The following is a 71,195-nucleotide window of genomic DNA, read 5'->3' as shown; positions in this document are numbered from 1 at the left end:
AGGTGCGCGGAGCCAGGGGGTAGCCGAATGGCAGACACTGGTACTTGTACGCCATCCCCATAAAGGCAAAGCGGAGAAACTTCCTGTGCGCCTGCCGAACAGGGACGTGGAAGTAAGCATCCTTGAGATCCAGGGATGTGAACCAATCGCCCTCTCTCACACACCGGAACAACGCTCCGACAGTGAGCATTCTGAACTTCCTCGTGGCAACGAATCTGTTGAACACGCGAAGATCCAGAATAGGTCTCTTTTCCCCTGACTTCTTGGAAACCAGGAAGTAGCGGGAATAAAACCCTAGGTGAGTCTCGTGGGGGGGAACGACAGTGATGGCCCCCTTCTCCAAGAGATGGGCCACCTCTAATGCCAGAGCCCTGCTCGCAGCCGGGTCCCGTAGCGTGGTCTCCACCAACCCCATAAAGTGTGGGGGACGACGCTTGAACTGTATGGGATGGCCCCATCTCAACGTGGTGTCCAACCACGATGGCAGAACGCACCGCTCTTGCCAACACGCATAGCGGTCGGAGAGAGGGCGAGCCGACAGCTGAGGAAGACCGTCCAGGAATAACCCATATTCCTCTGCCCCTACCGCCTCCACACTGCGTGTGAACCAAGGGGGGCTTCCCATGAAAGGGAGGAGGCTCAGCGAGCGTAGGAGACGTACCAGAACCAGCCGCTGTAAAAACAACGAGCTGTCTAGACGTCGCGCTGGTGCCCGCTGAACAGGGAGCGAGCCGTCTGGCCGCCGCACCTGTGCGCATGCGCTGTCCGCAGGCTGTAGCCACAGCGCGCGGACCCGTCTCCTCACCTGTAATGTGGGGAACCAGGAGACCGCTACAAGCGGCCGTATCCACGGGCTCGTGCAACGAGTCTCTGATCCGTCCACGAGGCTCCAAAGGATGCCGCTTTTTAGAAGCAGGTGAACCAGAGGCCATGTGAACACGCCGTCCGACCGCCACCCTACAGCCACCGGGCTGAGGGGGGGAAAGAGGCAACATGGAGGAACGCACCACAAGCGTAGGACGCAGGTGGCCTGAGGAATATCGCTCTTTAGGTACCATGTACTGCCGTTCGGCCTTTACTTTTTTTCTTTAATAAGGAAAGAAAAAGTAGGAGCAAGCTTCCGGAACTTCGCGGTCCGTGGCGCTGCTCTACCCGTCTGCGGCGGCTGCGGCTGCTGCTGCTGCGGCACCGGGGCTGGAGTCGGAGGCGGCCCCCTGGAACACTGGGACCGGCCCGGGCCCCTCCCGGCCTGCTGGTGGGAGGAGCCCGTGAGAATCGCCCCGAACCGGGAACGATTCTCACGGACTGACTGCTGGTGCGCGAGCACCTCGGAGAACCGGAGACCAAATAACCGTTTGTGAAACCTCCCCTACCTTTAAAACCCGCTCTCACTTCTTGCTCTCATCATTTTATGAGATTTAAGATTCACACCCTGCCTCAATAATATAAATGTACTGCACAATGAGTGGCGTCAGAAATACTATTTTCTTTTACCATTTTTTTATAAATCGAGGATGACAAGCCTGGCCTACCGCAAGAGGGTATATGACCTTAGTTTAGAGAGTAGTTGGCACATAAACCTCCCAATAGAGTAGAGCCCTGGCATTTGAACGCAGCAAACAAAGTGTTGCAGTCTGCACCCCACCTGATAGTATGCATTAGGAACCGTTGGTCTTTAATAGGTCTTATTTGTCCTGTCCTAGTGATCAAGTGTTTTCACCGGCTTTTCTTTTCTTCTCCATTCCTTACTGCACACACTTTCCCCCAAGCTCCTCCGACAGCGGCCAGCCCAGAGCCGCCTCATAAGCCCATCCCCAAACCACGCAACACCAACGCTGCAACGCATCACGTCAAGCAGAAGGCTCCTCAAACGGAGTCTGGGCGTTCAGACGGAGACTCCAAATCTAATAATAATAATAATACATTTAATTTAGAGGCGCCTTTCAAGACACCCAAGGTCACCTTACAGAGCATATAGTCATCATAAATCGTTTAAAAAAAGACATTTTGAAAAAACAAAAGAAAAGAAAAACAATCTAGCAAGAACCCATGCAACACTGTATGGCACTCCTCAGGGACACATCAACACTCATCAACAGATCAAATAAATAGGCATTTGGTTCCATGTTAGATATTTACCAATCATTTCCTTGTTTACTCCTCGATCATTATCTACCTTGTCTTTTCACATATTCAGCCTTATGTTATTGGCTTTGTTACGTATTTTAAGAACCTGAGCTGCCCCCACAGCCCCAAGGAAGCAGGACCAAACATATAAGCCCTAAATACTATACATTGCCACAAGGGGAGCAGGACCTTATTGAAGGCTGCAATAGCTGCTCCAACCACACAGAAGGCAGCACCTTTAGATAGGTGAAGCCGAGGCTAATACGTCACATAGGCCACGCCCACTTCACCCTATCAATCTCAAAAAGGTTAAAAAAAAAAGGTTCAAAGGTTTTTATTCGCCATTTGTGCATAAACCAGACAGTTCAAACACATTGGAATTCTTGTGCAGGGCTTCCCAAGTCAAGTACAGTATTAAAACAGAGAGAGAGATCGAGAGAGAGAGAGAGAGAGAGATCGAGAGAGAGCGAAGCACAATAAAAAATGCAATTGCATGTTGTGCATTGCATTTCAGTTCAATCTCGACAGAGAAGTTGGACTTCAGAATCTTCTAGCTGCTACCAGACAAAGGGTTAATGTTTTTGATCAGCAGGGAGACGCTCAGCACGTGTTCAACACGCTTCCACCTCCTTTTGCTCCGTAGTTACCATACCGAAATACTTTAACAAATAAAGTGTGTTAAAAGCTATCCTGGATTGGAACCCTTTCTTGGAAGAACTCTGCAGCTTCATAGTCCTATGATTGATATCGTCAGATCAGATTCACCAGTAAGGATGCTTAAGCTGCTCAACTGTCCCAATTCCCCAAAACAAAATCTGTAAAGATGAAGTATCTTTATTCAATTCAATTTTATTTGTATAGCCCTTAATCACCATTACAGTCTCAAAGGGCTTAACAGGTCAAATATTTGTGACACCCCCCTTTACCCATGCCCCCACACGGGCAAGAAAAAACTCCCTTGAATCAGCAAGGAAGAAATCTTGAGAAGAAACGCAGTGGAGGGGATCACTTCTTCCAGGGATGGTCAGGAGTGCAATGGGTGCCACAATTGACCCAAGAACCCATGCAACACTGTATGGCACCCCACCTGAAGTCCTCAAGGAATAAAACAGATGCAGGGGAAAAGAGATGCCTTAAAGAAACAAAGTGGAGCGACCCAGGGACAAGTCTGGTTTGGGTTTAAGGATGGTTAACTTTTATTATTGGTGTTTGTTTAAGTTTAGGCATTAGTGATTGTATTAAAGATTGTTTAGGTATTAGGAAAGAGTTTAGTTATTAGAGATGCTTATTTAGATTGTCAAGTTTAGGTACCAGGTTAGGGTAAGAGTTTAAGCATTTGGGCTTTTAAGTTAGATGGTCAAGTTTGGGTATTAGGTTAGGTTGAGGTAAGCGAGTTTAGGCCTTTGAGATGTTTAGTTAGATGGTTCAGTTTATGTACTAGGTTAAGGTAAGAGTTTAGGTGTTTGAGCTCTTCAGTTAGATGGTTAAGTTTGGGTATTAGGTTAGGTTGAGGTAAGCGAGTTTAGGCCTTTGAGATGTTTAGTTAAATGGTTCGGTTTAGGTACTCGGTTAAGGTAAGAGAGTTTAGGCATTTGAGATCTTTAGTTAGATGGTTAAGTTTGGGTATTAGGTTGGCTTTTTGTTTTGTTAGACAAGTTACTTTAGGCATTTTATATGTTTCAATTTAGGACATTTGAAAGAAAGATTAGAAAGATTGTTAAGCTCAGGTTTGCTCCAGCTTTGTCCCTTTAGTCGCTCCCTAAAGGCCGATCTATGCTCTGTTTTAGACGTAACGCGTAAGCACGTAAGATACATAACCCCCCCTTGCGCGGTAAAATATCCCCCCTTACGTGCTTAAGTGCGTCGCCCAAAATTCCTGACTATGCGACTAAAACACTACGGCCCTACGCAGCTCGCAAAGACTGTGATTGGCCAGCTAACCACATCCTTTCAGGAGTCTCACATTTCCGGTTTACAGCAACCTTAAAGGTCCCATGACATGCTATTTTATGTATTCTTTAATATAGGTATTAGTGGGCAACTAACACAGTATTCAAAGACGTTCCCTAAATTCAGCCGTGGTGCAGAGTTACAGCCACTCCGAGCCAGTCGCACATTGAGCTTCCCCCAAATGCGCTGTTTCGGTGGGCGTGTCAAGGAGGAGGGTGGGGGTGTGGCCCTGAGCAGCTTGCAGCCACCATGCGCTCTGTTTACAGTGGATGTATCGCAATGGCGAGCCGCACACAGCCTTTAGCCGTGTTCTGTAAATATTCTAGAACACACGGGAGTCCTGGAGCTCTATATCTAAATATTATCATATAGCCTACACAGATATCTATATCATATAATATATATTATCACGGCCAAAAGCTGTGTGAGCCGATATTATGAATCTCAAACGACCGCATTGGGTTCTCCGACGTTCCTGGTTCTTCAACGTCCACATCAATGTGAATACACACACTGTAACGCAAGTGTTTCTTGTCGGTTCTTTGACGTGTCTTGTATTTCCACACTGTTGTGGGAGTTATCTGAGCCATGGTTGAGAAGGAATTGGGGGAAAGGAACTTTGATTTGACTCGCTGAAGTACATGAACTGCGACATGCCGCCGGTTGCCGCGAGGCACCATCGCCCGGCAGCGGGCAGCCGGCAGCAGGCAGCGCGCGGTTCAGTCGACTTCAGGTTGATGTGAAAGTGGAAGAACCAGAGACGTCGCAGAACCCGACAAAGTCGTTTGTGATTCATAATATCGTCTGGAGGCGCACACAATATGTTATATGATATAGATATCTATGTATATGATATTATTTAGATATAGAGCTCCAGGACTGTAACGCAAGTGTTGTACACTTCCTTGTTATTTGGATAACCGTTCTGCTGTTGGTGTGATGGCGCATAACACGTCGGACTCTCGTATCTGGTATTTCTACAACGAGACTCGTATTGGGGGTTATCTCAGCCAAGGTTGAGAATGAATTGGGGGGAAGGAACTTTGGCTTTGACTCCCTCAAGAACATGAACCACGACATGGAGGAGAAAGGGATTGTTGGCGGCGAATGTCTCCCGCTTGAGCCCCGCTGAGGGACCACCGCCGGAGGCGGAGGTGCATAAGCGCTGCCCGGCAAAGATCCCTTTCTCCTCCTTGTCGTGGTTCATGTTCTTGAGGGAGTCAAAGCCAAAGTTCCTTCCCCCCAATTCATTCTCAACCTTGGCTGAGATAACCCCCAATACGAGTCTCGTTGTAGAAATACCAGATACGAGAGCGCCATCACACCAACAGCAGAACGGTTATCCAAATAACAAGGAAGTGTACAACACTTGCGTTACAGTCCTGGAGCTCTATATCTAAATAATATCATATAATACATAGATATCTATATCATATAACATATTGTGTGCGCCTCCAGACGATATAATGAATCACAAACGACTTTGTCGGGTTCTGCGACGTCTCGGGTTCTTCCACTTTCACATCAACCTGAAGTCGACTGAACCGCGCGCTGCCTGCGGCCGGCTGCCCGCTGCCGGGCGATGGTGCCTCGCGGCAACCGGCGGCATGTCGCAGTTCATGTACTTCAGCGAGTCAAATCAAAGTTCCTTTCCCCCAATTCCTTCTCAACCATGGCTTAGATAACCCCCACGACAGTCTCGTTGTGGAAATACAAGACACGTCAAAGAACCGACAAGAAACACTTGCGTTACAGTGTGTGTATTCACACACACACATGTGGCGCTCGCACGGTCGAGTCTCATTGGCGGGCCAACGTCTCTGGGCGGGCCAGGCAGAGTAAGGGGAGGAGCTGAGATTCCTCATGACGTCATGAGCACAGATTTCCAAATCAGCGCGCTTGAGCCTCCGTTTTTTCAAAGGCGAGCAGAACAGCTAGTGCTCGTTTTACACCAAACGCAAGTTTTAGCCACTGGGGGACCATAGGCAGGCTAGGGGAACTCATATTTATGTTAGAAAACCTCATAAATTGAGATTTTCATGTCATGGGACCTTTAACATCGTTCAGAGTGTGGAAAAAGACCGCTAACCTAAACTTAGCTACTACTACTCTCGTCGAAAATACTGGAAGTGCATAAATATAAACAAGCCAGCGATTTCCACTTCCACGCCCACAGATTTGTTCGTTGCTCCCCCTACTGTTCTGACGGAGAATCCCCTTGCAACACGCGCAAGGAACAAGGAACCGTAAATCAAAACTTGTCTAAAACAAGTCCCTTGTGTAAATTACGTGCTTACGTCTCTGCGTCTAAAACGACCCTAAATCGGCCTTTAGAAAGAGGGTTACGAGGTAACTGGGTTAGAAATACAATAGTTGGGGTCACAGAAATAGAATGTATAAATCATTGAGCTAAACATGCTTTTCCTACAACATGGTGTGAATTACAGTACTTTTTTTTAAAGTTAAAATGGTAAAGTGGTAACAGTATGGTGTGTAGGAGGCAGGAGGAGTTGTAGGAGTTGTTGAGCTCCGAGCGGTTATGTCTGGGGTAGATTGGATTGTAGGTGTAGCCAGGGATCCTCAGGGTGGATGGGGAGTAGGCCATCGTTGTAGATCAACTGTTCGGTCATCATACTCTGAAATAAATTGAAGGCACAAAGTAAAGTCAGTCTCACAGTGTGCTGGCAGATTTAGAAGACATTTTGATCACCAAACGTGAAGGCCAATCAAAGACACAAATGCAGTAACAACACCATCTGGCATCAAACATAGGTCATTACATTCAGTAATTTAGGTTGGATTTTATATTGATTTACAGGAGAGAAAAGGCTTCAAGTCATTACGGCAACAACATCAAAATCGTCAGTGCTGGATTACCATCTTTCATCAATAAATGTATGTATAATTGATACAAGTCAGTTGAGCTATTCCCAGGGAGTCTTCAACCTTTTTATGAAACAACTGCAAATGTCCAAGTACACATCGATTCAATGGCCGAAGCATGTCATGTCCCAGTACGATAGGTGGCATGGCATTGTACCCATTTCAATCACCTTTTTTAAATAAATCAGTTTCTAGTCTTCCTCCTATCCATAAACTGTAAATTGTGCACGTATTTTAACTGGTACATCATGGTGAGTTTCCTCGTCAGTCCAAAAGTGTGTCTTGCTCCTGGACCTCTCCATCGTGTTTGCCGTTTGACAGTGACAACACCATGACTATTGTCTCCTTCTATTTCCTGCTCTGGGAAAAAATCTCCAGCATGCGCAGAACGCATAACCCTGATTGAACGTACATGCACGATTAATGAGACCATCAATCGAATAATCTAGAGGTCTTAATCCGACGATGAGAAACCCGATCCGGTCTGATTTTAGTCAGACTAAGGTGTATACATGCATCTTAAAAATACAATCACAGTGAGACCAACCCAATAATTTGGTTCTCGAGTGTCATGTAAACACAAGTCTCGCTGGTGATTACATGTTTAGATGGATTGAACCAAAAGGACACCGCCTGAGAACAATCACAAAGGAACCGCACTGCACATATTTCGTTTTATACGGCACAGAATAAAACCATATGGCAAAGAATTAAAATCGTACAGTGCATAGAATTGCACAGAATTTAAATCGCAGTGCATAGAATTGCAAAGACTTAAAATTGTATAGTGCATAGAATAGCAAATAAATAAAATCGTATAGTGAATAGAATTGCATAGAATTAAAATTGTATAGTGCATAGAATTGCAAAGAATTAAAATCGTATAGTGCATAGAATTGCAAAGAATTAAAATTGTATAGTGCATCAACATCAAAACCACATTAAAATAGTCAGTGCTGGATTACCATCTTTCATCAATAAATGTATACAAGTCAGTTCAGCTATTCCCAGTCTTCAAAATACACGTGACCCTTTGGCACACTGGACATTTGTTTTCTCCCCATTAATGCAGTCCAACACTTCACTCAGATGTCAATAGGGTATTTTATATGCACTTTTACAGCACAGTACATAGTGGGCTGTTTTGATAGAACTAATTACAATAGTTATTACTCCCAACCCCAAAAGCCAGCCACATGTAATACACATCCTGACTAGTCCTAGTGGCCGAGAATGCTTTCTTAACAGCCAGTCAGAATGAACACATCTGTATGGATTACTTTAGATCTGTACGATGAGTCGCTGACCGTGTCATTCTAAACAATCTAAACAATCCAAGCAAGCCATCAATATATGTATTCCATTGTCTTACCCTTCAGCATCTGCAGAGCTGCACCATTCCTGGTCTTCCCTCCACCTACAGCTTCCAGCGCCAGTCCTGAATTTGACAAACGCTGTAGAACACTGATCTTGAAATAAATGTACAGGGGCAAACCCACCCCTGAACAAAAATAATTCAATTCTTTCATGGTTCAACGTTCATAAATAATTGTCAATGCTTAAATTCCTTGCAAATAAGTAATATAAAGGACAGCATGAGGCATATCTAGCAAGATGATTATGGTACAGTGAGAACCATATGTTTTTATAGAGTAAATAATTTAACTCAAGTAAATTGCCATAGAAAGTGATAAACCTTACTTGCCTCCATTGCTGAAGTTTGTACATATCTGGGAATGGACTTTGTGAAATTTGACAAAATATTGAAATGGAAAATTTGTCAAAAATTTAAATTTGCAGTACTACAAATCTGAATTTGCCGGTGTTGATGTTCATAGGACCAAGTGCAAGTACTAAAAATCGCTAGGCTAACCCATTCCCCGTATACAGCAGCTATGGCTAGCTAATGCAGATGCTAGACAATTAAGTAATATGAATAAATACAACACACAGGTTAGCTACCACACTCAAAAAAATGACTTTTAGGCATTGTAATGTATACTTATTCAAAAGTAGTAATTCTTACAGTGTAATATCAAGTTTCAATAGGAACTAGAAAAAAACATGAAACTATACACAAAATATTCATGTAAGGAATGTTCTTGACTAGGAAGAGTATTTTTTACTAGATATTTACGCATACTATTAAATTATTTATTGTCACTGCACCAACACCTGAACATTCTAAGTAACTTTTATTCTGAAGAAACAGCGCATTGGATTTCGCGCATGCGCCATTTGACAACGTATGAACGTAAAGCCAGTGAAGCGCCAGAGAAGAAGCGGGAAGAAGGCTCTGAAGCTCTGAAGCAAGATCTCTGGATCGCAATTTTGCTGGATCGGGTCGAGAGACTCGAGACGAGTGAGTAATTGCCTTTCTGTTTTATATTTGTAATCGTAGAAGAGTTTGTGTACATTTTGATAGTTTGATTATAGTCTGCTTGACGCAATATACGTTAGTAATGTTGGTAGTGCCTGTAATATTCGTTTTTCGCCATCGCCATTTTGGTCTACCAGGCGAGACTAGCTTAACGTTTGTAGAGGTGAGTTGCATTACTGAAGAGTAAGCACAAGTTTAACTTAAAATGTCTTCTCTCAAAACGAAAACGAGTTGTTTTTATAGGGAAGTGTTTATGGTTGACTTCAAGTCGAAACTAATACCTTTTTGGCGCCATGTTTGACGATGACTTTCACTTGAACTAGTTAAGTTAGCGCTAGCCTGTATTTTCACTGAGGCCCACATTAACCTCCTCAATGTCGACTTAAACAGTGGCTCTTAATGTTACATTATCTTGGCATGATATTTATTTCACTCTTGCATCAGTGAGTTCTGAGTTATATCAGACCGTTCAAATAGGGCCCTTAATGTGCCCCTGATGGTCAAAATTCAAAATCAACGGAGCCCTCAGGTGAATCTAGTCTTCGAACCTTTGGTGTGGAGGTGCGTCTTGTTTGTTGTTTTCAACCAATGAGCAGTATCTCCAGCAGAGTGAGTTTTGCCCTCCAGGCATGAAATCATTCCAATATATTGTGGTATCCCAACCTTCTGCTTAGAAATGTTTTGTTTAAAGCTCAGTCAACTAAATAGGAATTATCCTATGGCAATGAAGTCGATATGAATGATTGAAGAAATTCGGTTTGTTCCTCAATAGCATTGTCTTCTTTTCTTGTAAATTCTTTGCAGGAGGACAACCGCAGTGATGCTACTGAACACGTCCTCAAGATCATGGTCGTCCATGATGCTTCAGAAGAGGATCCAGTCGATGTCTCCATCATTCTTGAAGGCAGGGAGGTGTTGCATGGATGTGGAAACACCGCTAAAGCTTGTACATTATTGATGGGACTGTATGGGGACACATTAGTGCCATAATTCACTAATGTGATAAAAGATACATTCGGGCGTATTATGTTATTCCACACGCGTAGATATTAACTGCGAGCGTGCAAATGATCTCTGCGCGCGCAAAACAGCCTCTTGCTCGCGCAAATTACCTCAGCGTGCGCAAAACAGCTTCTCGCGCGAGCAAATTACCTCAGCGCGCGCAAAACCTCTTGCGAAAGATGTTTTTACGCTCTTGCTCGAATTTAATTTTGGCACTATGGGGGAGGGAACCAAGGCAGGTCGGGCTTTCCTATGATTGGCCGTTTCTGAAGCGCGATATTTGATTGTCAGCCCTCCTCTCATTCAATTCTGAATTGTACAGTAAATGGCTGAAACGATAGTTACGTATTGTAACTCCAGATTCTATGAGTATAGGCGCAGCCTTTTAAGTGTCGGCCTCACCTTTAAATAGCTGAAGAAAAGCTGTTTATTGGGAGCAGAACGTCCGCCGGCGCCCGGACTATATCTGCGAAATGCGGACGTCGTTGAGGCACGCCGCACGCGGACGTAATTGAGGCCAACACTGTTGGTGGGCGGGGATTACAAATCTTTCAGTGCTACGGCTCACGCCTAGGGATAACCCAATAGCGATAGCCTTAAAAGGCTGCGCCTATACTCATAGAATCTAGAGTTACAATAAGTAACTATCGTTTCAGCCATTTACTGTACAATTCAGAATTTAATGAGAGGGCTGTCAATCAAATATCGCGCTTCAGAAACGGCCAATCATAGGAAAGCCCGCCCTGCCTTGGTTCCCTCCCCCATAGTGCCAAAATTTAATTCGAGCGAGAGCATAAAACCTTTTTCGCGAGAGGTTTTGCGCGCGCTGAGGTAATTTGCGCGCGTGAGAGGTTGTTTTGCACTCGCAGAGATCATTTGCGCGCTCGCAGTTAATATCTACGCGTGTGGAATAATATAATACGCCCGAATGCATCTTTTATCACATTAGTGAATTATGGCACTAATGTGTCGCCATAGGACTGATCTATGCCCTCAACCTTATACCCATAACCTTTTTTTAATTTCTTTCTTGTTCATTCGTCTACTATGCATTGTATTTGATTATGTTTGTACAATCTTACAAAACACTATGCTTTACTGTTCCCGTAGAGACGCATTGTTTTGAGAAACTGCAATCGGAAAAAAGATTTGACTATTCATCTTCATCCAGTCCTTGTTATCAATAAAATTGCTTCATTACAGTACCATATCTTGTTGTCTTTTCAAGTTTAATAATCTCAGTGCCTTATTTTTTGTTGATTTATTTGAAGTTGTGTATGTGGGGCTACTTTAAATAAATAACACTTCAAGTTATTTGATTTCATACAATACAATCAGTGCTTTGAGCATTTAGCTATTTGCCATTTGGTAATATTTATCAAAAGAAACTAGGCAACATTTACGTAATTTTAGTGTGTAAAACCACTAAATACAACTGAGTAATAGAAACAGAAAAAGTATAGTAAAATCTACTTATTCAGTTCATAACACTAAATATTATAGACTAGTAAGATTTACTCACTATTTGGATGACCATGATGTTCCTGTATTGACATAATTAAGTAAAATATACTTAATATTTTCACAAATGTCAAGGTTAGCAGCAAGTACATTTTACTTGTTGCCGGCAATTAAGTTGTACTTGATTATTAAAGCATTGAAGTTACTTAGTTTTTTTTAGTGCAATTTCTTACAAAGATTTTTTTAAGTAAATTCAACAAGTTATTTTTTTGAGTGCAGGCGAAAGGCTCCCAACACAGTTGCGTTGGAGCAAACTACCTTCCAAGCTACCAGGTGAAACGCTCCCAACACAATTGCATTTGCTGTACAGTCAGTATGTTTACATACACATCTTATAGCCATAGGTCGACTATACTCCCCAATTGGCCAACTGCAATTGTCCGAGTACATATTTCAGATTATATTGCACAGAATAAAACCACATTGCAATGACTTAAAATCGTAGTGCTTGCAAAGAAATAAAATCGTATAATGCATAGAATTGCAAAGAATTAAAATCTTAGTGCATTGAAAAGAATGAAAAATCGTAGTGCATAGAATTGCAAAGAATTAAAATCATATAGAGCATATAACTGCAAATAATTAAAATCGTAATGCATAGAATTGCAAAGACTTAAAATAATGCATAGAATTGCAAAGAATTAAAATCGTATAATGCATAGAATTGCAAAGAATTAAAATCGTAGTGCATAGAATTGCAAGTAATAAAAATCATATAGAGCATAGAATTGCAAATAATTAAAATCGTAGTGCATAGAATTGCAAAGAATTAAAATCGTAGTGCATAGAATTGCAAAGAATTAAAATCGTAGTGCATAGAATTGCAAAGAATTAAAATCGTATAATGCATAGAATTGCAAAATAATTAAAATCGTAGTGCATAGAATTAAAATCGTAGTGCATAGAATTGCAAAGAATTAAAACCGTATTGCATAGAATCAAACCACATTGCAAGGAATTAAAATAATTTAGCACAGAATAAAACCACATTGAAGTATGAAGCAGCTGTAGCCCACAAGTTCAGCAGCAGTCAACAATTTGCAAATGTATGGAAAGTTGTAAAAAGCAAGGATTCAAAAAAGGGAGAATGTAGAGTACTGTGTGGATGTGTAAATCAACTAATCCATCTCCTAAATTCAAACCTACCAAGCCAAAAACCAACAATTGAAACCAAACCATAACATGCCCGCAGTCATTCGTCTAGTGAAGTCAGTCTGACAGCTTTTCATACACCAGTCCAGTGGGGTTACGGGTGGAGCGAAAACAAACCCCATTGTGGAAGTTTGAGGTCACAACTTCACACTCGCCCTAATTTCGGTTTGCCAGACATCCGTTCTGGGTTTTTCCCAGAACTTCCAGTTCTTTGTGGATTCCTGAGGGAGGTGAAACATCGGCAGAAGGTGCTGTGACATCGAATTGTAAACTCCAGAATTGCACCGATGTCATTTCCACTAGGGATGTTCTGTAGTCAAGTGGTGCTGTGAAACAAAAAAGCAATTGGCGAAAATAGTTGAATTCGCCAATTGGTTTACTTACCATTTAACTTGCGCTTGTTTGCTTTCACCAATTCCAATTTTGCCCAAACGTTGAACTTTCACAATAGTTGCAGGTGTTCTTCCATTTTGCGTCCAGTTTCAAGAGCACACCCTTCCCAGTGTCCAGACAGGTTGTTGTTGTTGTTGTTGTTGTTGTTGTTGTAGCGGTCCGCAGCGTTAGTAAAGTCAGTCGTTTAGTCGTCCCCCGTTATACAAACACGTGCAACAATGCACTCAAAAACAACCTACAACACTGCACTAAACTTAGAATGAGCCAAAACCAAACAGACGAGCGGTAAAATCCAGGTTAAGTTTAGGGGAAAGAATATAGCGATGTGTGTGTGCGGTGGACACATTCTGAAAACAGCAGCCAAACGCAACCAAACAACTTCAACCAGCTCAAGGAATAACAAACGATTGGTGACTTGCATGCGGGGGTCCTCGCTCCCCCGTTGGTGGCCAGTGGCCACGTTGTCCGGATTGTTCAGTCAAAAGCGCAAAAACAATCAACCGCGGGACCATTTTAATTCGCGTTTGGGAGCAACGCAAAAATATTCATCCCGCACGTGCGGGGCGACACAGGTGAACTCAATTAATAGCTAGAACGAGAACGGGATGGCTGTGATAAGCCAGAAGCTCGTGCCGATAAAGAGTTTCCCTCCGTATCGAACGCAGCGCATGAAAAGCCTTTCTAGAATAAAAGTGATCAAATATTAATGTAGCCTACCTTTTCTATTTAGTATTTGGGTCGCATACGAACTAGGTATAATGAAGCCATTTGGAAATGTGATTATTGCAATTATTGATATCTACTGTTTGGTTTATTAGTCTGTCCTGTCGGGCTCTCATTAACCCCTTCATAACAAGATAAGCGATCTCCCAAATTGATGAAAACCAACTCTGTTATTGATTGTCCCTCTCCATTGTGAGGCTTTACCCCAAATAAATGTAACAGTGCCCAGGTCAATCCAAACCCGGAATATATTATATTCAAGAATTTAATTATTTATCGTGTTTAGGCCTACGTGTGTGTGTGTGTGTGTGTGTGTGTGTGTGTGTGTGTGTGTGTGTGTGTGTGTGTGTACGTGTTTCTCCCTGTGTTTATTACATTTATTTAAAACAAGACACATTTGCAGTTCGGTGGTCCGAGGATCTCGTCACTGCTTTTTGCAGATGATGTGGTCCTCATTGGATCATCGGCCTGTGACCTTCAGCACTCACTGGATCGGCTGGCGGCCGAGTGCGGCTGGGATGAGGATCAGCACCGCTAAATCGGAGGCCACATATTATTTCGTACACTCAATTATATTAGCTAAGTCAAATAAACCAAAGACAGAAGACTTTGCATCATTGATTTTTATTTTCACCCCAGGCAAAAAAAATTGATCTGTAAAGAAAAAAAAAAAGCTTCCATAAATGTTTGACAAAGGCAAGTATCAAGGTATTTTTCTGGCCCATAGCAAGCAACCCTGTTCCCGGTTTCCAGGTCCGTCAATTTCAGCAGTGGTACACCTGTCAGGCACACACACACACACACACACACACACACACACACACACACACACACACACACACACACACACACACACGCACATGTACGAAGGCAACACAAGGTCAATCAAAGTAGCTGTGGGTAACAAATGGACACAAAGAATGAATAAATGAATGTATTTCATTACTTTTATTTTGATCATTGTCAACGCAGAATTCCAATATCAAAATGGAATGCACTATGCAAAGAGTAAGGCCATGCATTAAATGTTGATATTCAAATCCTGTTATTATGCCTTATCATACTCTAATTCAAGTGAATGATTTATTGATTACCTTCTTTATTTCTCTCAGACATACTCTAGGGTAGAAACACACACAAATATAGCGCATTAGTAACTGTTTTTATGGACCCGGATATGAAATATGATTTTTTTTTAAGCATTGCAGTGAACCTACCTGACAAGAGAAAATAAGGACACAGACGGTCCGTCGGACAGACAGACAGACCATCAGTCAGTCCGACAGACAGACCATCAGTCAGACAAATACAGATAGACAGAGAGGAGTTCTTAAAAGAACTGTTGGTTTCGTAATGTGTGTGTTATGTGGTGCAATGTCGTGGTGCAATGTGCAGGCAAATCTGGAGGGGAAAAGCACAATTTTTATCAGGTTTCAATGTTTCACGAAACATATCTTACCAATGTGGTTTGGAGAATATTACCATGATAAGCAAAATATTGGAGTTTATTTAATTGTCCTCATATGTGTACCCGATGTGTCCTCATATTTGGCCCGAGGGCATGGCGTTAAAAAAAGCTGAAAAACACTGCCTAAATGCTATTTTTCAAACGACCTCATGACATAAACATGAGGCTTATGCATGTTACTTCCATGAATATTTTAATGATCAACTTGTTGGTCTATCCATACATTAGTTTATAATGTACACGAACAGAGAGCGGCAACTTACCTCTAGGCAGAAAAGCGCTCAGTATCATGGACTCAGACGGAAATACGTTCTCCCGCTTTCTGCAGAAAGCGGGAGAACGTATTTCCGTCTGAGTCCATGATACCAGAGAATGTCTAAGGCCCAATCTCAATACTTCCCCTTACCCCTTATCTTCCCCCTTACCCTTGAAGTTGCGCGTTCATGTGAGAGCTAGTGGTGTCTCAATACCCAATTTGATCAAGATTAAGGGATAAGATTGAGTGCTATGTACCCCTTATTTTTAAGATGATATGAGAGCTCACTTGCTCCTCCAAGGGCTATCCCAGAGCACATAGCGAAACCGGGATTTTTTAAAAAAAACATGGCTGCTTGAAGCGAGGAATATTTTACAGCTATCTACACAACTTTTTATATGTTTATAATGACTCGGTTTGATCTGAAATGTGCTACACGAACGATGCATAGTATTGTAGGTCTTAACTGAAGCTTTCAAACGGTAGTTTTAGGATACAATTAGCGCGTATACCACCACTCCATTGGCTTATATGGTAGCTTGCCAGCTAGATGCTACAGGGCCTGCAGCGGATTCGAATTGTATCCGTTCGGTTCGTTTACCACAGTTCGGAGCATTCTGGAGATCCGCGGATTTCGGTTTCATGAAGGCATTGCCTTATGTAGCGTACTTTGCCTACTGTAGCCTACGTCCGATACAAAAGGGTGTTTAGGACCCAGCGGAATGCATTCTCTCCAGTGCTGCCCGAGCCAATGAGACTTTTCCCGCCCCTCCCTTCAGCCTGTCAGCGTTCAAAACAAACTGGGTTCTAAGCCTCGTCGGCCGTTATCCCTTACATGTTACACTCAGTGCACCATGTTTTCAAATGCATTTAGGGGAACATTTATTGCACAAAAAAGCCTTGCAAGTTGTCTGATTGCAGTCAATTAACACATTGCAAATAGCCGGTGGGTCTCATTCATTTTTGTGTTTCTCCCCCAAACCCTCCGTCAAAAAAAAGTCCGCCTTTTTACTATCACGGACATGATCCTAATCCGAACCGTATCCGAAACCGAGGCCCAAAACGGTTATCTGAACCGAACCGTGGACACACTGATCCGTTTCACCACACACCCTCAACTCTTCAACGATGGCGGCAGCATCTAGATATATATATATCGCTCTTCTTCTCTGGCTTTTATTGGCGTTTCGGCGCTCTGGTGACGGGGAAGCCAGCTGGCGACGATGAATGATGACGTACCCGAAACCGAGTGGCGTCTCATTTCATAGGGGAAAGATCTCAGCCCTTGGCCCTTACACTTGCAAGTGCTAGGGTTAAGACAAAGACAAAGCAAAAGGGGCAAGGGGAAGAATCGAGATTCGGCCTTAATCTCGGTTGGCAGCTTTAAGCAAGAGGCTCAAGACTGTTTATGAAAACATGTATAGTCTTTTCGGTTGAAATCGCGAATTGGCCTATTTTTTATACTGACGATTTGGGAAAATACAATATAGTCCTATTTGAAATAAACGACATGCCATATATTGTCATGGTCCATGGATGACTTGTTTAGATTAGCATTCAGTCCAGTTATTTAGCACATTGATCGAAGAAGCAAAGAACAAAATAGTTTTTTTAGAAAAAAAAAAAGAATATATATATATATATATATATATTTATAAATATGTGTATATATATATACTTTACATATAACATACAAAAAAGAATTGATGCACACATTCATACTCAAATGTATATACACATTGATATTGCCGCATGAAAAAGTGTTTCCACAGGTCATAGTCAATTGCCACCATCCTTTACTGTGAAACATCTGCTGGGTCAGTCAGCAATTTCCCGCTCCCCTACCCACAGTAACGTACAAGATTCCCTATTTTACATTGCGTTCCTCCTGGTTGATATAGGCTCATCAAAGCCCTCTGAATACCTCAGCTTTCACTTGACACTTCAACATACTTGATACTTGGCCCTTTGGCAGCCGATGTGAAGCACACCAGACCAGGAGCAGCTGTACTGTCAGGGAGCGTGGCTATTGGAACCGTACCTTAATACCACTCTTGGCCTTTTGGGTACTAAGCTTTCAGGTACAGAATAGATAGAATATATTTGAATGCAAACATCTTATTCTTTACCAAATACCGGGCACCATTACAAATATTTTTTTTCCAAAATAAAGTATACTATTTTGTACTTAAGTTGAAGAGCTTTTTTTAAATTATTATTTTTAAAATTTTACACCAAAAGAACAGGTAGTGTTTGAATGACAATTTATTCATACAGTTCTCGATTCTAATTACAATGATTTAATTAGGTGAAAATTCCATAGAAACGTTAGATTAGGCAGAACGACAATGGATGGTTCAGAAAACAAGGCTTTGTCCCCCTTTACCGCCCCCTTCCCATTCCACTCACCATTTAGGAGTATCAAAAAACAACCGTGTTACAGTCGTCAACTGTTTATTATACTTTTGCCCATTTCTCGTTATGACTTTGCTGCATTAGGCTTATGACAGATAGGAAGTTAATATAATATAGAAGGCACTTTTTTTCTGAACAGAAACTTAGTTCAGAAAAATACAAACCAAATCAATCTCCAATTCCATAACCTTGTGAGAGCAGCTTTGCTCTTCTGATAGGAAAGTAATAGACGTCTATAACGGTGTTTCAAGCAGAGCAGAGTTTGGTCTCTTTGCTCGGTCATTATGGGCTGCCCCCTCTGCTTGCTCCTTCTCTCTAAACACCCTCAGGACGTCCCACGAGAGAGGCAGGAGATGCTGAGTGAAGACCAGATGGGCCAGCCAGGACACCACAGTGATGCACACTAAAGAGGTCAGAAAAGCGAGAGTCTTGAAAGGGAAGTACTGCTTGATAACCCCATCCACCTCCCTCCAGCCAGGGTAGTAGATGATACAAGGCAGCCCTAGTACCGGCTCCCCACCCATCAGGCGTAGCATCAGAGTCACTACGTAGCCGGTAATGGCGCCGTAGATATTAGCATGACGGCAGAAAAGCACACAGATTAGCTGAGGAAGAACAACACAGTATAGCAGATCAGCGCTTAGCACAAAGAGGTAAACCACACTGTCTTGAACAAAGGCTAGGCCTGTGCCGGCCGCTGCCACCAACACCACACAAATGCGAATCACCCACAGAAGCTCCCTTTCTGACGCCTGCAAAGGGAAAACAAGAACGCTGGTAAACAGGACAAAAGGGAAAATCTCAACATTACATCGGCAGGTATGCACACACACACACACACACACACACACACACACACACACACACACACACACACACACATACCCCTTTCCTTAAAGTGCTTTTGTAGATGTTCTGGGTGAACATTGATGCAGAGGAGAGCAGCACAGAGTCCATGGAAGACATAACCGCCGCAGCCAAAGCGCCAATGCCCAACACGGACACCCAGGTCGGGGTGAGGTACAGCAGGGCAAGTGGCAAGATATTTGGTGCATCGCCACGTTCATAAGGAGAGGGCAAACCGTACTCTGTCTGGTTCCAGTCTGATGCACAACGGACAGATGGAGAGTGTGTTTCATTTATGAAGACAGACTACAGTAGTGAGGAGGAATGCTGTAAAGATTGCGGTACACCAATTGGGCAATGATTTGTAAGTGAGTGGTTTAAAAGACGAGCACTTGCATTGACATGTACCTACCTGTAGAGGCAGCCACCGCTCCAATGAGAATTGAAGGGATCCCCACCACAAAGCATGTGAAAGCAGCTACAAAGCAGGTGAGCTGGGCCTGAGTGGAGGAGGCTGCAGAAAGCAGGCGCTGGTACAGGATCTGGTAGGCCAGGCTGCCCAATGCCTACAACATACCGACATACATAGATGACCACAGACGTCAGGGTGTTGCCTAATACTTGAAACACTATATAGAGTGCTGAGCTCCATATTAGTCTTCCAGCAGGCACATTGCTTGGTGTAGATCATCTTTATTTATGGTTCAAAGGCTGGTATTATTCACCCATTAAAAATAATGCAATATCAGTGTAAATACACACACACACACACACACACACACACACACACACCAATGCTGACCAATATCAGCGTCATATCAGCCCATATGCCAGCATCTTCCAGCTTCAGATCCCCTAACCATGAGGTGTGGTTGCTCTGGTTGAGGAGGGCGGTCTGAGAGATGTCCACGGATGCAGGGTTCAGAAGCACGAATGGCATGCTGACCCACTGAAAGACAGAAATTTGAATACACTACTTTTAGTTTGAGGCTATTATTAACATTGGTTATAGTGTATCTATATTATTATTGGTATATATATATCTTTTTACAAATTAGTGATTCCACTAATAATTTTTGTTTTTTTGGAGGCCATTTTAATCCAAGTATGGAAGTAAATCTGCGCCATCGGATTTAGAAAATAAAAAGCCATTGAATACTAGCACTGAATATTTATGCATTGAAATAACGTATCTGGATTTTATGCCTCTGAATTTAACTCTTTAAATTGTCAATTTTCAACAAATCATTTTCACCGCTACTTTTCAATGTTAAAAAAATCAAAAACAAATATTCAACGTTAAATAATTCTAAATTATCCTAGATCAGGGGTCTCAAACTCGCGGCCCGGGGGCCAATTGAGGCCCGCAGGATGATATTTTGTGGCCCCCTACATGACATCAAAGTTTAGTGTAAGTGCAGCCCGCACGTTGTTGAGTGGCTTGCCATGCTTTTTTATGACTTGTGATAGGCCAGAAATGTCCCGGTTTCCACCAACCGCTATGAAATGTCCCCTGTTGTCAGCGATTACATAGCCAAAGTGATCTAATTATAGCCCGATCATTAACTTAGATTGGGTAAGTTGCGCTCCTATTTTGTGGAATACTTGATGCGGCCCAGCCTGACCCAGACTCTACCTCCAGCGACCCCCAGGTAAGTTGAGTTTGAGACCACTGTCCTAGATGGTAGATCGCGGTCAAGCAAGGAGAGCTGGAATAAGAGCATCACTCGCTGGTTCTTTCTTTCTTGATACAAAAACGTTCATTCTAAACAGCATTTTACACAGTAGCCTATAATAGGAAATGCTCAAAGGTAAATCAACGTCATGAAGTAAACGATGAACTAATGCCTGTACGTGAAGTGTGTGTGTGATTGCAGTGACTTGGCTGGATTTACATGCAGTGTAAGGGGAATTGTAGTAGGTTATGGAGCACGGTTTATTAGGGCACCAATTTGGGGCGATCCGAGGTCCCTCTGCCTACGTTTGGTGTGATGCAGGGGCGATATGAAGCCCACTGCCCACTGTGGAACGAGAGCGCAGAGCCGACAGTATTGCGCAACTGAAGCGGCAGCAGGCTGTAGTTCCAGTGGAAGCACGGCGTGCCTCGGGAAGAACCGCCCGATAGCGACCTTCGTTTAGTTTGTCATCCTTATATATCTGTATCATGTCACTTGGTGCGGAATAGTTGGCTCTGCACGCTCATCGCACTCTTGTTATGCCACCAGAGGCATATCAACCGTTTTGCTCCAGCCACTTAACATGCGCGCGGCGTCACCAAACGAATACCCCCGCAATTCGAGTGATCGATGACGATACCAACGTTACGTTTTAAGCTTGTGCATGTTTCCGCACATGAATGACTTCATGACTGCTACGCTTCAAACTCGTACATGTTGCAGAAAATATGCAACATCGCCCCCTGGGGTCACACTATTCGATGGCAGATTTCTGTGTAACACCCGCTCGCCCTCCTTGCTTGACCGCAATCTAGCATCTAGGATCGATTGCTCTTCCTTGGGTTCCCCGATGTTAACGCTGAATTTCATACTTTGAATTTTGCAGCACACTTTGGCATGTGGAATCTGGCGATGTTGGAAATATTTAAGTTGAATTTTTTAACATTGAAAAATAAAACTGAAAATGATTTATTTAAAGAGTGAAATTCAGAGGCAAAAAAAAATCCAGATACGTTATTTCAATGCGTACATATATTTAGTGCTTAGAATTCAATGGCTTTTTTTTTTTTTTCAAAATCCGATGGCACAGATTTACTTCCATATCCAAGCGTACTACAGTGAATACAGAAATATGTCAAAGAAGAGCAGGTCGGGGATAGGCCAGGGATAGTGAAAGGATAGAACCCAAAACCTTTACTCTGGGAGTCAGACAACTAGATCCTATAATTTCTTATCCCAATATGTCTTTTTTTACCATGCCAATGAATATGAGGCAGAGCTGGACCACATCAGTGTAGGCCACTGAGTAGAGGCCGCCCATCAATGTGTAGATGACAGACACCGCGGATGAGACGCAGATAGAAATGGTGGAGGAAATTCCTAGGATTATACTTATAGTTCCCCCTGAAACACACAAAGAACACCAAATCAGAGATCACAAGCAAAATATTAAGAGTGTTTAGGGGAACTTAGGGGGGTACCCACCCAGGCTAGCAAGAATGCAGGCAATAAAAAAAATATCACTGAGCAGTGCAGGTATCAGCAATGCTGCGGTGAAGGCGTTTCCGTAGGAACGTTGGAACGGGTCCATCATGGTGACGTAGCGCTTTGATCTCATGGGTTTAGCAAAAAACAATCCGGCTAAGGTCCAAAACACAAAGAGAGATATTTTATTATGATAATTGCATCAAGCTCTTTAATGTTGGCAAATAGACTTCAGACAGCTGTGGCTATGTTCAACCCAAATCTTACCTAGAAGAAAGCAGACGATGTAAGCAAAAGGCGCAACGGCCCAGACAAAACCAAGCTCGGGGGAATAAACGGATTCAGCAGTGCCCATAATATAACCTCCTCCAACCCATGTTGCTACAGATGAACACATAAAACGCATTTTAAGTTTCAGACAAAGCCCAAGATTTCAAGCAAGGCATGTAGAACAAATACACACATTTTTTACGATGATGCCAAAGACAGGCTAAATGCAGTAGCACTTAACAAACAAACAAACTCACCTGTCATAGTGAAACTTCCCAGCAAAAGACTTATGTTCCGGCCCCCAATTATGGTGACCTCGCTCTTGCTGGTCTGGCATTTCTTTTCCTCTCTCCTGGCCTTCTTAGAAGCCCAGATCCCAGTCAACAGAATGACACAATAGAAGACCACCACGGCCACAACGCCGCCAACATTGACGACCATTTTCACCCTGAGAACATGAATAGGTTGCAGAGAAAGACAATGAAGGCACCAAAGCAAAACTTTTTTCTCGTTTTGTTTCAGGACTAATCCGTTTTTTTTCATGGGGCTGTGAAACATTTGTGAAGGACGTGTGGTAGATCATTGTGTTTAGAGTTCACTGCATGGTCGATTCTGCCTCCTCCAGCCAGGTGGAAAGGCAGTGGGGTTTAAGGAGTCAGGTCCTCTGGCTGAGGTCACAAATTGAAAAACACGTGCAACAGGGTCTCTCTCCTGTTGCATGAATGAAACAAGAGAGACCCCCCACCTTGTTGGGGGGCTTCAGAGCCTATAGAATACATTTATCTTCAACATGACATGAATGCAAAAAGCGTTCATGTATAAATAAAATACAAATTAATTGAAAAATATTAGGCACGGCAAGTTGAATTACCGAGCACCCTTCAAACAAGGCAATTCAAAGAGCTTTACAAAGGAAAAAAAAATCATAAGTAAGAATATGAATGGTCAAACACCAAGAAGAAATAATAACAACCAAAATTACATATTTTATGACATAAACATTCGGAATGACAAGCTTCTTGTTCTGATCCCCCGGCCCCCCAGTTATTGTATTGCCTGGTCCTACCAGACTCTCGTACTTCATTTAATTTGCACTGAGAGTCTGGCCACTCTCCATTGACAAACATTAACTCACTTGAAGGCTTGTGTCTGTTGGAGTTTAAAACTATTTGATCTGTCCAGTGCCACTCTGGATCTGCCATAACAAATCGCTAGCGTTTGACTATAACTCAAACTAGCGCACGACATCAACTTCATTGTTCTCAGCCACTCCCTGTGTTTTCTGATTGAAAGGCCAAAGGGTGTGCAGAAAACCAGCGAATATACCAATACAGACGTAGTACTGAAGGGAAATGAAAATTGAGCGGAAGTACGTAGGCGGGCGGAGCCAGGTTAGTTATCGAATATAACGATATGCGCTTTTTTACGTTCTGTGGCCTTTTACGGTCTCTTCCTTTCCTGTAACATGCATTCAAATATTCTGTATTTAATACATGAACATGAACATATTCTGAACAATATTCTGAACAAACCCTGAACAGATTGATTCTAGGTTCCTGTGATAGGAGCGGGACGCTGTGATAAGGAACATAAATGTACGCTATGCAAGCAAAGTTCACGTTGCAAACGACTTCATGAGTTCTGTGTTAAGTTTCATTTACACAAACCTAGATGAGGAGGTATCACCTTAATAGTGCACTTCACTCATTTACTATTTTATACCTAAATTAGTTAACCAGCTTTTACTCCAAGTAATAGCTCTGCTCCAAACCACAGCGTTGCAGTAGCAACGATAAGTGTTCCAGCTGAGCTGCCGTACATTGTTTTGTTTTTGTCGTAAACTAGGTTCCACTTGCTATTAAATATGCACCTATACTAAGTTACCTTTTGAAGGCCACCCGTAGTTAACACATTTTAGTTGTGATAATAAGTTATTTTTGTAATCAACATGAGTCTGACTGTCTGGGGGCTAATGACGTGGGGGAGAGATGTGCAAGGACAGATTTGGTTTTTACACAGACGATAACCTATTTGTGAAAGCAAAACACCAAGCTCATTGATTTAGCTAAGCATGTTTATTTGAGTGTGGAGACTATTTCTGTTGTTGAGTGAAATGCTCATTTTCAAGCTTCCTATTTATAATAATATAATAATGCATTTTATTTATAAGGCACTTTACATCAACAATCAACTCAATGACCTCAAAGTATTACCATGCACATGTAAAAGGATAAAAAACAACATGAAAGACTTTAAAACTAGATTAAAAAGAAAACAAAAACACAGAAAAAACATTACAAATTTCTAAATTTCTAAAAGGCTTTTCTAAAAATATGGGTTTTCAGGCCTTTTTTAAAAGAATCCACAGTCTGTGGTGGTCAGGAAAAGCATTCCACAGACTTGAAGCCTTGTCCTCGGAAGCTGGAGGAGGTTGGCCTGTCCAGAGCGGAGATGGCGTGAGGAGGAATGGGGGGTGACGAGTTATTTGAGGTATAGGGGGGCAGTGCCATGAAGGCAATGGTGGGACAGAAGGGAAACCTTTAATCCTGGCGGCACAATTCTGGAAGTACTGCAGCCGCTGGATGTTCTTGCTGGGGATCCTGATGAGGAGTGCGTTGCAGTAGTCCAGCCTGAAAGAGACAAAGGCTTGGACACATTTTTCGGCATTGGGAAGAGTGAGTATGGGGCGGAGTTTTGCAATGTTCCTGAGGTGGAAGAAGGAGGTTTTGCAAAGATGTTGAATATGGGCCTCAAAGGTCAGGTGAGGGTCCATTTTGACACAAAGGTTAGTGACTGAGGATGAGAGGTGGATGTCGTGGCCAGAGAAGGTGATGCTGGTGATAGTGGATGACCGGGTCTGGTGTGGAGGGCCAACAAGAATGGCTTCCGTTTTTTAGCTACTGAGTTGCAGGAAGTTAGCCGCCATCCACGCCTTTATCTCCTCCAGGCAGGTGGACATTTTGGCTAGGGCTGCAGAGGAGGTTGGGTTTGTTTTGATGTAAAGTTGGGTGTCATCAGAGTAGCAGTGAAAAGATATTCCATGCCGGCTGATGACGCAACCAAAGTAGAGCATTATAGCGTGAAGAGGGTGGGGCCAAGGACTTATCCTTGAGGGACACCACAAGTGACAGAGTGTGTCACTTGTCTGATTTAGCACCACCCAGGGATACATACTCTGTTCTGTCTGAGAGATATGATGTGAACCAAGCCAGGGTAGTGTCAGAGAGTCCGATGGAATAGTGAAGGCGGTGTAGAAGGATGTGGTGGTCCACAGTATCAAATGCTGCGGTGAGGTCAAGAAGGATGAGAAGCGATGGAGAGTCAGCAGTCATCAGCAGGTCATTGGTGACCCTGACCAGGGCAGTTTCCGTACTGTGGCCAGAGCGGAAACCAGACTGGAACTTCTCATAAAGACTGTTTGTTATGAGGTGGTTGGGGAGTTGGGCAGAAACTACCTTTTCCAACACCTTTGATAGGAAAGGGAGGTTGGAGATGGGGCGGTAGTTGGCAGGTGCTTCGGGGTCAAGGCTGGGCTTTTTTAGTAGTGGCTTGATGACAGCGGTTTTCAGAGACGTGGGGACATGGCCAGACCAGAGGGACTGGTCTGGCCATGGTGATCATGATTTTGGTGATCATGGGACTTATTGCAGAGGAGTAACTTTTTATCATGGTTGAGAGAAATGGGTCAAGGTCACAGGTGGAGGGCTTCATCTTCCTTAGGATGTATTCAATCTCATGAGTGATGACCATGAAACAGCAGAGGAGCTGAGTAGTCCCAGACTGAGGGTTGGCGGATGTGACTGGAGATGCAAAGGGCTGGAGAGAAGGGAGGGCGGGGAGGCAGGGGGGCTGGAGAGAGGGGAGGGCAGAGGGGCGGGGGGACTGGAGAGAAGGGAGCGGATGTTGTCTACTTTCGATTTGAAAACGGAGATGAAGCTGTTGCGTCGCTCCTGTTGACTTGGTTGATGTCTCTGAAACTGATTTGTCTGTTAGGCTTATTGAGGGGGGACAGGGTGGGTAGCGCCATTGAAATGGCCTTATGGTCGGACACGCCCAGATCGTGCACCGAGAGATTGCTGATGGAGGTGGAGTTGGTGATCAACAAATCAAGAGGGTGATCTCTGGAGTGTGTTGGGACATTGACGTGTTGGGTGAGGTTGAGACTGTGGAGAAGATTAAGGAATTCAGCTAACGAGTAGGTAGTAATGAATATTAAAATGTATGATGATATTCCCAGGGGTTGTGTAGAGTGTGGTAAGAAGGTCATGTATCTCGGGGATAAAATCTGGGTTTGGTTAAGGGCGCCGGTAAATCAGGCGAATTGTAATGGAAAGTGGTGGTTTGCATTTAAATGCAAAGCATTCAAATGAGGAGTGGACAGGCAGGGACAAGGGGGACAACTCAAAGTCTCCCCGGTGCACATTGCAAGGCCACCACCGCGGCCAGTGGTGCGGGCTTTGCTGAGGTAGGTGTAGCCAGGGGGACAGGCTTCATTGAGACTACAGAAGACATCTGGTTGTTGCCAGGTCTCAACTAGGCACATGAAGTGTATCTCCTCATTGATGATGTGGTCATGAATAAAAGATGCCTTGTTATTGAGGGATTTTGCATTTAACAGTTCAATTTTAACAGGGGGTGCTAGGGTGGTTGTAGCGGAGTGTCTCTGTATGGGCTGGAGTAGGCTGTAATCCACTCCTGTCCTGCTTAGAATGAAAAGGCCTCTCTGTGGCAGTGCTCTGATGATGTGCCAGTTGTGCGATGGGCGTCCAGATGGAGGGAATGCACTGCTCAGGCTGCTGGTGGTAAAAAAAGAGATCCTGCATGTACTCCGATGGGCATAATGGGCGCGACACAAAAATCAGAGTTCATTTATGATGGGGATCTTAAGTCCAAGAGCTATTGCGGAGTTGAGTTTGTGGAGTTGTGAGAAGGAATAACTCAACGCCATGCCAACCAAGGACGGATGCCACCTAGCCTCGCTAGCCGCTGGCCAAACAAGGTTGGTGCCACTTAGCAGCCAGCCAACAGCTGACCCGCTAGCCAGCAGCCAGTCAGCCGGTAGCCCGTCTGCCAATGCCAACGTCAGAAAAACCACTCACGGTGGACTTCAGCCAAGCTTGTGGAAGTTCGCCAAGCTTGTGGAAGTTCGTTTTTAGGTTTGTCAAACTTTGATTGGTAAAAAAATAATCCAAATGAGGGCTGTAATCCAAAGTAGAGGCAAGGTCCAGATTGCTTTAGAAAGTTAGCAGAAAGTGAACATGTTTTGGGAGGAGGGTACCGGCTCCTTTTGACCTTTTTTACCCCAGCCTTGAAAAGCGTGCCCGCTGTAGCTGTCTACTAGTCAATACACATTGAGCATGAATATAACCTCTCACACATGAGGGGGTCATTGCCTCAGCGGCACTCTACATTTCCTAGCAAGCGAGCCTAGTTTCCGACAAAAAAAATAACGTATAAACAACAACGTTAACGTAATTAACGGTTTGGAGCAGAGCTATGTGTGGATTAAAAGCCTGCTAAATGATTTATCTTTAAATTAGTAAATGAGTGAAGTGCACTATAAATTTGATACCTCCTCATCTAGGTTTCTGTAAATTACCCTTTACAGGGAACTCATGAGTCGTTTGCAACTTGAACGGCGCTTACATAGTGTACAATAATATATGCATATTATGTATGCATAATATGTTTGGCGTTATTTCAGAATATTGTGTTCATATAACATTTTCATGTTAATGTATTAAATACAGGATATGTATATGTGCATGTTACAGAAAAGGAAATAATGGCCATAGGTCTTAAACAAGCACATATCAATATTTACTTATTTTTATAACTGGGGGGCCAGTATCAGAACCAAAATGTAGCTTATTGTTCTGCATGTTGTGCATTAAATATGTTATTTTGGTTATTTCTTAAACAGAATATAGCCTACCTCGATTATAGTCCCTCAAAACCCCCAATCAACCATGAGAAACAGCACGACCAGTTGACTAACTAAACATCAGATACAATCACTGAATCATGACAATAAAAGGACATTTTCTAGCTAGAACTGTTATCAAAACGTATTTTAATTCCCAAGCAATGTTAATATCGCATCTCCACTGATAATCCAATGAATGTCAGCCATGTTTGGTTTTCAGCAATAGCAGCATCCATAGCAACCACGAAAGCAATGATAAAGAACGAAAACATGTCACATTTTGAGACTGTAAAAATGTTTTCTGCTGTGGACCAACGTAGTAAGCAACATTTTGCTGTAAGTCTGCTGCAAAAATTGGAAAAATCTGAGTATCAATAATACACGGCATATACCCTTTGTTGCATTTATTGTTTAGACATCTTAAAATAGCAGGCCTGTCGCACCAGTTACTCAAGTTACTCATGTGCGCATGTGCCAAGCAGCCTGCAGCTCACACACAGCACGCGCGAACGGATACATACATACATAGCAAATACACAGATACACACCGCATACACACACACGCACATGTGCACAAACATACATGGAAATGCACACACACACACACACACACACACACACACACACACACACACACACACACACACACACACACACACACACACACACACACACGCACACGCGCACACACACACACACACACACACACACACAGGCCGGAAGACCACGAGTCACAAACCCAAAAGAATATATTCAGTTTTCGTTGCACGAGAGTAGCCAGCTACTATACCAGGATTTGCCGCTTGCTAAATTGCAGTGAAACATACTTGGCTGTTATCAAGGCTTCAAGTTAACAGTTAAATGAGCTCTGCTGACCAGAATAAGTTGACAATAGCTAGTTAGCTAGTATATGATGAAATGAGGGGACACGCCGTCATCCCCTTGGTCGCAGCTGTTATGTTTATTCCTTATATATGTTTGTACCTGTTTTATTGCATTAGCAGTCCAACCTGTACACGCTCATAGCTCTCATGTAGGCTATTTCCCTCTAACTGGCGCTAAGCCTCATGGGTAACGTAGTCCAATAAACCTTATCAACACATCTCCCTTCCTTTAGAAGCAAAGCATTTTCTTTCTAAACAAATGCATTCAAAATAAGTAACTGCATTACCACATAACAACAAATAAACATCATTTGTTTAAGTAATACTTTAGCTTAACCGTAAGCATCAAACTTTGCTTTCTCAGTATAAGATATTCAAAACCAAACATAAATTATACTGCCATAACCACAGTTACAAACATTCACTTATTTATTTCCAACCCTTTTTTTTTTCTTTTTTTTTATATTCCCCCCCATAGTGTATAATTCAGCAGGATTCTATCAGTCTCTCAGGTGGTTTAACCATCCTGCTGGGTCTGTGTTTCACCGCTGGTGAACTGGGCAGCAGAGTGTGCTCACAGCTGATTGAGAGCTTTGCTAGTTCTTTGAACTATTGGAACATGCATCTACGTTCTTGAACATTTCTGTCTTGTGCCCTTTCACGCATTGCATAGAAACGATGAAACATGGGAGTGTACAGTAGATGGCGTTATTGCAACACTTATGGAGGCCAGCTGCCATTCAATTTATGGACTGAGGGGCAGTCCCTGAGTTTTATGATGGCTCCCTTATTTGTTGGGAAAATTAGCTTCTTTTCAAAAAAAATAAGCTATTTAAAAAGCTGTAAATGTGAATTTTTACTTTTACTTTACAAATGAATTTGAACCCAGATAAATACTTAGTGATTTTCTTATGGATGACTTAAACTTTCAATTAAGATGTCTTTACTTTTAATCAAGTATGAATTTCTAGTACTTTACTTTACGCACCACTGGAAAATACCCTAGTATTTTCAGTCAATATAGAGCAAAAATATATGCAGTCAAACTTATAGAGAGACCCTCATATTCAAGCCTCTCCTGTGGGTCAAAGTGCACAATATTCTGTAAGAATCTACACACTCGTAGCATGGCAGCAAAATAAGCACCAAACTCTTTTATATATGTACAGTATACATATATAAAAATGACAGTTCACATAAAGTTTAAATCTCTGGCTGTTATCATGTTTTGAGATAATTCAGATTGAGATAATTCAATGAAATCAGCATTACTATTAATAGGCCTGTTTATTGAACATTTTCTAATATAGAAACATTGAATAGTTTAGAGAAAAATACGATAAAGAATAAGGCCCCCCTGAGTCCATCCCATATACATCACAATGTTGGGAGGATTGTATTTCAGGATGTGTTGGTTTTGGAGGGGGCCCAGGTGGGCCTGTTCCCCAACTTGCCTAGTGTGAGTGCGCTCTTAAGGGGCCACCCACACTAAAGAGAACCGAGTCGAACCGTCCTAGAGAAAATCACCTCACCAATCCATCCCGCTTTCATTTCATTTCATAGTCACCTCTCTGAAATCAGGGACACGGTTCAGGGGGGGCCAGAGGGGCCTGCTCCCCCACTGGATTACTCTGCATGCTCGCATGGCAAAGAAACCAGGGGATGGATGTGAAGGAGATGGAGAGATGGGGAGCTGAAGACAACGGTAAAATAAGATTCCAGCGCCATGAACAGGTGACGGCTCCAGCTATTTTTCAGCATGGATAAAAGCGTTTGAGGCAGCAGAGTGTGCTCACAGCTGAATGAGAGCTTTGCTAGTTCTTTGAACTATTGGAACATTCAGCTACACGTTCTTGAATATTTCTGTCTTGTGCCCTTTCACGCATTGCATAGAAACGATGAAACATGGGAGTGTCCAGTAGATGGCGTTATTGCAACACTTATGGAGGCCAGCTGCCATTCAATTTATGGACTGAGGGGCAGTCCCTGAGTTTTATGATGGCTCCCTTATTTGTTGGGAAAATTAGCTTCTTTGCAAAAAAAATAAGCTATTTAAAAAGCTGTAAATGTGAATTTTTACTTTTACTTTACAAATGAATTTGAACCAAGATAAATACTTAGTGATTTTCTTATGGATGACTTAAACTTTTAAACTAGAGTCACTTTCAATTAAGATGTCTTTACTTTTAATCAAGTATGAATTTCTAGTACTTTACTTTATGCACCACTGGAAAATACCCTAGTATTTTCAGTCAATATAGAGCAAAAATATATGCAGTCAAACTTATAGAGAGACCCTCATAATCAAGCCTCTCCTGTGGGTCAAAGTGCACAATATTCTGGAAGAATCTACACACTCGTAGCATGGCAGCAAAATAAGCACCAAACTCCTGAAACGCCCAGAGCTGAAGACATATTGAGTAAGCATGTAGCCTATGTGGTTACTCACTCTACTCATTGTTCTCAGAACAAAAGTCTGCCTATAATGGTGATTGAAGGATAATGTATATATAAGTATACTTTAAAATATCATATCATATAAGTAGGCTCCACTTACAGTATATACTGCTGCGTTGTGTCCTCTCTGGGAGCAATCCGAGGAATGATCTCTAACTCAACTGGCATCTCCTCGAAGGAAAGCTAGAGCAAAGACCTGCCTCCACATGCAGATTTAATAACTTCACTATACAAGCTAGATGAGATAAGCCAGAGAACTTGTGGGTTCCTAGAAAGGCGAAGCAACGTAAAATATTGACCCAATAAGCACGAACAACAGAGAAGCCCCCGGGCTCCTTAGTCCTTGCTAAAGACTCTGGGACCCCGGGCCGGGTACTTAGAACTTAGCCTATAACTCCAGAGTTATAGGCTTTGTTCTTTGTTGTAAAAATAAGTAATGCATGCAGGCATCGGTAAAGCTAAAGATCTATAGGGTGCCCCTTGTAAACTTTTGCTGCTCATTTGTAACGTGCTTCACTTTATCTGGAGACTTTGATTCTTTTGTCCCGGATTTAGAAAATTAACAGCCCTCCAAAATGCACTGCAATTTTCTAATATATTTCCAATAAGTCACTTTTTCTAATATATAAAATTAGAATTATATGTTAAATCTAAATCCTTAATCTAAATCTACATTTTATATCTAAATGTAATCTAAATGTTAAATCTGAAGTTAACTCTTATATAGAAGTCTGAATCTAAATGCTAAATCTAAATCCTAAATCCATACAACAGATATGCAGATATGCATATTTCATCACGTGCATTGGGCCGGAAAGGCGCGCACGGACAGCGGACAGATGCCGAGCAGCGTGAGAATAAATCGCTGTCCTCGGGCTCGGACTCGATTACCTTTGTAGCACGAGGTAATGATTAACTTCTCGTCGTTGCCAAGAGCCATTCCAAACAAATCTCAATGAGGTTTCACGATAAGGCTAAATTGCCTGGTGTTCCAAAACACGGCGAGTTCTGCATAGTTAGCCAACTCTGGAAACAAGCTTCCAGAAAGCCAGCTTCAATTATTGCTTTTTATGATGAAATGATAACAGGGATTTTTAAATTGACTAATCTGTCTGAGCAACTGATATAACCTGAAGTTAATTTGTAATCCTTTTGCAAACTGATATCTTACTCTTTCACTTGACATTCATATTTCAATTAGTCTACTGGTAGTTCCAGCTGGGCAGTTTCTGAATGGTCAACCTGAATGGTCAACTAAACCTTTAGCAAACGATCAATGAGCATGAGAGCGTGTTATCACCTCAATGCAAATGTGTGAGCGACATAAATAACAGAAAGGATTTAAATGAGCATATGAGGGATTTCTAAATAAAGAGTCAGGAAATATGTGGAGCTTTTAAAGATGTTTTATTTTGGTTTCATAACCCTGTTTTAAAGAAACATAAAGTTTGCATTTTGTTACCATTTTACATGGCATGGTCACTCATTTTGGGTCGGACTGTGCGGTTCTGTTGCGTCGGCTGTTGTGTCTTTTTGGTGTCCCACAATTAGAAGCCCCGCCCCTCCAGGGTCAGAGGTGGCTATTAGCCAGTGGTTGTTGTCATTCTCAGCCTTGTGCGAATCCAGGAAGGTATGGGCTGTGACTTCATACTCACGGCCAAATGCAGTCCTGCACAGAAACACAGAGTTCATCTCTCAAATGTTTACTATACAATGTGTCAATTTCTCAATGTTTAGTTTAGAACATGAACAGGTAATTACCAAAGGACTTGGTCACCCAGAACGGCTAGAGCCTGGTTTGTCTTGCAGTGTACGATCAACACTTTAACATTTGCCTGTTGGGATTTCAAGTACAATAAATGTGTCAATTATCTCCAACTCCATCTGTAAGTCAATGCTATTGCAAAAAGCTTGACACAAGGGGTATTGCAGAAACTGCATATTGACAGCATTGTTCCTCTTTTTAAAATAGGGATGCTGTGTAGTTATGACAATTTATTATAGGTTCAGCTTTGACTGTGGAGATGACATTATTGAACATAATGATTATCAATGGATGGTTATTTAAGGTTAGGACATGGCAGAACATCTAATATGGCAGAAATTAACGCATGATTTTGTAAATCTCATCAAAGCACAAGATTTGAAAGAGAAATAAAAAAAGAAACGTTCCAATGAGATTAAATCATGACATAACATAAAGGCTTGAGGGCTGAATATAGCTCTCTAGGGAAGAACTTTGGAAATAATACACTCGAAATATAGCATAGGAATATAACAAGAATGGCTGGGTGCATGACGAAGAGATGATAGCATTTTGAGGTAATATAGAGCAAATAGATATGAGGTCAGACTTACAGGGGCGGGCAGACCCTCATACTCAAGCCTCTCCTGGGGGTCAAAGTGCACAATCTTCCACCATGACAGGAAGGAACTATCCATATTCAAACTCACTTCCTGCAGGCGGGACTTCTTTGCACACTTAAATTCAAGGAAAGAAATGTCAGCAACAACTTTGGCCGTCTCAGAATTTGTTAACGTGTTACCCACAAAGTGCACCATTTGAGTGATCCATACTTGGAAATCAATTACTGGACTGACTGATATTTATTGCGAAGGGCAAACCTCAATATCTGGATGGTCTCTCAAGGCTAGAACTTAAGAACCAAAATGCGCTGTAAAATAAGTGAGCAAATGTCGATTTAATTCTGCACCATATCCTGTGATGCATAGCGGTTTTCCTTTTCATTTGATTCATCCAATACATCTGGTGGCATCCTACAGGTGTCAGCTTATACGACAAATACATGTCCAACCGATAGATGTCCAACTCATACTTACAAATTCCCACTATTACCTGCCTCACTTTTCCTTATTAACTATAACGGAGTAGGAAAACAAGTAAACCACTTCTGACACATTTACTGTGTTAGCAACATGAGGCAAACACACATAAATGCACAATAAATGTGGGGCTTAAAGAGAAAGAGAACACAGGCCTACACAATAAGGAATAATGCCCCCCCCCACACACACACACACACACACACACGTTTATAAACAATATCTAGACCTACCCTTTGAAAGGTCTGCAGATCACTGGTCAAACACAGCTAGGGAGAAAATAAAAGTATACAACCACACAGAGATAACATGTTTAGGGTGGTTTTACTGAGTCAAGTAACCATCAATCCCATATTTTTAGTCACAACCTGAAGTCTGTCACTAAAAATATGCTTTTGTTGTTATAGAGCATTGGTTCTCAAAGAGCGGCCAATGGCGGCCCGCGGAATCATTCCTGGCGGCCCGCAATGACATACATAATTATGTAAGTTATAAAAAATAAAGAATAAATGTTTTCTTTTTATTATTATATCAATATTAATTTAAACAAATATAAATAAATATAAAGAGAAAAGTTGACTCTCTAGATTTCAATTAAATCCTTTTACATTTGTTAGTTTTAATCCGACTGTACATTACTTTGAAAGGTTGAACCTCAGTTTCAGTGATTTAGACCTCACTTGACCTCACACCCGGAGGTCCACGGTGCAATGTTTTTTTTGACCACTGGGATGCTGACGGCGTTTCCCGCCAATTTCTTTTTTCCTTTGGCGGCCCTTAGTCAAATTTTGGGTTCCTAAATTGGCCCTCAGTTGTCAAAACTTTGAGAACCCCTGTCATAGAGGAACACGGGAATGTGTTGTCAAAGAAGAATTTTAACCAAGCGTCAATGCAGTGCTGTTCAGAACGTGGTCTGCACCTGATGGACCCAATCTGGAGACATCAAGTTACAAAGGTAATCTTGACATAGTGACCAAAGAAGCCTTACTGATTAGATTAGAGAACACCAGGTCTTGCCATCCCCCCCCAGCACACATGTATCCCTCAAGACACAACGCAGCGTGTTGAACCGTCCAGGGCTGGACACATAATGATTAGATAGATAAATGATTAGATAGCAGTATATGATTACTCACAGCACCAGCAAAACCGCTTGTTGTTCTCAGAGCAAAACTTTGCCCATAATACAGAGGTGTTCCAGAAGAAGCGCCATCTATACTAAATAAGAGACATAGCAAGCATTATAACCAGAAACCACCACGGCGCTTACTTTAGATGGCTACAGATACAGGCTAGCACGTATGGGGAAGGTGTGTACCTTGTGATGCTAAAGGCAGTGCGGGTGCAGGGCTGTACACTTTGACCAGCGCTGACGCCGCATGGGGCTTGGATGACTGGGCCAGGGGGGTTTGTCAAGCTGCTAGTGTCTGCATTGATGCTAACAGCAGTGCACCCCCTGCTGGAGCCGCCCATGTTCACCAGCATCACAGTGTCGCCGATGTGTAACCCTCCATCTGTGGACACAGTGAGGTCCACCTACACACACACACACACACCAACACAGATGTCTTTTAAATTTGATTATATTGTATATTTATTAAATAACTATCATGATTAGAGGGACACACATTGGGGGTGACCAATCGGGTAAGGTGTGTGGGGTCTTCCAATTATATATATATATACTAGAGTTTCCGCATGCACGTTGCACGCGCTCAACCTCTAGTTTTAATTAAACCCATAGCAATAATGTGGAAACCCCACTCTATAATGTAATATCTATGTTATAATATTATAATATACAATTTCTGAGGACATAACATAATAACATTTTGCCTATAATGTAACAACGTATAACATTTTGATTCACCTATTACGTAATGAAGCATGCATAATAATTTCCTCCTTACGTTATGAAGCAAGCATAATAATTTGTAAGCCGTTTTCACACATTTTTGCCGCATTTGTATCTTAGGAGATTCGACCCTGAGGGTGATTGACACTTGATGCTTTATATGCGGCAGTGGCGGCTGGTGGTTTTTAAAGTGAGGGAGGAAGGACTGCGCGCTTGGTTGCCATTGGCCTGCTTGCACTGTTGGTGTATGGTGGCATAAGAATGTGAGACTCAAGTTGTTTCAGGGTGTTTTGGTGAACTACAAAATAGCAGGGAGGGAGTTATGTGAACAAAATGTATACAAAGCCACCAGTGGCATCACTGTAATTTGAGAAGGAAAGGATGCAAAGCATATTAGTCAAATCAGGCCTACTATTGATTTGTAAAAGTAAATAAAAAAATCTGGGCCTATTATTGGGCCTATTTTTGCCCTCACTGACTGAAGTTATGTTATGTTTATGTTTATTTTCAGTTACAATTGCTTGTAATGCTACCAGTAAGTCATGCGTACCTAGCAAACCATGTAGCACTCACAACACTGACGTTGCCATTACTTCTGATGACCTTGATTTTGGGAAGTGGTCTACCTCTTTCTGAATGAATGGAATGGTTTTTGTAATAAGACGTTAACAATGTCCTCCGTTTCCAATGTTTCCATTGTGCATTTAGGATCTCGCTATCGCAGATTTCACTTGCTCTGCGTCTCTCAGACTGAGCACCGCGGCAATGCAGACCGGGTTTGTTATCGACAGCGTTGCCAGATTGGGCAGATTTCCCGCCCAATGATAATTTTTCCAGCCTAACATGGCTAAAAGTAGCCCAATTGGGTGGGAAATCGGACCAATCTGGCAACACTGCTCAACATCCAGGGATCCTGCTTATTGGTTCATAGCGCAGACGGATAGATTTTTGCCCGAATCAGACCCCTTAAGGTCCCACCCACTCAGAGGAGGATTTTCCTCCTCTCTCCCATTGAAACCCATGTTATCCACCGGCCGCCAGTACTTTCGGGAAAATGAATGGGAGTCAACGGCGGCGGAGGGAGGACGTTCCTCCCTGAAGTAATTGTCAATAGGCGATAGGGGGTGCTAATGTCCCTTTACCCAGGGAAACGAACATTATATATTCAAAGCAGGGGTTTTTGAGGGAGCAACGCGACCGAGGCGGGGGATGGTGCGAAGCCTTTGAAAAAATAATGATTAAATGGTACATTCTGAGGCTATCTTAGAGAGAAATTCTAGCTCTTGTGGTCATCCTGAAAAACTAAAATACTATCAACTTTTGGTAGACTTGTACAACTTTACCCTGTAAATAAACACGACAAATTTCAAAAATATTGGCTAAACTTTTATTAAGTAGGACAAATCACAACAGCAGCCGTCTGTTCCTGAGACTGCCCCAACGGCTCACTGCCTTGTCAAAATCAAATTGATCAATTGCAGGCCCCTCAATACTGATCCTGAGGAGGTGGTTCAGGGTAGCACTGCCTCATGTTATTCAACGTTAACAGAAACATTACTAGTCGCTACTGTAGTGACTGTATATTGCATGAATAAAATAGACTTCACACGCTTAAATGGACTGGTTTGATTATTTGCCGTTTCATGCCAAGTAAAGGAAATGGGTTCAATGTATACTGTAAAACTTCAATATTTGTTTCAATCACTGAATGAAGCCTGCCATATTTGGGACAAGCATTGCAACCTTAAATTGCTCTTGCAAAACTCTTGATCAACACTCAGCATTAGTTTATTTCTGTCGTTCATTGAAACCGCTTTGTGCAGAGAGAACTGGAATGGTCTTGTATACTTGCTTAGCATCTTAGCGCCTAGACAAAAAACCCATTCAAATACATAGTAGCTAGCTAGCTAGCTGCTAATACAGTGATGTTGATAGGTTTTCAATGTAGTGAGTCCCCGGGACCCACAGGTGGCGAGTTGGGTGGGTCCCTGAGAAATTCAATGGGTCCTGACTCCCCAGTTTAAAAAAGGTGTTTCTTTTTTATTATTATTCTATTTCTTAAATTAAATTTATAGTGTTAAACTCCTTGATGGTGGTATGATATGGTTAGAGCTGGAGTACTCAACCGTTCATGTTTAACACTAGAAACGCCGGGCCATTTTTACTTACTCCTAGCGCCGCAAGAGGGGTCAAATGACCCCTAAGTCATTTTAATGAGAGGCTGTGCATTTGCACATAATGATCACTAGCTGGCGCCAATGAGCTATTACCGCGCGAGCGCCACATTTGTGTGTGTGTGTGTGTGTGTGTGTGTGTGTGTGTGTGTGTGTCACAAGCCTAGTCCTCACGATTTGGTCATAAATGTACATATATTCAATCAGAAGGATTGCAAAAAAATCCTGTTTGATTTGCTCATTCGACACGAATGAGCACAGCATCGAGCAGTGGAAAAGTGGGTTTATTTACTATGAAGTTCGTATTTTTAATTGTTGAAATGAAATCAGCGGTGACGAGCTAGTTGTTTTGGTAGCGGCTAAATTAGCATGTCGCGATACTTTGTACAGGGGATCACGTCTGCGCCGAGTAGATGCGCAGAGGGTTGAAACAGCGCTTGTCCGATCTGCTCACAAGAAGGTTTCTTCTTTGGCCAGTTACTGTGATTAAACACGAGTTGTTTAATGTTCACAATGTATCGTTTTTCATGGTGAAAATGAGATGCGTCCCCGGGACGCATGGATAGTGAGTTTAGTGCGTCCTTTCAGATTTTAATGCGTCAGGGACGCAGGACGCGTACCTAGCAACATCACTTAAATAACTAACGTTAGCATGTCGACTCGGTCTGGGAAACTCCAATTCGGATCGGAATATTTTTGGAGTAATTATAAGTTATTTGAGGATCAGACACATTGTCAGGTGGTGGTGTTGGAATATTTTCGCGGAGAAAAGATCGTTTTGAGAAATAGTGTATGTTGTACAGCAGCATGTAAGTACAGATCCAAGTCTGACAGGTTCAGTCGGCATTTCGGTAGGATGGCGCACGCCGGGAGTATCGGGGCGCAGCGCCCCTGTTCCCTTGTTTAGAAAAAACCCTGCAAAGGCAATAAAGTAGTCATATTTAAGGGCATTAATTCATTACAATAGTCGGGGCAATCTAAATTTTTTATTCTCAACAATGTTAGGGAGGATCTTCCTCCCTCTCCTCAATGGAGAAGCCTCCACTGATATGCGGACATCGATGTCGTTCAGACATCATTAGAATAAACGGGGTGTTTAGGGGGGTGGGCTTGCAAGGTGCGGGATATGCGTGGCTCATCGCGATCATCTTAAATGTTGCTAAATTGATGCATCATATATTCCGTTGCATCCACAAAATCCGAAGCATCGATCGATGAAAGATTGGTGCATGAGTTAGACAAATAGAAGAAACGACTGTTACGTAGGTGGGTTGGCTCATCATTATTAACGTACTCCGTTCAATGTAAACATCAGGTTAGTATGGGTAGTTATTTTGTATGAGGATTTCAATCCCTTTTCTTTACCCCCCCTCTGCTCAGGTACCCCCGCCCCTTGTACGGGCTGAGGTCACGCCAGCCCTATTCAGTGTATGCTGTGTACATTTATATGTATATACATTTAGTTAAACACCTTTCTATTTGACAACGACGAAGAAGAGGGCATCGCCAACGAATGCGTTACCGGAGCTGGAGAGCGTATTCTTTTGCTTATTTTCACATTTAACGAACACTTGGACAAATGTAGTTGATTTCTGTATTTAACTGAGAAAACAGTGAGTGGAGGGACGGTACGGTACACTCTAATGTTCAGCTGACTGTGACAATAATACAAATAAAAAGAATGATATACACGTGCAGCTGTGAACTAATCTATTGTAATTTATTGTATGATGTGTACTTTTAGGGTTACGATAAGACCTATCTTAAGACCTAGATATTTCCACCACCCAATGCACTGCGTTCCTTGACTTCTTCAGCTCTAAAATCAACACCATTCACCAACAACTGGCCTCATCTCGCACCCCCTCTGATGACCCACCCTGGATGATCACCTCTGGCCAACCTCTCATCAGCCTCTCTGACTTCACCCTAGTAACAGAACAGACCGTTTCAGAACTCATCCTCAAAGCCAAAACCACCACCTGTCAGCTCGATCCTCTTCCCACCTCCCTTGTCAAAGCATGTCTTCCGTCCATCTCCCCCATGATCACCAACATAATTAACTCCTCCCTCACTACTGGTACTGTACCCCCCACTCTCAAGCTGGCTGCCATCACTCCCATCCTGAAAAAACCTGGTGCTGCTGACCCAACTGACCTTAACCATTACCGGCCCATCTCCAATCTCCCTTTCATCTCCAAAACACTTGAAAGGGTGGTTGCCGCACAACTACAGTCCCACCTCGACATTAACAATCTCCATGAACCGTTCCAATCTGGCTTCCGTCCAAAACACAGCACTGAAACAGCCCTAGTCAAAATCACCAACGACCTCCTCCTTGCAGCCGACTCTGGATTACTCACCATTCTCATCCTCCTCGATCTCAGCGCAGCATTCGACACCATCTCCCACCCTCTGCTCCTTGACCGCCTAGCTGGTATTGGGATCACTGGTGCTGCACTCTCCTGGTTTACATCCTACCTCACCGGCCATCAACAATTTGTTCAACTAAGCAACCACAAGTCTGGGTGTTCAGGTGTCTCACTGGGTGTCCCCCAGGGGTCAGTCTTGGGTCCACTCCTCTTCACCACTTACCTCCTCCCGCTGGGCACACTCCTCCGTCACCATGGGGTCCATTTTCACTGCTACGCTGACGACACACAGGTCTACATCTCCACCAAACCCACCGCTGCCATCCCCCCCACCTCCCTCATCACGTGCCTGGAAGAGATCCGGAGCTGGTTGAGCAGGAACTTCCTGAAACTCAATGGAAACAAGACCGAGGCCCTGCTCATCGGATCCAAATCCACCCTCACTAAATCACAACACACCCCAGCTCCACTCATAATTATTGATGGATTCCCAGTACCCTTCTCCTCCAAAGTCAAGAGCCTCGGCGTCATCCTGGACAACACCCTCTCATTCGCACCCCATATTCACAACATCACCCGGACTGCATTCTTCCACCTCCGCAACATCGCCAGACTCCGCCCATCACTGACCCAATCCAGCACTGAAATCCTAGTTCACTCATTTGTCACATCACGCATAGACTACTGCAACGCCCTCCTCACCGGACTCCCCACCAAACTCATCAACAGACTGCAGATCATTCAGAACTCAGCCGCCCGGATCATCACCCGCACCAAATCATCTGACCACATCACCCCTGTCCTCATTCAACTTCACTGGCTCCCAGTACACTACCGTATCCACTACAAAACCCTACTCCTCACCTACAAAGCTCTCCACAACCTAGCCCCCAGTTATCTCTGCGACCTCCTCCAAGAATACACTCCCTCCCGCTCCCTCCGCTCAACCTCTTCTGGACTACTATGTATCCCCACATCACGACTCACTACAATGGGTGCCCGGTCATTCAGCTGTTCAGCACCCAGGCTCTGGAACTCCCTCCCCCCACACATAAAACAGTCAGACACCATTACAACCTTCAAGTCACAACTCAAAACTCACCTGTTCAAACTCGCACACAACGTCTAACTCAGGGGTGTCAAACTCATTTTAGCTCAGGGGCCACATGGAGGATAATCTATTCCCAAGTGGGCCGGACCGGTAAAAATATGGCATAATTATGTAAAATTAAACATGCTGTGAGCACACCAAACACAGGTTTCCCATTTACTTCCGTGAATAAAAAGGACGATGACCATTTTTCTTGGAAAACTCTGCACTCTGTGTCCACTTTTCGTCTTTTTGACAGAGACATTTTGGGGCAATGAGAGTGCCAAAGCGCATAATGTTGGAAGTATAAGGCAGAACGACAAGGTAGCTCCGGGCTAGCTGCACTACCTGTTTATACTTGCTCCCTGCTCAGCCCCGGTATAAAGTTTGCTTGCTTAACATAATTGCTATTGCGACTTCTAGTGGACACATTAAGAACAGCAGTTTCTTTCATTGAAAAATAGCAGATCATTTTACGTTACATTCCAAAGCGACTTCCAGTTACACACAATTGTCCAGTAGTTCAATGTACAACAAATTAATCAGTGCCAGTCAATGCAATCCATGTAATGCTAGGAAGGATTTTTATAATTATTTTTTTTATTTTTATTTTTTTTACAATACTGTACTTCACAAAATCATCTTGCGGGCCGGATTAAACCCGTTCGCGGGCCTGATCCGGCCCGCGGGACGTACGTTTGACACCCCTGGTCTAACTGATCACTGTTTTGATTGTTTGTTTTTTTTTTGTTTTTTTTGTTTTGTCTTGTTTTTGTTTTATTTATTTATTATTGCTTATGTTTATTTTTTTATTTTTTTCCACAATGTCTTGTTTTTTAAAAAATGTATGATGACTATATGCTCTGTAAGGTGACATTGGGTGTCTTGAAAGGCGCCTCTAAATGAAATGTATTATTATTATTATTATCTTTTAGCGTTCACCACAAATGACTCTTAAAAGCAGTGCCAACATTTAAATATTTTTAGCCATTCAGCGAACAAAAGGCAACAGGCTGATTGTCATTTAGGGGGGCACTCAATGGCATGCAGAAGTGTCATCAACACACCCACTGAAGTGGTGTGAGAAATACAGACTTTATACTCCACATTCACATATAAGGTAATTTACATTTCCTACGGAAAAAATACTACCTCAGGGGTAGTATTATTCAGATTTTCAGGGTACAAATGTCAGGATATGTTGTATAGCAGGAGAATATCAGGACTTACACGTGTGTCTGAAAGCAGCTGTGTCTGAGCATTTGATTGCATGACCAATTTGAGTAAATTGTGCGACAGGCCTGCTATTATATAGTACTACTACATATATATATATAAGCTGTATATAAAAATTATATATTAATTTTGAGCCGACCATGTATTCCTCAAGCAATGGCTCGAGACGAACAAGCATGCGAATGCGCTGATACTGCATTCCTATAGTCCGATCACTAGACGTTACAAGGAAATATTGTGAGAGCGACATATTCGCTCTCATCCAAAATTGTTGGGGACACGTCCTCCCAGTCCCCATAGGAGGTAACGTCCCTTCAGGCCTACTACGTTCATGGTTCATTTGTTAGGCCCACATAGACATTATAGATCAATCATGTCAGGCTTTTTAATTGATTCGCTATTCTAAATTGTCAACAGGCCCCCACAACCTCCTGTATGCCTGTCCCTTTGGGGGCATTCTGTGTGTTTTAAGAGGTGGACGGGGTGGAGCAGCGGTAGATCAATCAACACGATGAACCGCTTCACCTGTTGAAGAAGGCTGTCGTTCAGGAAGCTGCTCTTCTGGACAGCGAGCTGGCCCCTGTCTTTTCTTTCAACAAAATCTTTCAGCTCAGCCTGAAAGAAATGAACACCAACGTAAACAACTTGTAGGCCAACTTTTATCCACAGTATCCAGCGGAGCATGGACACGGCTGACTTCTTCGTTTCACTTACCTCCGCTAAGTACATATCTTCGTTCCAGTTTCCGACTCGGACGTTGAGGCAGTAACTTCTGACATTTGCCATATTGCAATTGAACGAAAACGTACTCAAGCTTAGTTAAGACACATTTCAAGGTAGTTTCTCCCTCTGGAAGTCGTTTTGTGTTTGGTATTGTCATGGTAACCTTGCGTCGTACATAATCGGCAGCGTTGCCAGATTGGGCGGGAAATCTGGCAACACTGACAGTCAGTTCCTACTTCACCATGACGTCGCTAGAGAGCAGCAGAGCGCCGCAGTGTGGTTCCGGAAGTAAAAATCCAATTCATTTTGGGTCCCATGACATGCGTGTGATTTGTGTGATTGGCCGTTAAAGCTCTGACATTTAGTGGTTCACGTATATAAACACAAATTCCAAGTCTGAAAGTGTTCTTTCCTTGACTAATACAGCTAAATGTGTTTTATTTTTAAGTTATAATGTGAATGTAAAAATTGTTTGCTATGTCAAATATATTGTATAAATCCCTCTAAAAGCAGTCGGCAGACACCAGTTCCTTTGACGGGTTTTATTGCAGACTTTTACTCCAACTTTACCGTGAAAACTATAGATGAACACACAGTACAACAGAAACGGCATTAGCCTTACATAAAATCATAAATTAAACGGAACACAAAGAGCCAAACAAGCCAAACAAAATAGGTCTACAGGGAAACAACAAAAAACATACCTTGTTGGCTGCATGCTATTTACAGGGACTTTGAAATTAGATTCATCACAAGCTGTTTACCTTCTCTCATGCCGCATCTCTAGCTGACAAAGAGTAATCTTCTAGAACAATCCGCCTTACACGTGACGTCATTCAACTAACTATTTAAAGGTGACATATTATGCTATTTTTACAACAAGTAAACATAGCATTTGAGTTTGAGCTTGAATTAACTTTTAGGAAAAAAAATCTCGCCTACCGCTATTCTCTCTGGTTCAGTCCCTTTCAAAATGCGCTGTTTCAGCGGGGTGTATGGCTTCAATGCAAATGAGCTACCGCCCATTGCATTTGGACACACCCTTCTAACAAACTGTTACCATGGTTACGGAGAGAGTGTACCGTAGCATGTGAAATTAGCGGACATGGCAGCTTCAGTGGTCAACCATATATGTTCGAACCTGAATCGGATCCTGAAGAAGGAGAGGAGGCTCCTGCAGAACCAAAGACTCCGAGAATTCAGCAGGATGCTTCTGAATGGTTAGTCAAAGAAAAACTATCTATTTTTTAAGGAACTTTTCAACGTCATTGTCTGAGTTTCCCGTATAAGTTAGACGCTAGCTACTGGCACTAGATATATAGAAGACATTAGAGTTGCCGCGGTGTGGACATTTTCACACCGAGTAATACACTCGCGTCAACACCGGTATTACCGAGTATACACGGTAGGCCTATAAACTTTGAAACTAGGTCAACCGCCATCTTTTCCGTCAACTCTCCTCTCACACTCTGTGACAGTGTCTGAATCGCTGTCTAATCAATACTTCATTCACTGCCTCTTCCGTGTTCATTAGAATATTATGAATAGTCTGCGTTGGGTTCAGATGCTTGAATCAGACGCTTGCAGGGACAGACCCTGTGATTCAGTATGCATGGTAAGGTGCTCTTGGAAAATATGTGTCATAGTAGTAGTGCAAACGAAATAAAAATAAGTATCTAGTAGCCATCTTTAGAAGCTAGGCGATTATATAGTAAGCCTATTGAATTTACACTAGTTATAACTATATTTTTCTTCTATTTCACAAAATGTGAAATTATGCCAACCAGATGTGTTTGTGTAGTAAACTTGAGAATGCCTAGCGCTACTGGACATTCACCTCAGGCTAGTAAAATGTGGCCATCTAGACTAGAGCACGCACCAATCTCAGACGTGGGAGCTATTATTGGTTGCAAATACTGGTATGCCAGGTTTATTTATTTAGCATTATACATGCATGATTTATTTGTATTTGTTTGTATAGGTGCACATGTGGAAATTGTGCCACAATGCAGTCAGAGCCTGAGAACGTATGCTGTCAGGAGGTACCTCAGGTAACATTAGCAGCTACCTAACCCTTTCCTTCACTTATGTTTGCAGTGCATGATTTCTGATAACATGCCACTGCAGATACTTACCTTATGTTATCGATAATAGGTTACAAGACGGCTGGAACAGCTGGATGAAAGGCTTCTGTGTGATAGACCATCCAGGTGTAGGACCGGTTTGTCTAAATGTGTTCTCGCTGCAGAACACATTCAACATTTACAGAGCTGACTACGCTCCTTTGCGACTACGGGGGATAGAGCAGTGAGTTTTACCTATAATAACCTACTTGACTGTTCATACACAATAAACTAAATAAAGTCAGCCAATGCCACAATTTCACATCATATTTTAACATATAGCCAATTTTTTCATAAGCAGATACTGCATATTACGCATTAATTCACATAAAACATTGTACAGACACAATAAACATTTATTGAACGCAGTCATGAATATTTGTGCATCTAAATACAGTATAAGTGAAGAGTTCACTGAATTCAATGAGAAAACGTGAACGCAGATGTTGACATTGTAGAACCTGTTGACTAACAATGTTACATTTTCTCAGTCGTTACAGGTATTTAGCCTATAGAAATTTTGTGAGCTGGTGCTGGGGCTTCCTTGGGCGGAAGATACGGGTTGTTATCCCATCATGCGCTGTTCTTCATATACACCGCGAGTTTCCTGACGCCCATGGAAGATACGGAGGCTTCAAACCACCCTCCCTTGATTGAATCTGGAGACGTAGCTGGCGATGACCTCCTCCTTGTCTGGATGCTCATATTCTGAAGACAGTTCCGGCGGGATGTTTATCTTCAGAATCTCTGCTCTGTACGATGCTGGGTCAACAAAGACCTTCTCCATGATCATGTCCATCAAATCATTCACATACTCTGTGCAATACACACAAAAGGGAATCACTAGTTACTAGATTAATCAACAACACTTGCACTTTGAATATTTAGTATATTTTCAGGTATTTATGTGCATTTATTTGTCTATTTATTTATTGAACGTCAGGTGCTGGGGACTGAGCTTTGCTATATCCCTCAGGACTGTCTTCTTGGTCAGCGCCTTCTCCAGCTTGTAGAATGCAGGAGTTGCTGAAAGACAAAAATATCATACATAATATCCTACTTATTGGTAAGTATCCTACTTATTGGTTGTGCCAAAGTCCTTGAAGGACACAGTAGCCTGGACAGCTGTAACAAAAAGTATATATTTATGATAGCAGGGCATTCTTAGGAATAAAACATGACTGCACTGTTACAGTATAAGCACTACCAACCTTCACTTCTGTAATGTGAATGAAGAGTCTTCAAAGAGAGTTGTGTGCCAACATGGTGTCTCTGAGGTGGCTCAGTATTGCAGCCAATATCCCTTGTAGCAGGTAACTCCGATGATGCATGATGCTCTGGGGCCTATCGGCAAAAAATATGTCAACCTTATCTTGCATGTATAGCTCTGTGTCGTTTAAATATCAAGCATAACTATAATATACAAATTATATTCACTGTGTATATAAAATTACTATTCACATTAAAAGGAATTGTATACATTCTCCCTGTACCTTTAGATACCTCCCTTCCTCTTTCTGGATGGGCGCTTCGTTGGTATTTGAATTGCCATTGAAGCCACGAAATCTGATACTCAGGCCATGTCTGTCGAATGACTCTTTGTTATGTAGATTCCGTTAACTGTCTTGCAGTCTCAACGATGGTCACTCCAACTCCCCTATGTCACCTTTGCATTAACTACCCACAATGCGAACGTTTCCCTATAAAAATCAAGTTCACCCATTGTCTCACTGAATGTATCCTTGGTAGCTTTGCAGCATGTGCTATCCATAGCCTTTCATCGTTTTCAATGGAAAAACTCACGCCACAACACGCAGAAGTTCATGCTAATCTACTAAAGAAACACACAGCTAATTATTTGTATACTTACATGTCCCTCGTCTGCAGGTATTCCACGCAAAGTTGGAAGGGATCCCTCTTAGAGATAAAGTTTCACAGCTAATCCTTCCGTGTACTGACCGAAGTTGGAGAAACAGTCAGTCGTAAAGTGGTTATAGCGCAGACCAACAGGTTTTTGCCAACTGTAGCCGGGACCAACAACAGAACACCTCTTGTGAATCCTCGACATGATGAATTCCAAACATGCAAAACAATAGGCCGTGTCTTACTTATACTCTGATTGAAGGGGGGTGGGGAAGTGGGAGTTCATATTCAAATGAGCGCCCCTTCCTACGTAGAAAGGGGCGCTGAAACTGACTCGGTCGTTTGGTAGCTTGAGGCGTAACACCAACGCTGAAGCATGCAGCCGCCTTAAAGGCGGCTGCATGCTTCAGCGTTGGTGTTACGTTGTTGCGCAAAATTTACTCAAAGCAATTCATGCTCCCTTTTAGGTTGCGCGTGTTGCGCGTGTTGCCAAGCAATTTACCGCCAGAACAGTAGGTGGAGTAATATGTGGAGTGAAGTTTTTCGTTGAAGACGACCTCGAGAATGACGTCTTTGTCTGTGGGAGTCGTTGGTTTGTTTATGTGCCAAAGTTTGATGATCTCCTTTCGCGAGTCATCCGATATCTTCCCGACTCTCACCAAAACCGGCCCTTGTCAGGGAGCAGCTGGCAGATTATTTTTTGTCAGATGCTGGCGTGTTTCCCCACCAGTACAATGTGCTACGATTGGGTATGCGCACTGACCAATAAATATATATACATTGGTCACTTGGAAGCATGACTTTTGATTCATTAGTTATCATGTTACACAAGTTACCTAATTTGGTTTACGTCAAACTCATTAATTCATATCCATATAAAATGTTTATACAACAGCTACTGCCTTGACAGATGAATTAATTATTTAAGTGTAGGCCTATAGCCAAAGGCTTTAAGCTATAGCGCATAATGTCCACATAAATTATATGGTAGGCAGCATTATTAGAGAAAAGGGGTTTATTTATCAAATACAGAAAATAGTCCCACCATACACGCACACATTTTTCATTCACACACTCACGCTTTCAAATTTCATTCACTCAAAGAGGCTACTAACACTTATGTTTCACATAGAACGTGAACACAAAACATTACGTAATTAATTCAAATAGGCTAACACTAAAACAAATAAGGCCAGTAGGCCTAATAGAACGAATATCGGGTGACAAGATCATTAAAATGGCTCACGATCCCGCATCAGCTGTTTGATGTCGCGCATCAAAATAGCACTTTGCCCCTGTGGAAGGGTTCGCATAATTATGTGCCAGATCGTGTGGTAGGTGGCGGTATGAAAACAGGAAATGTGATACTCCAGACAGGAAGTAGTAACCAGACGAGCAGACCAATCACAGCCTTGCAGGCTGCGCGGCTCGCGTAAAAGCTTACGTAAAAAATGACGCAAGTCTAGAAAAATCGCCCGACGCACGCAAGACGTGAGAAGTCAAGGGGTGCGCAAGGGCGCGCAAGGGCCTCTTGCGCTTGCGCTTACGCTTACGTACCTGAGCATAAATCGGCCATAAAAAACCCTGCGTACGGTGTGCGTACGCAGGGTTTTATAAATCTGAATATTTTTTGGCGCACGCAAAACTTGGCTTTTGGGCGTACGTACACTTTTAGTAGCGATCCCACGCACAGTTTTATAAATGAGACCCCAGATCATTTGTTGATACATGGACTGCCAAACCACAACTTTTATTTCAGCAAAACTGTCACCTTAATTTATCATCACAGCAACCGCCTGTTTAGTTTAATCCAGTTTTATTGTGGTTTATGTTTGAGAATTGCTCATGTCCTTAAGCAATATTGATGGCATTGTTATCAGTTTGTTGACATTGGGCATCTAAGGACTTTGGGGTTGTTCAGACGGTAAGCTGTTCTGATCGGAGGTTCTGATCTGATCTTCTGATTTGATCTTCTGATTAATGTTCTGATCTGATGTTCTGACCTGATGACGTTGCAGCGTTTGTCCAGGATCAACAACCCGGTGTGTGTGGATGGTGATTGGTGATGCTCCGTCTGAGCAGCGATGTGTTTAATGCGTAGGGCAGGGGGCGTGTTGAGCCCACACACGCATTCATAAAGCGTGTTAATCTTAAGTATGACATATTTTTGTTTTCTCCTTGAATTATTAAGTATTGCATTACGCCTATACAATCAAATGTGAATCTTGGCCAGAAGAAACGTATGGAAAAGCAGTGGAAATTGCAATCTATGCAGTTTGAATCTCATTGGAGGCACACCCTTTCCACAGTAATCCATATTCATTGTCATGTATCTGTGTCTCAATCCACAACTGTCCGCCTAGGTCAGATTCCGTTGGCCCATCCTCTGGGCCGACAGCTGGTTGTGTGATCCAGCCTCTGGTTCTCCTTCTTCGGTGGCTCCCTGCCCTCCTCTTCCTCATCACTTCTGTCCTCCTCTTCCTCGTCACTTCTTTCATCGCCTTCCAGCTGCAAGATGAACAACAGACACACAGACAAATGACATACTGTATACCTGAACAATGCGGAATGTATGTTCTGACTTCCATAAAACATTTATTATATATATTCTTTGGTGGTATATAATACTTTCAATATCATATTATAGTATTCATTTTTGTTAATTTCACCGGCTCATTAATCTAATACAACAAGATAAATACGTAACAACCACATACTATACATTATTCACACATAACTGGACAAAATGTGCGCAAAATGCAGAACTCGATGTCACCCTCTCAAAGATTTCCCAGATGTTGTTCACACACACACGACACATATAGACTGCACAACAGCGCTTCACCTTGCTGAAGAGACATTTGTAGAGCATCTTGGATATGAGCAACCCCCAGTAGAAGTGGAGAATCTGCAGCACCACCAGCATGGCGTTGAAGAAGTAGTAGCCAAAGAAAGGCTCGAAGCGCTCCACCGGATACACCCACGTACAGTGTATGAGCCTGGTGGACATGAAGAAGCATTGATTGGTTTAACATACACGTCTATCATAGAGTGGCTGACCAATCCCAATGTACATTGGAAACAACTGGTAACATTTAAGCGCAAAATGTACCACCTGAATTATTTGTTTTAATACATATTTGTTTTTACCTGTTGACGATAGGATGACGAAAAAAATGACGATTGATAATTTAATATCATTTCCAAATCGGCTCGAAAAAACAAGCCCAAATCAATGAGCTTTGTCTACTGGAAAATTATAGCAATCATCATACTCACCAAAAAGGTAAAATGACCATTCTGGTCAGTGCAAAGATTAAGGTAAACACCACAAACATGGTGTCGGCAGATCTCTTCCACTTGGCGTAGTTCAATATCTTTGCACCCTTGGGATCGTGGACACATCAGAAAGGAATTAGCTGGTTAAGGTCAACAGCACATTCTCAGGTGTTGTGTTTATTGTGTGGTCAGGACTGAACTGACCTCCAACAGTATGTCGGCGCTGTCATGGGTTGCCATGACGAGCGTTCCGATGCGGATGTAGTTCGAAGCCCAAGAGAATGCCAGGAGCGTCAGGGTGGCTATATGATGGACAACCTGCTCTTTGAAGTCCTGCACACACACACACACAGACACAGACACAGACACACACACACACACACACACACACACACACACACACACACACACACACACACACACACACACACACACACACACACACACACACACACACACACAATTGTATATTGCATTCAAACTAATAGTGCTCGCTTGTTCAAAAACGACGGTGGGCAGTATGTGCCAAGAAGCTGTGTCATGAGTCATGACATCCAATACTACCTCATCGAGTCATTCGAGTGATGATGAGGTTCCTTATTTCAAACTGCATTGAATCATTAGTGTAAGCTAATGATGCATGAGTAATTATTCCTCGAGCAAGATAGTGAATTATTTCAGTCATCATTCACACTGGCTCAGAGTGAAAACGCGTTTGCATTTCCTGTACCATGTAGTGCTTTTTGTCCCTCTCGGCAGTTCATAGACCGGAAGAACATGGAAGCCTCCATGAAGCTTACCCGTCCTATATAACTGCATATTAATTATTCTTCGCTCAGGAGGATAAGTGAGATTTTTGGCAGAGATAATTTTACAACAATGAGGACTTATTTATGAATGAATACGTTGATTTGAGGTAATAAATGACTTAAAATATTACACAGTGTCCCTTTAACAGGTGTCCATATATCAGGGATTTATGGACACCCTGCAGCCAATCAGAATCAAATATTCCAAAAAATATAAGCGGCGTATTGATCTACTATTTTATGACGCTGTGCTCAGTCAGCAGCAAGTAGAACCGACAAGTCAGCGGGCAATCTGCCGGGTTAATGCCCTCCTCCCAATCAGAATCAAGCATTCTTAAATGAAGTAGAATAAGCAAACATATTGTTTAATACAAAACCATTAAGCTATAGTAATGTAAATGTAGTATATTTGTATCGTACATTATATAATAATATATTTATTGGTTTGTATGTGCCCCACTCACCTTGCGCTTCACATCAAATGTGAGACTGAGGAGCAGAGAGAGGTAGAAGCCCATTTCCATCAGGTAATACCAGTACTGAGATGGCAGCATCGACTACGTACAAAAAGGGAAATCTGAAGCGACACTGTGAACACACTCAAACACACATAAGAAAGCACACACACACACACACACACACACACACACACACACACACACACACACACACACACACACACACACACACACACACACACACACTCACTCACTCACTCACTCACTCACTCACTCACTCACTCACTCACTCACTCACTCACTCACTCACTCACTCACTCACTCACTCACTCACTCACTCACTCACATTCTCAAACACACTCTCTCTCACTCACTCACTCACTCCGTCATACAGATAGATGCTGCGTAATTCACCTGTTTCGGGAAGCCTTCCCAAACATCTCTCAGATTGTAAAGCCAAGGTTTCTATAAGTGATAAAGCAACAAAAATAGTAGGAAAACAAGTTCTCGATTACTTGAGTTTGAGAATCATTTTGAAAAACACGAATGCAGGCATTTTTTTGTTTTCCTGAAAAGGTGGGCACAAAGAAGATACATGAGGCGTGTCTCGACTGAGAGGCTTGTCCCTCTAGTGGGCTGTGGGTCTGGCTTGGGAGAGAGGATCCGCCCAACTTCACCGTTTAGCTGTCCAATTAGCGGCACAGCTAGAACCTTCCTCGAGGTAGGAGCTTTCTGAGCAGCTCCTAACTAGTCTGCGCTGATTGGATACGGTTGAGGCGAGTCATCGACATTAGGGGCCCTATCTTGCATCCAGCGCAATTGACTTTACACCGACGCGTGTATCTTTGCTAGTTTGCAACCGGCGCAAAGCCGAAACTATGAAGGCATTATTGTAGCAAAAGTCTTTAGCACCTGTAATTGCAGAATTTGAATGCGTACACTAAAGTCACAGTAAATTTGAAGTCGTATATATTTATTTTGCATGTGTAGGCCTACTCTAAAGTCACAAATGTGTAACAGTACATTTGTAGTCGTAAATATTTTTTATAGTAAACACAAAATAGGGTCTACGAGCATACTCTTTGCGCGGGATACGTTTCTTCCTGGAGAAGTGAAGAGGGCGTCCTACTGAACGGAGGTGGGTATCCTACATTATGTTAAAAGAAATGACTTAGTTCAAGTGAATTCCCCCCAAAGTAGCCTATTTCATTAACATGCCGCAAATGTCCTTCAATGTATTTTAATGGTCGCCATAACATAAGTTCAGAAGTGTTAATGCAATACATTGGGGAGAATTCACTTGAACTAAGTCACTAAATTACTTTTCACAGATGTGCAACTTCTGATGCATTAGTTCAAATTTGGGTTTACGAATGCACACCTTTTGGGCATGTTCTCAGATTATGAAACACGGGTGTGCGAATGTGTTTTGCACAGCGCTGCAATAATTGTAGCCAAAGGATTTGCGCACCTGTAACACAGATTTGCATTCTCGTAGACCCTATTTTGTGTTTACAATGGTATAAAAAATATTTACGACTACAAATGTACTGTTACACATTTGTGGTTAGAGTAGGCCTACACATGCAAAATAAATATATACGTCTTCAAATTTACTGTGACTTTAGTGTACGAATTCAAAATTTTGCAGTTACAGGTGCTAAAAACTTTTGCCACAATAATACCTTCAGAATTTCCCCCCGCAGCAATCCTGCGCCACTAAACTTGTGCGCTGAGAGGCATGTCGGCGAAAAGCGGAGGCGTGTTCCGGCGCAAATGATACATGGTGCAATACCCATCGATAAAACAGTTGTGCAACTGACCGACAAATACCTGGTCTGCACTAGCGGATAGCGCAGTTGGGGTTGCTAGTTTGACGTAGGCCTACCATGGCAGGTCAGAACTGCAACATAAGCTTACACACCAGTAGGCCTACATCCAAACGATTTGCCTAATTGAAATATTATGAGGATGATGTGGATTGTGGAAACCTTATTTTTTTCCATAGGGGCTGCATGAATGAACACTGTATATATAGGTACAATAATATTAATAACAACAATAAACTCGAGCAATGTAGGCTATATACCAGCCTTCCAAGTCAAAAGCTCTTTTTACGGTAAATAATAACGTTGGTTAAATTATTTGGGAAAGAACAGATGATACAGCGGTAATAAGTTCTAATTAAATCAATGCATCTGCAAACACTATTCAGAAAACACATATTTTCTTGACGCAGACATCGTGTACAAGCCCATAACTTTTAGGATTTAATCGTGAGAAAACATTGTTTTACCGCGAGTGAGTGTTAAAAAGAATGAATGAATGCAGGCGCGCGTGTATGCATCCATCTGAAAAACACACGTACACTAAACACGTAACGCATAATACAGTCCATGGCAATACATTAACGGGGGAATACATGCACATTAGGAACATAAGTCGATAACGATAATGTATACAATACTGGTTAATGTATTGCCGCATATCATTAAATAGACCAACAGTTGCGGCCACATTACCGCATATCATATGTGTGTTAAGTATTCTTTGCCGAAATTGACGACTTGACGACTCAGTATTTCGGAAGTTGTAGAAGAAAACGCTATTCCATGTGTGAATTAGGCCATATTATTTGGCCATAAACAGAGCCATTTGAAGTTTGAAATTTATGTGGTCATGCATCTGTCTCATCGGAGACTGCAAACACGCTGTCAATATATCAACTCGGAGGTTCAAATGCGCTCATGGCTCTCAAAGGGGATGGGAGATGGCATTCTCATTGGTTTATTGCACGTTACGCCCAGACCACACCTACGGGTAATTAGGCTACTTTGGGGCCACCCTTTTAAGACTTGCATCGGGCACAAGAGTAAATTAGTCGCCGGTATAATAGCAACAGCGGCAGAGACCTGTCCACAAAGTTACTTCCGTTTTGCGCTTCTGACTTTGGTTTCATACCGTTAAAATAGGGCCCTAGATGTAACATTGAGTATGTATTGTATCGAATTTTGCATGTGGTGAAGTTTTAGGATTTTCAATCAAAAACACACTTTAACATTACAGAAAAATAGACTTACCATTTGCCCTTGTCTAAGACGCATTGCATTTTGCTGATGTAAATTCCCTCACACAGTGACACTGTTATCGCCTTGCTTTGCGGTCTGTTTTGACGCCAAAAGGAACGAAGTGAGTGGGCGTAGCCAAAACACTGAGCCGCTTTCGAAGAAGTCCCTCAGTCGGAATGCGCCTCTACATCGCTGTGTTATCATTGGATCGGAAAAGCAAATACTTACATCGTAGAGGGCAAGGATTCCTCCAAGAAAGGCAAATAAGTAGAATGTACATCTCCAACTGTTAAGAGGCGAGCATATTATGCAGTTACAACGGCAGTACAACACAACTAAAAACAAACAAACACGCGCACACACACACACACACACACACACACACACACACACACACACACACACACACGCACACACACGCACACACACGCACACACACACACACACACACACACACACACACACACACACACACACACACACATACACACTCACCTGGCCTCACAGAACCTCTTGCACAGACCGGCCCGGTCCTGGTTCCTCCGTCTCCTGAACCAGACCTGAACCCTCCGCTCGGACCAGCTTGTCTTCTTGCACAGCGACCTCACCTCAGCCTGATAGCCCAGAGAGAGGCGGCTTTAGGATGGAGGCTACAACGTACACAAACCAGCCAATCTGAATGGCTCTCACATTGAATAACTGAATACGGATATAATACCAGTTATTCCTGATTAAGACTCGTACTATAATCGTGCACTGCAAGTATTCTTACAGGTTATGTGGAATCCTCTTTTTTTACCAACCTCATGTCTGTGAATGAGAGGCAGAGTAGGTTAAAGGCCGTGAAAGAGCGGAGTGCAGCTGTCATCGGCGACCCGTGGAGCATCACATACCTGTGAAGGGCAGTGTGACGTGTGGCGGAAGTAGGCGTCCAGCGCGCAGCTGGGCTCTGGTGGCAGACGACGCCTATCTCTGATCCCCCATGCCTCAGCCAGCGGAGACGCCAGATAGCTGATACCCACAAAGAACCAACCAGAAAAACGGGAAATTAGATATTTTCTTCCTGCATCTCATTCATTCTCTCACGCAGACCACTGCACGACATTTATTCATTTAGCAGACGTTTTTTTATCCAAAGAAACTTGCAATGAGCTACTTGTCATGCATGAAGACAAGGAGCAGAACATGTGATTGAACCCATGGCCTCTTGGCCGTGTCCCCCCCCCCCCCCCTATCCCTGCTTCCCCGCAACACATCAGCTCTGTGGTCCTCACCTCTCAAAGAGGTACCTCACAAGGAGTAGAGCGAAGGCACATGGGAGGGCCAGGTACAGGTGGGAGGGTCTGGCGTAGACCAGTCCGTCGCCGTCCTGGAGGTCAGACCAGGAGACGTTTTGGGGAAGCCACAGGCGTTCCCACCATAGGAACTCGCTGACCTGCTCCAACATGCCTGTGTTGGCTGACGAGGAAAAACAAAGGCACTATAACTTCTCCTAATCAGAGCCACATCCTAAAACACATGGAAAATGCAATGTAATGTAATTGACCATATGGGAATACCCATATAGTGCCATATTAATGTTTAATTATGGGAATATATTGTCAGGGAGTTCTGTTGGTTTGGACATTGGGTCATTGTAAGAACATATCTGTTGTAAACTGGGAGGTGGAGTATTTCCTCCCTTGGACTCTGAACAGACAGTAGAGATGAAAGATCAACCACCCTTTGCATCCCGCAATCAGAAGAAAGGGTTTCGCAACCTAAACAATAGCTTCAGTCCAGATATTGTATGCATACACATTCAAAATATGCTTAAGTGCCTGTTCTGGGGAGCTTTTCTCATCCTAAGCAGGGTCTATTAGCCAAGTTGCAATGGGGGGCCTGCGGAGACAAGTGGTCCTGAGGAGAAGTACACAAGTCTGAACAGAGAATCTACAGGAGCTACATTTAGCTCAAATCAAGAGTGGGTGACAGCACATTTACCTACCGTCCAATGTAACGTAAAATACAAACATTCTGCATTCTCTCAAATTAACCCCACATTTATGTATGTGCACTGGTTGCACACACACGCACACACACACCGCTCAATTTGTATAGACTCAGAGACATACAGACTTACCTTTAATATTGGTTGTTTACTGTTCAGAGAGGCTAGTCCAACAAACGGGGGTGCTAATTGACATCACTGTTAGGCTAACATGCATCTCTTTGGTCGGGCTACAGCCTGTGTGCAAACGGAGTGAGAGTAGAGAGTACACTACGAGTATATAGAGCACGATCTAGAGATGGGCTTACCTGCTGCGGTGAACAAACGGGCTGCGCCTGTTTTCTGCGTGAGTGTTTGAGTGCGTGTGTGTCACTTTATCTCTTGGTCTCTGGCTTACATTCAGGTTGTTATCACTGCTCTGATTATACCACATGTGTTGTTTAAGTCATCAACGTCATCCCATTACTGTAACTGAGCCCCAGCGATCGTAGGCCATGTCTTTTGCCTGCATGTTATCTCATGCAGCTGAAGGTGTGTGTGTGTGTGTGTGTGTGTGTGTGTGTGTGTGTGTGTGTGTGTGTGTGTGTGTGTGTGTGTGTTGGGGGGGGGGGGACGCTACAGCTCACACCCACATCTGTTATATGCTGAGGATCAGCCACGCCACCAGCATGCCCCCTGATAAAGGCCAATTTGTCGGTTGAGCGGGAGAAAAGGAATGGTGTGTGTGTGTGTGTGTGTGTGTGTGTGTGTGTGTGTGTGTGTGTGTGTGTGTGTGTGTGTGTGTGTGTGTATGTCTTGGAGGGAGGGGGTTGTGGAGGGGTGTGGTAATGGAGGAAACAGAAAGAAGTGAAGACTGCATGGGAAGGTCAAGGGTGGGTAAGAGCAAGAGATAACGAGGGCAAAATAACATCATTGGAGATAGCAAACCCGGATTATCAGCATTGATAATGGCCTGCTCTGTTTGAGCTGCTTATAAGAAAGATATCCTTGACTTTTCAATGTATTGATATAATATTTGGATGACAAGGTGGAAAATCCACAATTTTCTTTTCTGGAACCAAAGATTACTTTTAATTTTCAATAGCTTGGATGTGAAAACCAACAAATTGGGGAATAAGGAATTACTGATGTTTTACTGATGTTGTACTTCTGCTTCCCCACCGGGTGGCAGCATACCCTTTCACCTCGGCTCCGCTGCCCTCTTGCTTCCTATCAGGAGGAACTTACTGTAGTGGCTTTATGTTCAATTTGCTGTCATCAAACTAAAAAACATTATTATTTATGATTTTAAAGTAATTCATTACATTTAAGAGAATTGTTAACCCCACAAGCTAATAAATAAAAGAAGGCTATTAAAAATGGATTGTTTTATTATCACTTTCATGTGAACAGAAAAATGTATGTATATATCAAAACACTATGTATAAATAGTAGATCTACATGCGTAACTGTCTTGATCGACACTATGTGTGCAATATCATGATACAATTCCCTCTGTTCTACAGGGCAGCAACGCTGTGACTATGAGGAGCAGACACTATTGAGCTCCGACTGTGGGCAGAAACCAACAATAAAACAAACATTATCCATAGGAATCAGTAGAAAGAATTTCAGCTTCAATAAGTCTCCACGGTGATTTGCATTGTGGCATGGCAAAGAGAGTTCCAGAAGCCAGTATCTGGGATCTGAATTGTCCAATACTCCCATTTGTCCAAATCACCACTAATGGAAATGATAGGATTTCACATTTCTCCGACATCAAACAGAGATCCTGTACATAAAAAAAAAGATCCTTCCTGCACCTCTGCAAGAACTTCTTCATTAGCATCAGAAAAAAGAGTTGCACTTGTTTGCAGTGTTTACACCGATGCAGTGCAACAGGGCGAGCACAAGAAGTAAGAGGTTAGGTTGAGGCTTCAGGTTCAAAACGCCCATCCAGAGTCAGTCTCTCTCCCCGCTGGCCCGTCCTCACAGCAGGCTGTCGCCTTTCAGTTCGCTGGGGGACGGAGGGATGCGCTCTCCCTGCTGGGTGAAGCCGGTGGACTGGCTGGGCTTGACCGCCCTGACCTCGGCCCCGGGGCCCAGCCGGCGGGCGGGCAGCGTGGCGCAGCGGCTCTTGGCCCTGCTGCGCGGCTCCTGGGGAGGAGGGCCCCTCAGGGTGAACAGTTCGAAGGGGAGCTGGGCCCCGGGCGACTCTGGCCCGGCCGGGGCCGAGTGGGCCGGCTGCAGGGGGGTGAGTGAGCGGGGCGTGCGAGGGGGAGAAAAGGGGTCAGCCGGCGGGAGGGACACTCCGGAGCACAGGGGGACCAGAGGGATGTTGGAGGACATCTGCTGGAGCTTGGTCAGGCTGGTTGATTGGCTCGGGCGCGGCAAGCTGTAGGAGGCTGCGGAGCCTCTGGGGCGGGAAGGCAGGGTGGAGCATCGCGCCATGCCCCTGGACCGGGCGTCTGGAGGCGGGGGCCCTTTGAGCGAGTAGAGCCCGGGGTCCGACTCCAACGCTCTGGTTGACACCGTTGCGCCCGAGAGACTGTAGGACGAGCCTTGCTTGGGTGCTAGATGCGGGGGACCAGGGAGCTCAAAGAGGTGGGGTGGCTGTTGTCTGGTGTCCGAGAGGGGCAGCTCCATTTCCCGGCCCTTGCTTGAAGAAGGACCGTCATCATCGTCATCATCTGCGGGGGGGAAAAAGTCACATCATTAGCAAGATATGGTGTATTTAAATCACAGTCACATCACTGAAGGAGCTGACAAAGGAAGGTATAATGAGCTGTGGCCTCTCACCGAACAAACCCAGTTGGTCCATGAACAAGTCTAGATCAATGGAAAAGTGCTGTTCCTCCTCCTCCACCACCTTGGCCTCCTCCACCCCCACTGTGCCGTCCTCCACCACCACTGTGCCGTCCTCCACCAACCCCTTAGCCTCCTCCACCACCACCGCTGCCTCCTCCACCACCACCGCTGCCTCCTCCACCACCACCGCTGCCTCCTCCACCACCCCCTTAGCCTCCTCCACCACCACCGCTGCCTCCTCCACCACCACCGCTGCCTCCTCCACCACCACCGCTGCCTCCTCCATCACCACCATGGCCCCCTCCACCTCCTCCACCACCACCGCTGCCTCCTCCACCTCCTCCATCACCACCATGGCCCCCTCCACCTCCTCCACCACCGCCCTGGCCTCCTCGACCACTACTGTTTCCTCCGCCTTCTCTTCTGGCCTCCGGTCTCCTTCCTCCTCTTTCTTTTCTGCTAAATGCTCCTTCATCTCCTTTCGGCAGAGGACCAGATCGACATGACCATTGTCCGCTCTTTCTTCAGCCTCCCCTCCTGTTGCCATCTCAAGTTCAGGGTCCCTCTCACGCGTGGTCCCAGGTCCCCCCAGATCCACTTTGACGCCAAGTTCAACCTCCTTCTCCTCGTCTTGCTCCTTCTCCTCCTCCTCTTTCTCCTTCTCCTCCTCTTTCTCCTTGTCCTCCTCTTTCTCCTCCTCCTCCTCTTTCTCCTTCTCCTCCTCTTTCTCCTTGTCCTCCTCTTTCTCCTTGTCCTCCTCTTTCTCCTGCTCCTCCTCCTTCTCCTTCAACCCCTCTTCCCTTTCTTCTTCCTCTTTCCTCTCCTCTGCCTCCTCCTGCTCCTCCTCCTTCTCTTCCTCTTCCTCGTCCTCGTGCGGGGCCTCCACCACGATGTCGATGTTTGCGGGGAACGCGGGCGCCGCCTCCTGTGGGGAGCGAGGCTTGGAGGCGGCCTCCTCGTTGAGCAGGAACTCCATCAGCATCATGTTCTCCTTCTTCAGCTGCTCCCTCAGGGAGCGCGGCACGTCGGGGATCAGCCACGCCACCAGCATGCTGAGGAACATGGCCAGGTTCTGCAAGCACAACACCAACTGGTTACATGGAGGACCCTGGGTTCCCAGGGAAATGATTGGATCTTTATTTTAGCACATTATTTCTAATAAGTTCTATTAAACAGATGACAAGCCCAGCTGATAAGAGGTGCCAGAATGTTTGAACAGAGCTTCTAAACAACTGATAAATACAAGACGTATTTTTTGCATGAATATGTTACCTAATATATTCCCTTCTGTCAAAGGTCATGGTGACCTCAAGGAGTTGCCACTGACGATTTAGAATCCCGTTTTTGTCCTAAGGTCACGTATTGGTTAAAGTGACCAACGGTTGACCAATGAGGGACCTTCAGTGGGTGTTTTGTGGGCCGTACCTGGAAAAAGATGACGAAGGCCAGTCGCGCAGCCAGGACCGACCAGTACTGTTTGGAGAAGGTGTACGCATCATCGGCCCAAGGGGGGTCCCTGTAGTCCTTGTACCTGATTCACAGTGAAACAGTGGTATTCAGATACAGTCCCATAAAAACTCACCCGATGTGCTATAAAAGATCACTCCTTGTTATGCAAAATATTTCATGGTTTCCTCACATGACATTTTTCACCAAAGATTGGATTTGAGATTTCACAAAAACAATTTGAGTTCATAATTGTTTGCCTGACATTCTCCGAGAGATGATGGCCGATGAGGTTATGTGGTGGTAAGCATACCTTTGCAAGTTCTGAAGATATAACGATTTGGCTAGGCTTTTCCCAGTAGTCTGAACATTGTTATTGGATTCTTGACCATCAAGCCAGTGATGGAGAGAAGCCAGGGCTGAAGGTGCCTCTGACCTGCACATGGAGACGCCCCTGATCAGGGTGGACGTGGGCGCGCTGCCTGCTGGGAAGTTGCTGATGTTGAAGTAGGCCAGCGAGTGCTCCGTGTAGCCGTGCATGGTGCCATTGGCGCTGTACATGTACTGGTACAGCATGCGGGGAATGAACTCTGACGTGAAGGAGATGACGAACGCCTGCAATCCATATAGCAGAAAATGTTTAAAACCGAAATACGGTAAATATCGGTAAAGAGCTCTTAGTGGCAGGGAAGGGGTCTGCACTCTGCATCTATCTAACGACTGACAGCACATTATGCCAAGCCTCTTAATGTCAACACATTGGTCACACTTATTATATGTGTAAATATGAATGATGAATTAAATTAGCAGCCATTAGAGCTGTGGCCGTTGCTAACTCAAATTTGTAGTTCTCAACAATTAAGTTGAACCAAAATATTCATTTCTCCAATCTGCCATTCTTCTTCTAAGATGGCAACGATACATTTTACCCCACGGCCATCCAACAAACACACAAAACAAGTGTGTGTTAATGCAGACACAAGCAAGCTGCACTACACGGTCACATGCATTTTAGGCGAACACAGTCTTGTGAACTAGGTGGCGAACTAGTAGCCAATGGGCATGTACAAATACAAACACACACACGTACAAACACACGCACATATACACCAACACACACACACACACACACACACACACACGCACATATACACCAACAAACACACACACACACACACACACACACACACACACACACACACACACACACACACACACACACACACACACACACACACTTACATTTGTAATGACCGAGAACTTGCTGATTCCACAGAGTATGTTGTACCAAATCCCTGAAGATTGCAAGGAAGGAGACAAAGAGAGATAGGAAGGAGAGACAGTGGGTGTGTTTGTGCATGTGTGTGTGTGTGTGTGTGCATTGCGCGTGTGCATGTTTGTGTATGAATGTTCGATTTGGAGTAGAACATAGGAACAGGATAAGAAGAAGAAGAAGAGGAAGAAGAGGAAGAAGAAGAGGACAAGTTGAGCGAGGAAGAGCTCATTCCAAACAGAGGGGAGCGTGGTGAAGCGCCCACTAGTGACACGCAGAGGAAGGGGTGTTGTCCGTACCTATGTCCTTACACCTCACTGCATCAGGCCGGCGGATCTCGCTGACGAATTTCGCAGCGTCCAGGCGGATCTCGATGACGTTGTTGAGCAGGGCGAAGGCAGGAGCCAGCGGAAAGGAGGCCACGAACAGAGACACGAAGCCGTACTGGATGACTGGAGAGAAGCACGGGGGAAAGGAACACACACACATGAACATGCACATGCGCACATGCACGCACACAACCACACCCATGCAGACACACAATACCAAACACATACACTAACACACACATACGCCCGTGCACAAACATACACGCACACACACACACACACAACCACACCATTGCGGACACACAAACACACACACAAACACACACTTACAACGACACTCATTCAGAATGACACACACACAGACATACATGCCGATGCAAAATCCCACGCACACGGGCGCAGGCATTCCCACACACTCACACACGTACACGCACACACATACACACAGGCTGACACGTGCACAACAACATAGGGTGAGAGGGGTTCTATATTGTGGCCTGTGAAGCCCTTTGAGCCTCTTAAAGTGATTATGGGTAATATAAATTAAATCAACTATACTTGATTTAAATCCTAGAGATTTACACAGTACACAGACTGAAAGAGAGAGTGAACATATTATAACAGGGAGTGGAGACAATTGTCAGCAGGGTGAGCGTAGCCTAGCGAGGGATACTCACTCATCTCCATGTATTCTGGGCAGGTTCCTTCGAACGGCTCCAGGGCAAAGTCCTTGTCAAACTGCTGCTTGGGCCTGCGGGGACCCTGCTCCTGTGCCTCAGCCCCACACGCCGCTCTCTGCTTCCCCTTCTCCTCCTGCATCGTTCTGTACATCTTCTTCAGCTTACTGCACACATACAGGGACACAAGAGTGTGTGTGTGTGTGTGGGGGGGGGGGGGGGGCAGGGAGACAGAGAGGGAGAGAGAGAGTGAAGAACTCCTTGTTGATGTACTGGCACCTTATTCTTGGTGCCTTTGTAAAATCAGTGACCAATCGTCGTCGAGGGATTTACAGTATGTGAACCATGTAAATAATGTCTTTTTTTAAATGCTTACGGTATGACGACCTCGAAGACGTTGTTCTGGATCAGCTGCTTCCCCAGCATGATCATGCTGAGCTGGATGCACAGCTCTATCAGACAGCCTGGTGGGGCACACTGCAACACACACACACACACACACACACACACACACACACACACACACACACACACACACACACACACACACACACACACACACACACACACACACACACACACACACACACACACACACACACACACAGATTTGCGCGGTTTTGTCACACAGACCCCACAGTGAGACAGTATCACGTGGTCATCATCACGGACCAGCCCCTCACCTCTTCCATGCGGTAGTCTCCGAAGATGTACACATAGTCTCCTGGTCGGCCGGCAAACCTATAAGAACAAACGTAAACAGAAGGGTTTAGAGGGGATAGAGAGGGGGGATTAAGAAGACACCTGGGACATCTAACGGAAAGGAAGAGGGAGACCATGTCAGGTGAGTGACGGAGGTGTTGCATTCTTTTGTTATCTGTTGTTCATCCAGAGATACCTACCTGCCCTTGAAGAAGGCCACGTAGAAAATAGGTGCAAAGGAATTCATGGACTTGAGGAAGAAGGACTTGAAGATCAGCCTCTCCTCAAACTCGGCCTCAGTCTTAGGGAGCTCTGATGGATGAAGTCAAGCATTCAATCATTGATGTACTATTTACAGATTGAACCCTTCTGATTCCGACCAATACTAAATCTGAATAATCTTGCTGTAAATCTTTCTTAAACATGGTATTTCAGGGACAGCCTTCAAAGCACCAAACTCTGCTGGCAGATATTGGGCAGCAAAGTTTGTTAGGATTCTGGGTTAGTCTACCTCTCTAGGCAAGATGCTATAAGTCCCACCTCCAATGCTAAATGAATAAATGGTCAATTATAAAACAATTAGACAGCTTCTAAAGCGATGGACCACTGAATTGAAGACATAGCCACGAGGGTATATAAAATCCCCTCACTATATCTGCTTGAAAGAATAGAAGGAAATCCATAGGCTGAAATTCCTTGAGACAGTAATGGATTCGCTGGAACATGATTTCCCAAAGCCCTTTGCACACCCTGATAACACTTAAAAACACAACCAGAAGTCAATGTCGTATCTCTGTAGTCCATCACTACACACGAGACCGCGACGTAGGATGAGCACAGCACCTAGCTCGGTGAGCCAGACGGCGAAGGCTCCGTACACCTCCTCCAACACCAGCACCACCAGCATGTTGAGCACGATGCCGGTGGTGGTGACCGTCATCCTCACACTGGCCTTGGCCTCGGGGTCGGGGTTCATCGACCACACGGTCAGCATGCAAATCCGATAGACCGCCACGCCAAAGACGGCGGAGAAGGTGACTCCGATCTAATGACCCACAAGCGCATGCACGCACACCCGCACACGCCCACACACACACAAACACATTGAATGAACAAAGTCATATACTGTTTGTATGGAGCAATACCAGGAAAGAGGGAGAGACAGAGAGCTGGGACAGACACGTGTAGAAAGAAGCCATTGAAACGCTGTACCAGTAGGAGTAGGGTGGACACGTTGATGAGGTAGCCTGACAGGTGATCCTCAATGTCCAAGGACTCTGGCTCTCTCTGGAAACACACACACACACACACGCACACGCACGCACACACACACACACACACACACACACACACACACACACACACACACACACACACAAAGACGGACATACACACAGACAGCAGAGTAGGTGATAATTACAATAGGCTTTATAACTTGCTGGCCATGTGCATGTATGTTAGGGTTAATGGACATAATGCTAAGCACATATGCTGAGGGTTGAATACAGGGCAGGCTGGCCAAATGAGTGCACTGAAATCCCCTCCCCTCCCCTTGGTAGCTTCCTCCCCCCTCCTCTCTCACCATAAGTAATCTGGGCTAATCTCAGCCAGGTAAGCAGCTTTGGACTCAACCACATAGAGCTGGAAATCGAGGGGGGTTCATTTGATACGATGACATGAACATATGCCATCGTAGTCACATGCATGACTAATTCTTCAGTTATCTGGAGTCTAGACAATGACAAAAAACCCACCTCAATAGCCTTGACAGGTCAGTGCGTGCGTGCGTGCGTGCGTGCGTGCGTGCGTGCGTGCGTGCGTGCGTGCGTGCGTGCGTGTGTGTGTGTGCATGCGTGTGTACGTTTGGGCTTGTGTGAGTGGGAATGTGTTGTGTCTGTTATCTCTCTCTCTCTCTCTCTCTCTCTCTCTCTCTCTCTCTCTCTCTCTCTCTCTCTCTCTCTCTGCAGTAGGATTAAATCGCTTAAACGCGACATGCTGTGATGCCACCCAAACTCCCCCTCACCTGTCCCCTGCCTCTAAAACATCTCTTGTGTCTGTGTGTTTGTCTATGAGCATGGGACAGAGAGAGAGAGTGTGAGGGAGAGAGAGAAAGAGGGAGGGAGAAAGAGAGAGAGAGAGAGAGAGAGAGAGAGAGGGAGAGGGAGAGGGAGAGAGAGAGAGAGAGAGAGGGAGAGAGAGAGAGAGAGAGAGAGAGAGAGAGAGAGAGAGAGAGAGAGAGAGAGAGAGAGAGAGGGAGGGAGGGAGGGAGGGAGGGAGGGAGGGAGGGAGGGAGGGAGGGAGGGAGTAAAGTGGTACCTGGGTGGAGAGCATCTGGTCCCGCTCCCCGTCTGTGTTGTCTCCAGGCCGAGCTGCCTGCTGCCATGTGGAGGTGGACGGATAATGGGAGGGTGGGGTTAGAGAGGGGAAAATAGCCGAGCATACACAAGTCTTTCTTTCATTTCTTTCCTTTTTACATTTATTTTGCATTTTCTCCATCTCCCTTTGTCATACATGCAACATGCATCTCGCCCTCCCACCACCACACACATACACATGCATGCATCAACCACACACACAAACACACAAACACACACACACACACACACATAAACACAAGCATGCATGCATCCACCACAAACACAAACACACACACACAAACACATAAACACATGCATGCATGCATCCCACAACCCCGCCCCCCCACACACATAAACAAATGCATGTATATGCACACCAACAAACACATACGCAGACCAGCGCGCGCGCGCACACACACACACACACACACACACACACACACACACACACACACACACACACACACACACACACACACACACACACACACACACACACACACACACACACACACACACCAAGTACCTTCTTCTTATTGTTTTCTCTGATCTTCTGTCTCTTCTCTTTTAATGCACTTTCATATTCAGGTCTTACTTCCTCCTGCAACAAAGAGTTACAAAAAGTTACCACGCGTTTACAAATTCATACATACACTTTTGAAAGTGAGTTTGTATATTAAAGTGTATCATAAAAAAATAATGCAATGTATAAAACAGGGTACAGTTAAACTGTTCTTTGTCAGTATTGCAGTACTACATTGTACACCCTGCATCTTCTCCTGGGCTTTTACAGACAAGTATAACTCTTTTAAAGGGACTCTGTGTCGAGTTTTTACACGCATCAATTGCTTATATATGAACATGTTGTAATTAAGCAGTAAATGTGACTTTCCCTATTGCGTAGAGAAGCCTGGGGCTGATTTATCTCATATTCGAAACGGGAAAAGGCAGATAATGTTTTTACAAATTTTATGTACATTATTAAATTGTATTAAAAGGCCCTTCTCAATGCTATGGAACGCTCTGTTCACTTGCATGGACCTTCCTGACTTCCAGTGTTCAATTATTTTTCGATGATGCAGTTGCTAAGAATATAATGACCGCTGACAAGGAAAGAGGATTTTTTGCCTCTGATTCACATCTTTCTTAAGACTCTGCAGGTAGTTCGGTTATTTATCAACCCCAGCGTTTTCGGTTGTTAAGCGACTTCAACGTCTTTGGCAGACTATTTCTCTGCTGATCAACACTACGAATGCTGGTAATAACAAATAAATTGTTTCGTTTTGGCAAGTAACCGTGTAATAATCTGGATAATGTATAGAACGTCACCTGTCATTATCGAAAATAAGCCCTTATTTTCCCGATAATGACCAGCGTTCTATACATTATCCCTCACATATTATTATGTTATATATAACTATCTTACAATATTCTATCCACTCCCATTGTCTGTGAATTACTTATAAATGTATTAATGATGTAAATAACATAAATTATTTATTGTTATTGTTTCAACCAACGAGTTTGCCCTCCAGTGCCCGCAATGCGTGAGCTCCAACTGGCTGCATTTCGTTTACCGGCCAGAGGGGTCAGTAATGAGAAGGAATTTCTGATTCTTACTCGAGGTTCCTTTCAAATGCAATACATAGAAGGTCATCAAACATTTCCCCGATACCAATATTATGTTCCCACCTGAACTCGGTCCTGACGACAGCGAGGGAGGGGAGAAAGAAAGAGAAAAACATCACAGGACACCGTGTTTATGTTTGGGAAAGGTGGTGAGCGAGCTGGACTCCTCCCAGTCTGTGATCGTGTTGTGACCCTGGTGGCTGTAACCTATCAGCCAGCTCACTGCTCTAAGAAGCCCTCAATCCTATTAGAGTCATGGGCAGATAGTGAAGTCATGCATGTGGGGCTAATTCCCCTGTATGTGCTGCGCGTTTGTAAGTGTGTGTGTGTGTGTGTGTGTGTGTGTGTGTGTGTGTGTGTGTGTGTGTGTGTGTGTGTGTGTGTGTGTGTGTGTGTGTGTGTGTGTGTGTGTGTGTGTGTGTGTGAGTGTGTGTGTGTGTGTGTGTGTGAGTGTGTGTGAGAGAGAGTGTGTCTGTGTGTGTGACTTTGGGTGGCTGACCTGGGACACAAGGTCAAGTACTTAACCTGACATGCTGATACTTAAATAAATAGGAAATGCAGGTGCTGACCAAAATAGAAGAGATTCTGAAAGACACAAGGGGATCATGAGTGCAAGTGTGTCAGCGAATTGGTGAACATGTGTGTGGATGTTTTACCTCCTCATCCTCCAGGCTGGTCAGGTCCCAACTGTGTTTCAGACACATCTGACGCCTCTTCCAATGCTCCAGGAAACACGCAGCTACGCACGTCAATGAGAATTGATTAATATATATAAGATTATATATAATATATCAATCCTATAATGCTAATACCAGTCCCTCCAGAAAAATGCAGCGTTTTTTTGTGATTGTTGCAGCCAGAAATCCTTGATTATGCGGCACGTTTTCTTAAAAAATGCGATGAAATATGCTGCATATTTATGCAATTTTATGCGATGAAATTGCGGGAACTTGTAAAAATTGCGGGAACGTTCCCATGGCAACAGGGGGAAGTGGCTGCTCTTGCGTGAAGTAAACGCAACATTTTTCAACGATCTGCTAAGATATATCTGACTTTTTTGCCACGAAAATGCAGTGATTATGAAATCATGCAAGCCTTGCATATTTTGCGCGGAAATCTGCAATTTATGCGGTGGAAATCTGCAATTTATGCGGTGAAAGTGCGGCATATTTGAAAAAATGCGGCCCCCCGAATGAATATGCAGGCTTTGGCTGATTATGCATTGAATTATGCGATTGCATAATCGCGGGACGGTAATACTAATATTACAAATTAAAACAAACAAAGCAATGTAGTAAAATCATAACACTGAGCGATTTATCATTTTTTACAAACTAATCATAAGTGGCTGAATTAGTTCCAACACTCAAAGGATTTACAGAACAGGGAACAGCTAGGGCTTCTGTATATTCAGGCAGGTTGCAATAACACACCATTAACACATTTGTATTTCTGTAGTCTATATCAAGTGAAGGAGAACAGGCGTTGATTTACCCCACAGGGACATGAAGATAGCGAAGAGGACGGTGGCCCCGTTGTCAAAGAGGTACGACGCTTTGGCCAATGAGCACACTGAGCTCAGTCGCCAGTAGTCACACACTCCATCGCAGAGAGGGCACATGGTAATGTTCAGGTGGTCGTCGCATGTCTCCTGACTGAAACACACGCACACACACACACACACACACACACACACACACACACACACACACACACACACACACACACACACACACACACACAATACAGTGACCAGGGACAAGCTTGAGATTGAACAAATTCTCCTGATATAAAGGCTAAATAATGGAATATGATTTAAGGTAACATAAGAGCAATACTGAGAGCGTATACATGTTTTTGAAAAAGGACTTGAATTTAATTAATTTACCTGGGCACGTTGGTGTCAACAGTTAAAATGCCGTACACAAACACTACGATTCCCAGCAGAGATGGAGGAATAAGAAGCTGAGTGTAGACTCCCAGCCAGGCAAAATACAACCCAATCTGCTCCCCAAAGTACTTCCTGCCAAAACAAACAGCATCCACATCAACCCGCTGGACACATGCACAGATGTGAACTGTGACTTTCTGGGTGATGTCCACTGTACCGTATCAGGTCCACAGGCTGGTACTTATGCATGACTCCATAGTTGGCCCATTCTTCATGCAGCAACTGAGGGAGAAGCCACGAAGATGCAACAGTTACACACATCAACAACAACAACTTCTTCCACTAATCAGTCAGGTCAATGGCTTTTACAAGCCAGTCGGGTTGGTCCCAGAGCCAAAACCTTTTT

At 43.7% G+C, this 71,195-nt stretch overlaps 4 protein-coding genes and 1 long non-coding RNA gene across 8 annotated transcripts in view; all 5 read right to left on the bottom strand.

Moving 5' to 3' along the window:
* Window positions 1-18,102: 18,102 nt before the first annotated feature.
* Window positions 18,103-23,271, bottom strand: LOC132464710 (high-affinity choline transporter 1-like). Its single transcript, XM_060061237.1, has 8 exons — window positions 22,805-23,271; window positions 22,545-22,658; window positions 22,278-22,433; window positions 22,048-22,196; window positions 19,919-20,065; window positions 19,529-19,682; window positions 19,156-19,373; window positions 18,103-19,022 (listed from the first exon to the last, which is right to left on the bottom strand). The coding sequence occupies exons 1-8, from the start codon at window positions 23,103-23,105 to the stop codon at window positions 18,504-18,506; spliced, it is 1,758 nt and encodes a 585-aa protein (XP_059917220.1). The 5' UTR covers window positions 23,106-23,271; the 3' UTR covers window positions 18,103-18,503.
* A 9,927-nt stretch (window positions 23,272-33,198) lies between these two features.
* cfap161 (cilia and flagella associated protein 161) lies at window positions 33,199-44,315 on the bottom strand. The gene is made up of 8 exons (XM_060061236.1): window positions 44,100-44,315; window positions 43,911-44,000; window positions 35,977-36,194; window positions 35,795-35,876; window positions 34,892-34,927; window positions 34,173-34,295; window positions 33,576-33,649; window positions 33,199-33,483 (listed from the first exon to the last, which is right to left on the bottom strand). Exons 1-8 carry the CDS (start codon window positions 44,169-44,171, stop codon window positions 33,294-33,296), a joined length of 885 nt encoding a protein of 294 aa, XP_059917219.1. The 5' UTR covers window positions 44,172-44,315; the 3' UTR covers window positions 33,199-33,293.
* LOC132464709 (uncharacterized) lies at window positions 40,624-42,184 on the bottom strand. The gene is made up of 2 exons (XR_009527332.1): window positions 41,742-42,184; window positions 40,624-41,528 (listed from the first exon to the last, which is right to left on the bottom strand). It is a non-coding gene; the product is annotated as an uncharacterized LOC132464709 (long non-coding RNA).
* Window positions 44,316-48,647: 4,332 nt separating the features above from the next.
* Window positions 48,648-58,227, bottom strand: cers3b (ceramide synthase 3b). Of its 4 annotated transcripts, none has more exons than XM_060061234.1 (11): window positions 58,007-58,225; window positions 56,983-57,157; window positions 56,602-56,719; window positions 56,204-56,322; window positions 55,937-55,994; window positions 53,055-53,105; window positions 52,647-52,739; window positions 51,578-51,706; window positions 51,374-51,480; window positions 50,940-51,093; window positions 48,648-50,602 (listed from the first exon to the last, which is right to left on the bottom strand). In XM_060061234.1, the coding sequence occupies exons 2-11, from the start codon at window positions 57,153-57,155 to the stop codon at window positions 50,459-50,461; spliced, it is 1,146 nt and encodes a 381-aa protein (XP_059917217.1). In that variant the 5' UTR covers window positions 57,156-57,157; window positions 58,007-58,225; the 3' UTR covers window positions 48,648-50,458. The 4 variants fall into 4 exon arrangements, with proteins under 4 accessions (XP_059917217.1, XP_059917215.1, XP_059917216.1 ...); XM_060061232.1 differs by having other exon boundaries at window positions 56,983-57,166; window positions 58,007-58,224; XM_060061233.1 differs by lacking the exon at window positions 58,007-58,225 and adding an exon at window positions 57,831-58,000 and having other exon boundaries at window positions 56,983-57,166.
* An 823-nt stretch (window positions 58,228-59,050) lies between these two features.
* ano2a (anoctamin 2a) overlaps window positions 59,051-71,195 on the bottom strand; it is an 18,389-nt gene continuing 6,244 nt past the window's right edge. The window contains exons 10-28 of the mRNA XM_060061231.1: window positions 71,007-71,071; window positions 70,787-70,921; window positions 70,393-70,553; window positions 69,555-69,637; window positions 68,962-68,973; window positions 67,796-67,870; window positions 67,229-67,285; window positions 66,125-66,199; window positions 65,756-65,957; window positions 65,113-65,224; window positions 64,894-64,951; window positions 64,587-64,687; window positions 64,211-64,377; window positions 63,504-63,656; window positions 63,174-63,226; window positions 62,368-62,546; window positions 61,911-62,016; window positions 60,477-61,557; window positions 59,051-60,367 (exon numbers count right to left, since the gene is read on the bottom strand). Of these exons, the coding sequence (XP_059917214.1) occupies window positions 59,667-60,367; window positions 60,477-61,557; window positions 61,911-62,016; window positions 62,368-62,546; window positions 63,174-63,226; window positions 63,504-63,656; window positions 64,211-64,377; window positions 64,587-64,687; window positions 64,894-64,951; window positions 65,113-65,224; window positions 65,756-65,957; window positions 66,125-66,199; window positions 67,229-67,285; window positions 67,796-67,870; window positions 68,962-68,973; window positions 69,555-69,637; window positions 70,393-70,553; window positions 70,787-70,921; window positions 71,007-71,071 (3,576 nt within the window). The 3' untranslated portion in view covers window positions 59,051-59,666. The remainder of the gene's footprint in view (window positions 60,368-60,476; window positions 61,558-61,910; window positions 62,017-62,367; window positions 62,547-63,173; window positions 63,227-63,503; window positions 63,657-64,210; window positions 64,378-64,586; window positions 64,688-64,893; window positions 64,952-65,112; window positions 65,225-65,755; window positions 65,958-66,124; window positions 66,200-67,228; window positions 67,286-67,795; window positions 67,871-68,961; window positions 68,974-69,554; window positions 69,638-70,392; window positions 70,554-70,786; window positions 70,922-71,006; window positions 71,072-71,195) is intronic.

Source organism: Gadus macrocephalus, chromosome 9 (assembly GCF_031168955.1).
Source record: "Gadus macrocephalus chromosome 9, ASM3116895v1".
Classification (NCBI taxonomy): Eukaryota; Metazoa; Chordata; class Actinopteri; order Gadiformes; family Gadidae; genus Gadus; species Gadus macrocephalus.
This window is presented reverse-complemented; position numbering and strand designations above follow the sequence as displayed.

Coding starts and splice junctions, on each gene's coding strand:
- cfap161 (XM_060061236.1), bottom strand. CDS start 44,171: ATGGCAAATGTCAGAAGTTACTGCCTCAACGTCCGAGTCGGAAACTGG. Junction 36,195..43,910: donor ACGACAGCCTTCTTCAACAG/GTGAAGCGGTTC, acceptor GTGTGTGTGTAG/GTGGACCTCACTGTGTCCAC. Junction 33,650..34,172: donor ATGAGGGTCTGCCCGCCCCT/GTAAGTCTGACC, acceptor AAATCCCAACAG/GCAAATGTTAAAGTGTTGAT.
- cers3b (XM_060061234.1), bottom strand. CDS start 57,155: ATGTTGGAGCAGGTCAGCGAGTTCCTATGGTGGGAACGCCTGTGGCTT. Junction 51,707..52,646: donor CATTTGATGTGAAGCGCAAG/GTGAGTGGGGCA, acceptor GTGTGTGTGCAG/GACTTCAAAGAGCAGGTTGT. Junction 51,481..51,577: donor GCGCCGACATACTGTTGGAG/GTCAGTTCAGTC, acceptor CACGATCCCAAG/GGTGCAAAGATATTGAACTA.
- LOC132464710 (XM_060061237.1), bottom strand. CDS start 23,105: ATGTTTCACAGCCCCATGAAAAAAAACGGATTAGTCCTGAAACAAAAC. Junction 20,066..22,047: donor GCCTCATATTCATTGGCATG/GTAAAAAAAGAC, acceptor TCTGTCTTTCAG/TGGGTCAGCATGCCATTCGT. Junction 19,023..19,155: donor AAAGCACTTTAAGGAAAGGG/GTATGTGTGTGT, acceptor TTCCCTTTGCAG/GCGTCAGAAAGGGAGCTTCT.